Here is a 72,089-nt window from a genome sequence, read left to right as displayed (position 1 = left end):
TTTGGGTTGCATTAAAAAAGTATTGATTATTCAATCTATCTTAAATAAGAAGCAATTAATTGGATCTTTATGACCACCCATAGGAATTTATCCTTTCAATGTGTGAATCGTTTCGACTATCAATTGCATTGTTGTCTGGAGACTAGGCCTCATGGAATGAAGAAGTGATTATGAAGTAGTTAACGAGAAGGCTACGCCTTGTTAAATTTAAATGTGGAGAGTATAAAGACAGAAATAGTTGATTTAACACAATCTAATTCTAAAGTACTTAGCTGTGGTATTAATTTCCAAATCAATCCAATTCTCTGTAATGACATGTTACTATTCACTACAATTACTTGAAACAACTCAATTGCGTCATATTGATGTGTGAATCGTCCCGGGTTCGATACCCGGCTCCGGAACAATTTTTCCCTCGAAATTATTCAATAGCATTGTTGTCTGGAGACTAGGCCTCATGGAATGAGGAAGCGATTATGAAGTAGTTAACGAGAAGGTTCCGCCTTATTAAATTTAAAACACGGGGAATATAATGACAGAAATAATTAATTCAACACAATCTAATTGTAAATAGCTACTTAACTGTGGAATTCATTTCCAAATAAATCGAATTCTCTGTAATGACATTTCACTATTCATTATAATTATTTGAAACAACTCACTGCCGCCATAATGATGTGTGAATCGTTTCGACTTTCAATTGCATTGTTGTCTGGAGATGAGGCCGCATGGAATAATGAAGCGATTATGAAGTACCGGTAGTTAACGAGGAAGCTCCGTCTTGCTAAATTTAAATGCTGGGAATATGAAGACAGAAATAATTAATTTAACACAGTGTAATTCTGAAGTACTTAACTGTGGTATTAATTTTCAAATCAATTCAATTCTCTGTAATGACATGTTACTATTCACTACAATTATTTGAAACAACTCATTGGCGTCATATTGATGTGTGAATCGTTTCGACTATCAATAGCATTGTTGTCTGGAGACTAGGCCTCATGAAATGAGGAAGCGATTATGAAGTAGTTAACGAGGAGGCTTCGCCTTGTTAAATTTAAATACGGGGAGTATGAAGACAGAAATGAAGAGAAATACGAAAATTTTATTTCAGATGTCAAACACTCGTACAATTCCAACCATGCTCACAATAACAATCACAACCAGCATAAACGTTACCTGTTATAGGAATTCATTTACCTTATTGATTTTGCTAAGTTTTATTATCCGTACTGATATGATTAGAATTATAAATTTTGATGAAAAATTTCCACTTATTAAGCACTGCTTGGCTGAGAATGGGTCAACGAGAAGAGCAGACATTATAGCCATCGATCGCCGGAATCAAAGAAGCCTCATTCTTGACCCCACTGTCTGTTTTCAGAAGGATGATCAACAAGCCAATAACGTTAACGATGAAAAGAAGTTTGTTTACAACCCATGTATTCCTCACTTCAGTGAGAGATACAAAATGAATATTAATACATGGGAAGTGAAAGGACTTCTTTTGGCGCTAGGGGAACTTCATTTAAGTTAACCAAAACCATTCTCCTTTCTCTTAAATTTTCTAATGAGGACATTAACAAAATTTGTCTAATGGTATTGAGAGATTCATTATCCATTTTACACAATCACTTGTATAATACTATGTAATTTTTTTTTCACTTCATCTCATTACTCTTCAATGTATTTTCATCTCATGTTTCTCCGAAATCAAATTGTACTATATTTTTTAATTTATCATTGTTCCGTATTCTCTCCGCAATCATATTGTATTTTTAATTTAACCTCTGCTTTGTATTCTGGATCCTAGTAGTCAGCCGTAGATTTCGGCCAGATGTCCCAAATTGTGGAATTTGTTGTGTTGTTTAGCTAATAGGTTTTGTTAAATTTTATTGCTGTATTGAAAAACATTATGACAAATCTCTTATCCTGATCTCTAGATGAACTAAAATAGACAGAATTTACATAATACATATTTTTATTGCACAATCACACGAAAACTGTCTCTTGCAGTTCAAAATGGATCAGGGTTAAGAAATAAATTTTATGTGAAAATTAACTACACGGAAGAATTTTCTCATAGGACATACGGAATACGCCCTGGAGGGGTAAATGTTTTAACTGTTGCACGGAAAATAAAAGTAAGTTTCGAAAATGCAATATTAGAAAAATACCGTTTCTCAGGCCCGTGTGCTGCTAATAATATTAAAACTTATTTCCAGAGAAGGGAATTTTCTTTCCTGGGTTGGGAATGAACACAGGAATGCAGAAGTTGAAAAAAGAATGCAGAAGGGGGAATTTCTCGGCTTCTTCCCCTTCAATTCGAATATTGGGTCACCGTCTGTCCAATTCCTGTATTTTTTGTATTTGCATCCCAAAACTCGCTCAGTCCGTAGACCAGTATATACAAAAAATTGACCCAGTCTTTTTTTTTTTCTTTTCTTAAAATGGACTTAACGCGTTTTAGAATTACATTATATATAGTATATGCATACACAGCCATCCTTACGTCTTCCCTTTCTTCAGTCTAACCGTCCATGTTGCAAAGTTACTTTCGTTTTCAGAAAGCAACCTCAAATATTTTGATAGTGAAGAAGCAACTAAAGCGATAGGTTTGGAAGTAAATCCCTAAAAGACAAAGTATATGATTATGTCTCGTGAGCAGAATATTGTACGAAATGGAAATATAAAAAATGGAAATTTATCCTTCGAAGAGGTGGAAAAATTCAAATATCCTGGAGCAACAGTAAGAAATAAAAATGACACTAGGGAGGAAATTAAACGCAGTATAAATATGGGAAATGCCTGTTATTATTCGGTTGAGAAGCTTTTTTTTATCGAGTCTGCTGTCAAAATATCTTAAAGTTGGAATTTATAAAACAGTCACTTTGAGAGAGGAACAGAGATTAAGGGTGTTTGAGAATAGGGTTATTAGGAAAATATTTGGGGCTAAGAGGGATGAAGTTACAGGAGAATGGAGAGAGTTCCACAACGCAAAACTGCACGTATTGTATTCTTCACCTGACATAATTAGGAACATTAAATTCAGACGTTTGAAATGGGCAGGGCATGTAGCACGTATGGGCGAACCCAGAAATGCATATAGAGTGTTAGTTGGAAGGCCGGAAGGAAAAATACCTTTGGGGAGGCCGAGACGTAGATGGGATGTTAATATTAAAATGGATTTGAGGGAGGTGGGATATGATGATGGAGACTGGATTAATCTTGCACAGGATAGAGACCGATGGCGGGCCTATGTGAGGGCGGCAATGAACCTCCGGGTTCCTTAAAAGCCATTTGTAAGTTAAGTTAGTATAATATTATTTTCAAGTTTACTAAAAATAGAACTAACATTCTTCCTTTTGGTGTTGATTTACTTATTGTATTGTTCAACCTATTAATATGGGGAATGCCTGTTATTATTCGGTTGAGAAGCTTTTGTTGTCCAATCTGCTCTCAAAAAACCGAAAATTAGAATTTATAAAACAGTTATATTACCGGTTGCTCTGTATGGTTGTGAAATTTGGACTCTCACTTTGAGAGAGGAACAGAGGTTAAGGATGCTCGAGAATAAAGTGCTTAGGAAAATATTTGATGCTAAGAGAAATGAAGTACAGGAGAATGGAGAAAGTTACACATAATTATGAACATTAAATCTAGACGTTTGAGATCGGTAGGACATGTAGCACATATGGGTGAATCCAGAAATGCATATATAGTGTGTTCGTTGGAAGAACTTTTGGAGAGGCCGAGACGTAGATGTGAGGATAATATTAATTTTAAATTGGATTTGAGAGAGCTGGGATATGATGCTAGGGACTGGATTAATCTTGCTCGGGATAGGGACCGATGGCGAGCTTATGTGAGGGCGGCAATGAACCTCCGGGTTCTCGGAAACCCATTTGTAAGTAATAATAATAACAATAAATAATAATAACCTGTTAGGAAACGTTGGTGCTGAATGGTAATGATTAAATAAATAGCTTAGCTTGATTGTACTTGATGACGATTATAGCCCCAGAGTGTCTGGTGCACCCATTGTGCTCTGGATATGGGATGCGAACTTAGCGTTGCACTCCATTCCAGTGATTTGTGTATGTGAGCTGTTTAGAGTAATTTAATGAAGCAGGTCTGCCGTGAGGGAGCCTAGCCTGAGTGGGGGGTTGGCTAGTGAAACATTCATCCATTCATGAATGTATAAACTTTAGGGAAATACGCTGCTCTTTTCATTCCCCTTACCTCCACGGAGTTGGGAATCTGAATTATTAAAACACTAAAAACAGTTGAAGAAGAGTAACTTAGCAACCTGGCTGATATTATCTTCCCAACGATACAACCATTCATCAAGAGTAACATCACAGCATTCTACATTCAATGACCCTGTTCTCACCTTTTCATGCAGTTTTATAAAGAATAATCCGTGCCATACAAATGACACTTTCTGATATATAGTTAGGATCACGTAAGAGCAGTTCCTAAGAATTCAAATAACGAAAATTGACAATTATTCAAGTGAACCTTTAACTATTAATATAGGTGTTCCCCAAGGCACAGTTCTAGGCCCTATTCTATTTTTCATATATATTAATGATTTATTAAAAATTCACTTACAACAATACAATGGTGTTCACTATTCTTATGCAGATGACACAGTTTTACTTTTTGGTGGAAAAACCTGGCATGATGCATATAATAATTCAAATAATGGACTTAAATTAATAAAAAAAATGGTTTGACTTAAATTATCTTTCTATCAACGAAAATAAAACCATTATTATTCCATTCTCATTATCTGAAAAATGTAACAAACCTCCTACATCTATATTAAGTATTAAATTACATAATTCTGATTGTTGTCTTATACAGTGTAAATGTCCGATTATTAAAGAGTCCTCTGAAGTTAAGTATTTAAGCATAATTTGTTATATTAATTTAAAATGGAACCAACACATTAATTACCTTTGTAATAAATTACGTGAAATAGTATATTATTTTGTTTTATTGAGGAATTACTTGTCAATAAGTTTATTACGTACAATATATTTAACTTTATTTCAATCGATAATTATGTATGGAATTATAGGATGGGGTAGCTCATTTAAATCCAATTTTAATCCACTTTATTTATTACAGAAGAAAATAATTAAAATATGTCTTCATAAACCTATTAATTTTCCATCTCAAAATTTGTTTGTAGACTTTAATGTACTTAACATAAGACAAATTTATTATATTGTATTAATAAAATTCATACATAAAATCGAAATAATTTTGAATTGTATTCTCATAGTTATGAAACAAAAGGTATGAATTCTTTAAGATTGTTTGAATCAAAATGCAACACTGTTACAGTATTTTATCATAGTAGTAATTTAGGCCCAAGAATATGTAACAAATTTATATTTAAATATCCTAATCATGTCAATTCTAATAGTTCTAGTATTAAATTTAAAAGGTTATGTATGGATTTTATAAAAATTGAAAAATTGTAAATTTAAATTTATATACTATAGTTGCAAATTGTATTGTATAATTATTAATTTCAATTCAGGAATCCGCCCCTGAGCACGAGTTCTACTCTTTCAGGGGCGAGCTAGAGTTTCTCTGTATATTTTATAATTTATGTTTATTAGCAAAATAATAAATAAAATAAATAATAAATAAAAGGCTAATTTGGCCGTCTTTCCAGTGTTGCCAACTAATACCAGATATCACCAAAGAAGGTAACATCACAATGCCACGTACAATAATAATAATAATAATAATAATAATAATAATAATAATAATAACAACGATGTCTTGCGGGGGAGGCAACCGTAGAAACTGCAATTATTGCAAGCATGGCATCCTGACGACCACAACAAAAGGTACGAATTTTGCATTAGCATACTAGATGATATGGAAGAAGACAATTTTTCTGAACGATTAAACTTTTCCGATGAATCCACTTTTCATCTTTCCGGTAAAGTTGATCGCCATAACGTTAGAATTTGAGCAAGCGAAAATCCTATGTCAGTTATTAAACATGAAAGAGATTCACCGAAGATTAACGTCTTCTGTGCCATATCTGTAAACAAAGTTTTTGGACCTTTCTCCTTCATGGAGAAAACTGTGACAGGAATAACCTATCTAGACATGCTTCAAAACTGGTTATTTCCACAACTTGAAGGTGATTCAGATGACTTCATCTTCATGCAAGATGGTGCCCCGCCTCATTTCTCTAACCACGTCTGACGTTACCTGAATGACAGCATTCCAGGTCGTTGGATTGGAAGAGGAGGAGATCAACTTCATCGCCGGTGGCCTCCCAGGTGTCCAGACCTCACTCGTGATTTTTATCTGGGGTTACGTAAATGACAGTGTTTTTATCCCCCCCCCCTATGCCTGACATTGGCCTCAACACTGCAATAAACAGCGCCAATGCGGCCGCTCATGACAAGCAACAGCGCCAATGCGGCCGTGATTGGAACTTCTACCCGAACTGTTCAAAATTTAAACTTTCGTCTGTCTCAGAATGTTGGAATTGTGTTTCTATCTTTTGTAGTTTGGATGAAATGAATATTTGAAATCTGCTCCTTCTTTTTGAATAGCCATGACTTATGAAATGACCCTGGAATGTGGTTCAAAAACGAACATCCTGTAGTACTTCTTCTCATGAAGATAATTTTGGTTGCTGTTAGAAGACTCTCGTATGCTTGTCGTGTCGTATATGCTCCACTATCATGAGCGGAAACTGGTCGAGTGAGATTCTGAAGTGCCGGTACACGTTACCCGGTGTGGCGTGGTTCGATAGCTTGATTTATTTCACCTGTCACCTCTATTAATTTTGGAGACTTTAATGACCGTAACTATCTCTTCATGATATGATACATTGAAACCTAATAATTAAACGAATTTATTGCTAAATGCAGTGTTATCGATACAGATTTAGCTTCTAGTTTGTTCGTGGCCCGTAAATACGATGTGTTTGGTTTTAGTTGAAGACATTTGCATTTGAAATTTTCGAACTTCAAGGTTACATGCTTAAGTATGCACTCTTCGTTGTTAATCGAATACCTTTTCATCTCTTCTTATATCCCTACTTCATTTAATTCTTCCATTTTTACTCCTCTTAATATCTGAAACTCTTCTTTAAGATTCTTTCTACTTTTTCACCTGTATTTCCTATCCGTTCTTTATCTTTCTGACAACTTTTTCTTCAGCCCTTTTTCGCCCCCCTATTTTTCACTTGCTTCATTTATTGCCGTCGTTTGTATTTCTCGTTTTACAACTTCACATTTTATAAATATTGCTTCTTTCAGAATTTTTTTGTCTTTTTTTATCGTCATTACCTCGGTTTTGTACGTTTTTTTCTCTCCTCTTCTACATCTTATTTTTTTGCTCCTTTCCTGACACCTCACTTTTTTCTTCTTCTTCTTCTCCCTTCTTTTCGCCTTTATCTGTCATTTTGTTGTTGCTATATCTGTCTTTATATTTTACAAATCTGATTCAAATTGAACATAGAATATTCTACAAAATAGTGCATCATTGAAGAATATTACAAGTTATACAGTAAGACATGAGAAGAAAGGAAGAATGTCAAATCATTCCTTTCAGTTTGTCTAATGTTAAGAGTAAAAATCAGAATCGTACTGATAGCACTTATCGAGTATAACAGTGTTAATATTTAGGGGAAATTTTCTCTTCTGAGAAAAGTAGCCTATTAATTTGGGACTTATATGGTATTAGAATTTTTTCTTGTATTCTATCCAAGGAATAATCTTTTAAAATCTGCACAATATATTACTGCAACTCTATATAATTATTCAGTTACTCAACTATTTAGAGCCCGCACCTGTGGAGTAGCGGCTAGCGCGTCTGACCGCGAAACCAGGTGGCATATTATCTGGTTGAGGTTTATTCCGAGGTTTTCCCTCAACCCAATATGAACAAATCCTGGGTAACTATCGGTGCTGGACCCCGGACTCATTTCACCGGCATTATCACCTTCACTTCATTCAGACTCTAAATAACCTGAGATATTGATACGGCGTCGTAAAATAACACTAAAAATCTAAAAAAAAAAAACTATTTAGATGAGATATATATTATTTTAATGTACCGAAGTACATATGATACTTCCATGCAGATATTCTGCGTCATCATAAGATGAAAGAGTAATGGAACGGAGAAAAATTCTCTCCGGCGCCGGGATTTGAACCCGGGTTTTCAGCTCTACGTGCTAATGCTTTATCTACTAAGCCACACCGGATACCACCCCGGCGCTGGACAGAATCGTCTCAGATTAAGCTCCAACTCTTGGGTTCCCTCTAGTGGCCGCCCTCTGCGCTACGTCATAGATGTCTATGAACGCCGGACCGAAGTCCACACATGTGCTGAGGTGCACTCGTTATGAGTGACTGGTTGGCCGGGATCCGACGGAATAAGCGCCGGAGAGAATTTTTCTCCGTTCCATTACTCTTTCATCGTATGATGACGCAGAATATCTGCATGGAAATATCATATGTACTTCGGTACATTAAAATAATATATATGATATGCGTAAATTACTTCGTGATTTAAGACGGCGCTTATTCCGTCGGATCCCGGCCAACTAGTCACTCATAACGAGTGCACATCAGCACATGTGTGGACTTCGGTCCGGCGTTCATAGACATCTATGACGTAGTGCAGAGGGCGGCCACTAGAGGGAACCCAAGAGTTGGAGCTTAATCTGAGACGATTCTGTCCAGCGCCGGGGTGGTATCCGGTGTGGCTTAGTGGATAAAGCATCAGCACGTAGAGCTGAAATCCCGGGTTCAAATCCCGGCGCCGGAGAGAATTTTTCTCCGTTCCATTACTCTTTCATCGTATTTAGATGAGGCCATGGATTCGATATGGAATTACCTGACATTCGCCTTTCAGTTGCAAAAAAAATCCAACCAGGCAATCAGTCCAAACTGGACTCGAACCCATTCCTAAGCGAAGCTCCGGATCAACAGCCAACTCGCTACTGCCTGAGTTGCGCCAGTGATACATTACTACTACTGCTAGTACTGCTGCAGTTACTAACTGCTAACATAGGCGGAGAGAGAACCGTTTCCTTGGGGGGGGGGGCAAGCAAAACTATATAATCCCGATATAATGAGGTTACAAGGGTATCATTTACTTTCTCCCCCGTTATAACTTGACCGTGATATAGTATATCGGAATATGACCATTTAATAAAAGTATTTTGGGGTATATGTTTCTTACAGTGTTACATCCATATCCACGATGTTTCAGACCGAGTTGTATAGGGCTTCAACTGTAGGTCTACTACGAATTATAATAGGGCATAACCATAGGCAGAGTTATGGAAGGGTATGTGGGGGCATTGCCCCCCACCCCCAAATTTGTCTGAACTTTTTTTTTCTATTAACATTACAAAATATTGAATTCAAAAGATTTTTCTTGTTTTTGTTTATGAATGGGATATTGTATTTTTAAATGCTACCATAGTACCATATTCCTGGAAAATGGCTTTTTTCACAAAAAATCTTTGGACTATGGTTGTTTTATGAAAATTTCCACTCCTAACACTAATTCACTAACACCTAATTCAGTAGATGGCCGCTGCAGACTCCTAACACATCAGTACAGGCTATTACAAAAGAAACATTACAGTGCTTCCATTCCTCAAACGAGCTATCGAAATTCTTAAACATTCAGAATTTTAAAATAAATATTATACAACTTGATTATACAACCAACTTTTAACACTGTATCACTTCGGAATATGTATGATAAGAACTTTCTTGTCTTAGAGTATTGTATTGTATACTTTTAGTAGAGCCATCGATGTAGCTCAGTCGGCAGACTCGCTGGGCTGCTGATCCGGAGCTGCGTTCGGGCTTGGGTTGGATCCCCCTTTGGTCTTTGGTTTCTTCCGAGGTTTTCCACAGCCGTGGGATTGAAGCCGGGTGGTATATGGCGAGTCCTTTGCATCAACCCCTTTGATTGGATTGCCCCCCTTTGATTTGATTACCTGGTTGGGTTTTTCCGAGGTTTTCCCCAAACCAAAAGGCAAATGACGAGTAATATTTTGGCGAGTCCTCGGACCTCACCTCATCTCACTACATCTCGCCAAAATATTACCCGGCATTTTGGCGAGTCCTCGGACCTCACCTCATCTCACTACATCTCGCCAAAATATTACCCGGCATTTTGGCGAGTCCTCGGACCTCACCTCATCTCACTACATCTCGCCAAAATATTACCCGGCATTTTGGCGAGTCCTCGGACCTCACATCATCTCACTACATCTCGCCAAAATATTACCCGGCATTTTGGCGAGTCCTCGGACCTCACCTCATCTCACTACATCTCGCCAAAATATTACCCGGCATTTTGGCGAATCCTCGGACCTCACCTCATCTCACTACATCTCGCCAAAATATTACCCGGCATTTTGGCGAATTCTCGGACCTCACCTCATCTCACTACAACTCGCCAAAATATTACCCGGCATTTTGACGAGTCCTCGGATCTCACCTCATCTCACTACATCTCGCCAAAATATTACCCGGCATTTTGGCGAGTCCTCGGATCTCACCTCATCTCACTACATCTCGCCAAAATATTACCCGGCATTTTGACGAGTCCTCGGATCTCACCTCATCTCACTACATCTCGCCAAAATATTACCCGGCATTTTGGCGAGTCCTTGGATCTCACCTCATCTCACTACATCTCGCCAAAATATTACCCGGCATTTTGGCGAGTCCTTGGATCTAACCTCATCTCACTACATCTCGCCAAAATATTACCCGGCATTTTGGCGAGTCCTCGGATCTCACCTCATCTCACTACATCTCGCCAAAATATTACCCGGCATTTTGGCGAGTCCTCGGATCTCACCTCATCTCACTACATCTCGCCAAAATATTACCCGGCATTTTGGCGAGTCCTTGGATCTCACCTCATCTCACTACATCTCGCCAAAATATTACCCGGCATTTTGACGAGTCGTCGGATCTCACCTCATCTCACTACATCTCGCCAAAATATTACCCGGCATTTTGACGAGTCCTCGGATCTCACCTCATCTCACTACATCTCGCCAAAATATTACCCGGCATTTTGGCGAGTCCTCGGATCTCACCTCATCTCACTACATCTCGCCAAAATATTACCCGGCATTTTGACGAGTCCTCGGATCTCACCTCATCTCACTACATCTCGCCAAAATATTACCCGGCATTTTGGCGAGTCCTTGGATCTCACCTCATCTCACTACATCTCGCCAAAATATTACCCGGCATTTTGGCGAGTCCTTGGATCTCACCTCATCTCACTACATCTCGCCAAAATATTACCCGGCATTTTGGCGAGTCCTCGGATCTCACCTCATCTCACTACATCTCGCCAAAATATTACCCGGCATTTTGGCGAGTCCTCGGATCTCACCTCATCTCACTACATCTCGCCAAAATATTACCCGGCATTTTGGCGAGTCCTTGGATCTCACCTCATCTCACTACATCTCGCCAAAATATTACCCGGCATTTTGACGAGTCGTCGGATCTCACCTCATCTCACTACATCTCGCCAAAATATTACCCGGCATTTTGACGAGTCCTCGGATCTCACCTCATCTCACTACATCTCGCCAAAATATTACCCGGCATTTTGACGAGTCCTCGGATCTCACCTCATCTCACTACATCTCGCCAAAATATTACCCGGCATTTTGACGAGTCCTCGGATCTCACCTCATCTCACTACATCTCGCCAAAATATTACCCGGCATTTTGGCGAGTCGTCGGATCTCACCTCACCTCACTACATCTCGCCAAAATATTACCCGGCATTTTGACGAGTCCTCGGATCTCACCTCATCTCACTACATCTCGCCAAAATATTACCCGGCATTTTGACGAGTCCTCGGATCTCACCTCATCTCACTACATCTCGCCAAAATATTTATTACCCGGCATTTTGACGAGTCGTCGGATCTCACCTCATCTCACTACATCTCGCCAAAATATTTATTACCCGGCATTTTGGCGAATCCTCGGATCTCACCTCATCTCACTACATCTCGCCAAAATATTACCCGGCATTTTGACGAGTCCTCGGATCTCACCTCATCTCACTACAACTCGCCAAAATATTACCCGGCATTTTGACGAGTCGTCGGATCTCACCTCATCTCACTACATCTCGCCAAAATATAACCCGGCATTTTAACGAGTCCTCGGATCTCACCTCATCTCACTACATCTCGCCAAAATATTACCCGGCATTTTGACGAGTCGTCGGATCTCACCTCATCTCACTACATCTCGCCAAAATATTACCCGGCATTTTGACGAGTCCTCGGATCACACCTCATCTCACTACATCTCGCCAAAATATTACCCGGCATTTTGGCGAATCCTCGGATCTCACCTCATCTCACTGCATCTCGCCAAAATATTACCCGGCATTTTGACGAGTCCTCGGATCTCACCTCATCTCACTACATCTCGCCAAAATATTACCCGGCATTTTAACGAGTCCTCGGATCTCACCTCATCTCACTACATCTCGCCAAAATATTACCCGGCATTTTGGCGAGTTCTCGGACCTCACCTCATCTCACTACATCTCGCCAAAATATTGTAAAAAAATTGCACAAAGTTGTAGAAAATTACTAATTTGTAAAACTATAATAATTTGTAAAAATTGTAATTGTAATATTGTAAAATTTTGACTTGTTCCACATCTTAAGGCTTCATTGCTCATGTAAGATCTATGGAATAAAATGAACGAATGAATGAATGAATGAATGAATGAATGAATGAATGAAAGAGTCTGGAGTCTAGTTCTTAGTGTTGACTCTACACTACGAACGCACCCACACAGGAAACATGAGGCACCAAGACCAACAACGACCAGTTCCGAAGATGACCGAAAATAGGTCGAAACATGTTAACAAGGTACGTTAATAATATTTAACACAAGAAAGTTCTTATCATGCATATTCCGAAGTAAATATTATAGTCTAGACACATGATCTGAAGACATTAATTCGTCAATTTAAGCAACAGAAATTTAATCATAAACAAAAGCAAAAAAAGTCTTTTGCATTCAATATTTTATAATGTTAATAGAAAAAAAAAGAGTTGAGACAAGTGCCCCTCCCATATCTCCGTCTATGACTGCTAATGATGACTCATGTGCGGAAATGTTCATATTTAGCTAACGCCTATTTACGTTCCTGGAGTAGAGTTGCGCGATTAATGGAGTCATTGAACTACACGGGGAAATATGATAATTGAGTAAGTGGTGAACAGGTAAACCTCTACCTTTACAAAGGTGACTTTTTTTCACAGTTCGAAGTAGGGTCTCCAGATCACGTTCCACACAGTACTATTCTTCAGCAATAACAGTTAGTGTTGGAAGCTGTGTCATCATTGCATTGTCCACGTGAACTGTTGAGGGCACATAAGGCTACATTATTAGTTTGCACACAAACCGTTCCTCCTCGACGCTGATGAATAACTCATGGGATTGATACAACGTCATGGAGCTAATAAACATAGCGTAACATAGCCGGGTAAATAATCGTGCGTCTCATAGGTGGCGTGGTTGCTATGACGACGCGTTGGACGCAGTGTTGCGCTGTGTAATCTCCTGACGGAACTGAAGTGGCTGTTAGGCGGTCTCTCCCCGGATGATGTCGTGGACGATTTGTTCGTTTTCTATCTCCTGCGTCTTTTTCCTGCCGTCTGATGTCTATCGCCCCGTGGCAAGGCTGTCCTATGGTACCGTCCTCTGCCCAAGGGAGGTTAAAGACTGAATTGAAAAAGAAAACTGACAGGTTATCACTCAATTTTTTATCTTGGTAACTATTCAAATAGTAGGCCTAATGACCAAATTTTCAAAAAATCTGTGTACTGTATGGGTGTTCTGCTAATATGCCAGACGAATTTCATTCTGATTGGATGATTTATCAATTTAAGAGAGCAGTGTTTACTTACTTATTTACTTATGGCCTTTAGAGAACCTGGATGTTCATTGCCGCCCTCACATAAGCCCGCCATTGGTCCCTACCCTGAGTAACATGAATCCAGTCTCTATCATCATATCCCACCTCCTTCAAATCTATTTTAATATTATTGAATAACGAATAATTAAAATTTCTTTGAAGAAACGTTTCAATTATCCAACTAAATTAATTTATTCTGAATTTAATGTATTTAATATTGAACAAATTTATAAGTATACGCTGTTAAAATTTTATCATAAAAATCGCAATAAGTTTGTATTACAGGCACACAATTATGACACAAGACGAAATATTAATTTAACATTAGTAGAACCTAAATGTCTCACATCTGCTGGTCTAAAGCATAGCATTAATTTTGGCCCTCGGTTGTACAATGCTTTAACTAAATTACACCCAGAACTTCTAACATGTAACCCACTAACATATAAGAAGAAAATTAGAAACGTGTTAATATCTTCAATATGATTAAATCACTTTATAGCCTATGTGTATGAATTAATCAACCTATATTATATTTGTATTCTATAATTTTGAAATATATATACTTTTCACGTGCGATATTATTCTTCTCTAGTGTTAATATTATATTATATAATTCCATTGCCGCTGTAATTTAAATTTTAGTTCCTATTTTATTTTATTTATTATTATTATTTTTTTTTTATTTTATATTTTTCCATTATATTAATATTGTATTATATAATCTCTGTAACTATAATTTTAATTCTATTTCCTATTTTATTTTATTTTATATTCTCTTATAGGCCTATTAATATTATATCTGAACTGCGACCGAACACGAGCGCTGCTCATTCGGTCTTAGATTTTGTTAATACTACTGTATCTCCTGTTTTATATTGTTTGTATTATTTTATTTCTATTTCTCTTGTTTGTTTGTAATTATATTCTTTATTCTGTATATTTAAATTTAAATAAGTAAATAAATAAATAAATAAATAAATAAATAAATAAATAAATAAATAAATATCTACGTCTCGGCCTCCCTAAACGTCTTTTTCCCTCCGGCCTCCCAAATAACACTCTATATGCATTTCTGGATTCGCCCATATGTGCTACATGCCCTGCCCATCTCAAAAGTCTGGATTTAATGTTCCTAATTATGTTAGGTGAAGAATACAATGAGTGCAGTTCTGCGTTGTGTAACTTTCTCCATTCTCCTGTAGCCATTCCTAAGTACCTTATGAGATCAGTGTGTTATGATAATAAATTATTGAAGTAATTTTAGTTTTTTTCTTTCAAATGTGCAGAAATATGATCCGAACAAATGTAATTTTTCGTTGTGCAAAGTCATTCTGTAATGTTGCATTTGTTTCGATAAAATTCTTACACATTTAAAGGACAAAACTAGAATTTTTTCAAAATTTATTATCATAATACACTGCTCTGTTAACCTGATTGAGCATATTGGGAATTAAATCAATGGCTTTTTCAAATACGCTGTGAAATGTTTCATATAAAACAATTTTTATCTCGAAAGGAAAGGAAAAACCAGCAAATTGTATTAAATTTGAATCAGGGCCTAGCCGGGCGGAAGAGAATGCCAATTGGCCTTAGCTCTGCCAGATTAAAAATAAATTATTACTTACTTACTTACTTACTTGCTTTTAAGGAACCCGGAGGTTCATTGCCGCCCTCACATAAGCCCGCCATTGGTCCCTATCCTGAGCAAGATTAATCCAGTCTCTACCATCATATCCCACCTCCCTCAAATTCATTTTAATATTATCTTTCCATCTACGTCTCGGCCTCCCTAAAGGTCTTTTTCCCTCCGGCCTCCCAAATAACTCTCTATATGCATTTCTGGATTCGCCCATACGTGCTACATGCCCTGCCCATCTCAAACGTCTGGATTTAATGTTCCTAATGATGTCAGGTGAAGAATACAATGCGTGCAGCTCTGTGTTGTGTAACTTTCTCCATTCTCCTGTAACTTCATCCCTCTTAACCCCAAATAATTTCCTAAGCACCTTATTCTCAAACACCGTTAACCTACGTTCCTCTCTCAAAGTGAGAGTCCAAGTTTCACAACCATGAAGAACAACCGGTAATATAACTGTTTTATAAATTCTAACTTTCAGACTTTTTGACAGCAGACTGGATGATAAAAGCTTTTCAACCGAATAGTAACAGGTATTTCCCGTATTTATTCTGTGTTTAATTTCCTCTCGAGTATCATTTATATTTGTTGCTGTTGCTCCAAGATATTTGAACTTCTCCACCTCTTCGAAAGATGAATTTCCAATTTTTATATTTCCATTTCGTACAATATTCTCGTCACGACACATAATCATATACTTTGTCTTTTCGGGATTTACTTCCAAACCTATCTCTTTACTTGCTTCCAGTAAAATTTCCATGTTTTCCCTAATCGTTTGTGGATTTTCTCCTAACATATTCACGTCATCCGCATAGACAAGCAGCTGATGTAACCTGTTCAATTCCAAAACCCTCTCTGTTATCCTGGACTTTCCTAATGGCATAGTCTAGAGCAAAGTTAAAAAGTAAAGGTGAAAGTGCATATCCTTGCTTTAGCCCACAGTGAATTGGAAACGCATCTGACAGAAACTGACCTATACGAACTCTGCTGTAAAAAAGAAGTAAAATAAAAAAAAATAAAATAATAATTAAAAATTATTATTATTATTATTATTTTTATTATTATTATTATTATTATTATTATTATTATTATTATTATTATTTTACTTTTTAACTTCGCTCTAGAATGTGTCATTAGGAAAGTTCAGGATAACAGGCAGGGTTTGGAATTGAACGGGTTACATCAGCTTCTTGTCTATGCGGATGACGTGAATATGTTAGGAGAAAATCCACAAACGATTAGGGAAAACACGGAAATTTTACTTGAAGCAAGTAAAGCGATCGGTTTGGAAGTAAATCCCGAAAAGACAAAGTATATGATTATGTCTCGTGACCAGAATATTGTACGAAATGGAAATATAAAAATTGGAGATTTATCCTTCGAAGAGGTGGAAAAATTCAAATAACTTGGAGCAACAGTAACAAATATAAATGACACTCGGGAGGAAATTAAACGCAGAATAAATATGGGAAATGCGTGTTATTATTCGGTTGAGAAGCTCTTATCATCCAGTCTGCTGTCCAAAAATCTGAAAGTTAGAATTTATAAAACAGTTATATTACCAGTACTTCTGTATGGTTGTGAAACTTGGACTCTCATTCTGAGAGAGGAACATAGGTTCAGGGTGTTTGAGAATAAGGTGCTTAGGAAAATATTTGGGGCTAAGCGGGATGAAGTTACAGGAGAATAGAGAAAATTAACACAACACAGAACTGCACGCATTGTATTCTTCACCTGACATAATTAGGAACATTAAATCCAGACGTTTGAGATGGGCAGGGCATGTAGCACGTATGGGCGAATCCAGAAATGCATAGGGAGTGTTAGTTGGGAGACCGGAGGGAAAAAGATCTTTAGGGAGGCCGAGACGTAGATGGGAGGATAATATTAAAATGGATTTGAGGGAGGTGGGGTATGATGATAGAGACTGGATTAATCTTGCACAGGATAGGAACCGCTGGCGGGCTTATGTGAGGGCGGCAATGAACCTTCGGGTTCCTTAAAAGCCATTTGTAAGTAAGTAAGTATTATTATTATTATTATTATTATTATTATTATTATTATTATTATTATTATTATTATTATTATTATACAAAGGAGGTAGTGTTAAAAACAGATGCTGTAGATCTGTGTTTCGGTATCAGATGGACATGGAAAATTTAAAACGGTTGTTAAAGGAAGAAGAGGTAGAGCTCCATGCTTTCATGACGGCACTAGAATGAGGTGGTGTGGTTGGCACCATGCTCCGACTGCATTTTGTCCTTGGGAAAGACCCGATACTCATTTCGGTAGAAATTTGAGTGCCCTTCGGGGTCGTTTTGAAAGTTTCGGCAACGAGAAAAATCCCGCCGTCACCATGAATCGAACTCGAGACCTTCCAATGTGTGCCCAGTCGCCCTACCAACTGAACTACGCGGTCTGTAGAGGTACTAAAAAGACTAAAATTATAATATTGGTAATTCGTGGAAAAAACTACAATATTGGTAATTCGTGGAAAGCCAGCTGTATTCATTTCACACAGACTCGCCGTCGCGTCGCCTGCCAGCGGCGGGTGCCTGAAGTTGCAGGATTCAACTGTCAGTCGCATCGTATAATCGTCATGTGTGAATCGAGAGGCGTCAATTTGAATAGGATCTCTCGAATTACTAGGTCATGCACATGCATGTGACGTTACAGAGCTACCCCACGTCCTATTCAAAGCACGTCTGCAACTGTTATGCGAGCAGCATCAAGCTGATCTCCTGTTTCAGAAGTTAGGCTCTTTTGTTTGCAGTAAATGCCCGTCAGCCAGTTACTGCTCCACTCTCTGAGTCTGTCATATTAGTACTGTGTAGTTTGGTAGTGAAAAGTAAATGTAGCATTAGTGCGAGTCGAAATGCTACCCAGCATCTATACTAATAATAAATCTGTAGCCAAAATTTTTCTGGTAATTTTCGATTTTCCAAAAATAATTGAGGACCGTTTTTGCAAAACTTGCTAACTGCAAAATTGAGATGTTGGTGGTTAACATAAAGCAGGCCTCTACACGATGTTATAGTAATATAAGTTACAAGAGCGGTATGTTGACGTTTTCATGGTCGAGGAAAAGATTGAAAAAGCGAAACGTAGTTGAGCTTTTTTAATTTCCGAAAACATGAAAACAAACATACCGCTCGTGCATCGTACATTATTTTGTGCGAAGATCGCTTATTACATACCTGAAAGACGAATTTCTTATTAGTTGCAATGAAATCTCCATGTTGGTTTCTGTTTAATGACGGTAACTTCGGAAAACCAAAATATCTTTCTTCGACATAGTTGCTATAAAATGTATTCTGTGTTTACTATACTCCAGCAGGCCGTGATATACGTCTGTCTTTTTTTTCCCCCCAGTCTATAAATGCGAACTTAAAACAAACGGTTAGGTTATGTAATGATTTATTTTTCATTTTAATATTTCAACAATATTATTTATATAACATATTGCAGTAATAACATCGGCATCTGGAATCTTGTTGATTTTTTCACGGCTTCCTTAATGTTACTTGTATCAGGAATGCAATAAGTTTCGTGGAGTGGTAAACTTTACTTAATTTTTGCAAATATTTAAAAACAATAATTAACAATGCAATTTAGGTGAAATTGCAGTGGTAAGTTTCCAATTTATAATTATTACTATGTTAAACGTCTCTAAAAATAATATGTTAAAAGCCTAAAGCAGTAAAATGAATGTCGCGCTTAAGCGGTAAGAAGAGGGAAATTGTTATGTGTGTTACGTTGGGAATACTGAATGTGGTATTTCACACTTACCGCGTATTGGTTCTGTGCGGAAAACAAGCAAATACGCACGATCTCGCACAAAAGTTATCTTAGTAAACTTGCATTATTTCTCTTCATTGTAGTGTGTCAAAGGTGTGATGGTTGCACCTATAACCTACTTGTCTCCATTCAGTTTTATGCGTCTCCTGTAAAATTTAGGTTTTTCAGTTAGCAAGTTTTGCAAAAACGATCCTCAATTGCTGTTAACATGTATGATTAACCACCACACATATATAATTAACTGAAAATCGCTTTTTTGAAATTTTTGTTTGTATGTCTGTCTGTCTGGATGTTTGTTACCTTTTCACGCGATAATGGCTGAACCGATTTATATGAAAATTGGAATATAAATTAAGTTCGTTGTAACTTAGATTTTAGGCTATATGGCATTCAAAATACTTTTTTTTAAGGTGGGTTATAAGGGGGCTTGAATTAAATAAATTGAAATATATCCGTTATTATTAATTTTCGTGAAAAATGTTACATAATAAAAGTTTCTTTAAAAATAATTTCCGATAAGTTTTTTATTCCATACGAAATTTTGATAGGACTGATATTTAATGGGATAAATGAGTTTTAAAATTACAATAACAACGCCATCTAAGGCGCTGTACTGAAATAAAAACAAATGACTTCGTCTATAAGGGGCCTTGGACAACAACAATCGAAAGCTATTAAACATAGCCTACAGAGAATGTTTCTGTGTTTGTATGAAGTAATATAGGAAGCTAATTGATTGTTTAATTATTATTTCACCATTGGAAAGTGTAGTTTATATAGATGGACATATTTCTACAATGTTATTACAGTAACTTCTGAAACATATAGCAAGTAATATAAAGTATACACATCAAAACTAAATGATATGTCAATCTTCATTAAACTGTGGTTGCATGTAATAACAATTAAGAAACATGTTAAAGGAATTGTCATTGCACCAAATGGTTGCTCTCTGGACCAAAATGACCGCATTTTAATTATTTAAATACAATTTAAATTAAGTAACATATTAAACAATTTATCCTTCTATCAGACACGAATGTTCCCTGGATCAAATGTTCTATTTTAATTATGAATTACTTTATATTTATTTCTAACGGGTGCAGCGGAGCGCATGGGTATGGCTAGTTTACAAATAAATTAAATAGGATATTCCAGAAAATGCTATATGGGAAGAGTAACATGATACATGATTTGCAAAGGGTCTTCATATACAGGGACATATTTTATTTTTACTTCAATTTTTATTATGCCTGAGTTTTTTTAATGTACTTTATTCCCACCCCCTCTACTAGTAAACTTCCAACCGTCCACCACAGAGAACCAAGGCCGCGTATGCAGTCAAAGTCGCCTTACAGTCACAGTAAACAGTACTAAGTTAGTGAGTATAGTACGTTCCAGAAATATGTTCGCGTTTTCCAGTGACGAAAGACCTTTCAATATTGAATCATATTTTCGCACAGTTACTGTCGCCCGTTTGCCTTCGTCGCATCTCGGTTTCACCCACTCGCTTCCGCTCGCCCCTCTGTAAATGCTAGTGACTGGGCTGTGTTAGCTCTTTTCTGTAAATATTAATTTCTGTTAGGAATTTCACGTCTACGTAATATTATACAACTATTTAAAATCATTTAAATAAAAGGGCCTCGTTAAGTAATTAACTGTCACGTGATTTCCCCCCTTTCTACGACCTTGCGACAAAACCACTTGGACAGACAGTAGATAGTATGTCTGAGTAATTTTTGTCTTTTCGGATCGGACAGAAATGAAGATTGAATTTACAGTACGTAAGGTACTCTTTTATAGAGTAGGTACAGAATTATTTCAACATGAGTTACTAGTACGAAGGACGAAACTGATAATTGGAACTATGTGTAATAGTCTATAGTGCGATAATATGCACAAGAGAACTCTGTATCGAAATGAACGGCCACCATTTTCAAATATGTGTTTAAATATCCATATTATGATTATTTTTCAATTTAACTTCAGTCTCTATATTATACGCTAATGTGCTGTAGACAGTATAATATACACTGCATAATGAATACGTCCGAATGGCTGCTCAGTTCCTGAGTAAGAGACACTTATTGTTTATACTGTACTGAATTTTGATTAAAGAAAGACCTAATGAAAATGATCAAACTCAAAATCGCGATATTTCCTAGTTTACGTAAATGGATGAACTACTTTTGTTCCCTCCTATACCTAGTAAAGTGATTTGTTTGTATTTTACGCCAGTATCATCGAACTCCAGTCGTGGAAAGGGGTAGCAAACGGCGTTGATCCAGAGGTATAGCAAAGTTAATATTAAAAATGTTAGTAAAAATAAAATGATGTCCCTGTACAAAGAACAGTGAAACTTTTTAGCAAAATTGGTAGACATCTGAGATACCTGTATAAGATGTGTCAGATTATTTTATTGTATGAGAAACGTGAGGGACAGTTTTTTCGTTATCTGAAAGATTAATATTTAGGACTTCTTCTGTTTTTGCTATCAACTCTTCAATTATGAAATACTCTGTATTATGATTAATAGGGTAAATTGTGCAACGACAAGGAATATTGTTGGCAATACGTTCAAAATGAGGAGACATAAAACTTACTTTAATTTGTGCTACTTTGCTACTTTGAATCGTCGATTTATGAACCCTGGACTCCAAAATAGAAATCTTATGTATGTATTTATTTAGACTGCAATGGGTAAGTACCCGGTGGCAGTGGTAACTAATTACACTCAGTAATGACAATTAATAATAATTATAATTAATAATAAATACAATTAATAATAATTAATAATTATATAATAAAATTAACAAGGAACATCCTAAATTAAATGAAGCACGATCACTTAAAGTAACATTTAAAGTAAATCTAATTTGTATCTTAACCCTAAGTTCGAACTAAAACCCACGAGTATGATATGTTCATACATGCACAAGTACCTTCCATTTCTTCGTCAACTTACTCACTGCACTGGAACTACGACATATTTCACTAATACTATCCTGACTTCAGTGCCACTTCAAAAAAAAGAACATTTCACTGTTCAAATACTTTGCACTACCACTATAATAGTACATTATGCTACGAGCCTATAATGGTAGTAATTAAGACGCGAGTATGGTTGTTTATGAAACGAGCGCAAGCGAGTTTCATAATTTTCATACGAGCGTCTTAATTACCATTATAGGCAAGTTTCATACGGCTTTTTATGCTCGACCATATTTCTAACTTAAAATTATTCATAAGTATTCATGTTATGGTTATCGAAGTGAGGAGCGGAACTGACCTTCTAAATTGTGAGATGTGCGCAGACGCGAAAGTTTTAATTTTTTCCGAGGAACGAATGTCATTGACCTTGATATAATCTAGAGAATAACATGAACATTAATCTTGATATAAGCTGGAAATTGATTTAGAATTGAAAAACGAGATGATAAATTGAATTTATTTGAATATTATTTACAATTAACGCTAATTATTATAGTAACAGAACATAACCTTCTGCGACAGTATTCGATTTCCAGCCTCCGTGACTTTTCGCTAATTGTCTTTCGATTGCATATCTGAGAATAATCGATACTTGAGCTTTTATAATGCTACAATGGTGATTTCTCATTGGCTGAACAATTAAACTATAATGAATAGGTGTACTTTAATGAGATGCATTAAAGGGCTACTACCAGGTGTATAATTACTACATTTCGGCATGGTCGAGCATAAACTATAAAACTTCACTGACACAACACTTCAAATAACAAAACATCAATTACACCCTTTATATAGTGAGCATAATGTAGGCCTACTACCGTCTATTAGTAAAGTCCTTAAGTCTATTTATAAGTACATTTTTGGTCTTCGGAGCTGCAAAATGATGCTTCAGTAATGGTTGTAATCTACCTGCGCGATATTCGCTTTCTATTTTTGGTGCAGGAAACAGAGACATTGCCTGCAAAAGACTGGAGGCTTCTTGTTGTTTATTAATTAGTCTTTCATAACTCAAGGATTTTGGCTATGAACTAATTAGCTTTTATCGACATGAAATATCTATAAGCAGCGAGTCGGCAAACAATGGGCTGGTTCTACGAGCACCTGAACAATGGGCGTCAGCCATAGTGAAACGGACGCCTACCGTTGCTTTATTAACTATGATATTTGCAGTTAAATAAAATTGTACGCCTTCGGGGGATACGAATATCACGAGGGATTTGTTGGTGCTTTGGTTTTACTCCCTTTGCTAGGAATTTTTAAGGGAAGAGTTGTGGAAATAGAAGTTCAAGGTGGCTTGTTTTTTAATAGTGATATATTTATTATATTTGAAGACTGGCAGGCAAAATACGTCTATTTTCCTTCATTGTACGAAATATGATACCGTATTTACTCTCATATTAGACCTTTTAATGAAAAAAGGTATGGAGGGTCTTACATGCGCAGGGCTGATCATATTAAAAAGTTTAAATGTAGGAAACAAAGAACGGACGTGGTAAAATTTTCTTTTGTTAACCACACAATAGTAGGCTGGAAACTTGCGGCAATCTTTCAGGGTGGTCCTCTCAAAATCAAAACATTTAAGGAAAGGTTGAGAAGATTAGATTGAAAATGTAATTGTAGGTGCAGTGTAATTATCTAAGTTGTCATGTAATTAATTAAGTTGATATGTAATTAATTAAGATGATATGTAATTTAGTTGATATGTATAAATAAATTTAGGTGATACGTAATTAATTAAGATAATATGTAATTAAGTTGATTTGTAATTAAGGTGATATGTAATTACTTAAATTGGTAATAGTTGGGTGAAATAGAAATACTTTTAAGTTAGGTTTACTTTTGCTTATTGTAGGCGTTATTATAGAATAGGCCTAATTTTTATTTATAGTCCTAGGTTTATTGCACCTATTTATTTATAGTTAGAATTAAATTTAGGTTTATTTTATTTTATTCTACTTTTATTGTTGTAATTATTGTATTATTGTGATGGTATTATTGTATATTATATATCACTGCCACCGGGTGTATACCCAATTGTAGTGTTAATAAATAAATAAATACATACATACATACATACATACATACATACATACATACATACATACAGTCCACACCTGTGGAGTAACGGTCAGCGCGTCTGGCCGCCAAACCAGGTGGCCCGGGTTCGAATCCCGGTCGGGGCAAGTTACCTGGTTGAAGGTTTTCCCTCAACCCAATACGAGCAAATGCTGGGTAACTTTAGGTGCTGGACCCCGGACTCATTTCACCGGCATTATCACCTTCATATCATTCAGACGCTAAATAACCTTGATGTTGATACAGCGTCGTAAAATAATCCAATAAAATAAAAATACATACATACATACATACATACATACATACATACATACATACATACATACATACATACATACATACATACATACATACATACATACATACATATGTAAAAAGCAGGAAATAAAGGAATATTTCTTAAGTTAGGTAACGGTAGATCTCAATATTTAGATTTATTTAGATTTAGGTTTATTTAATAATAACATATACATAAAAACGTTACATTAAAATACCCCGAAAGAGCAAAGCTCGTGTTCGGGGACAGTTCCGTTACATAGATATACATACTTTGTAGACAAAATACTTAAGAATAAGCTCACATAAAGATGATAATAAAATTAGTAAATAATAGTACTAGTAATAACTGAGTTAAAAAAGAGACAATGTTGAGATTGGTAGATTAATATTAAATTATTATTAGTAGTATAATTAGTACAGGTCATGTTGATATAGTAACCAAGATGAGATAGAAAAACTTGTTTTGCAATACATGGTACATAATGTATAAATAGAGGGAAGTCTGTCATATAATTTTTTAAATTCTGGATCTGAAAATTTCATTTCTTAAAGTAGTTAATTCTGGATGAAATTTTATTATCGAATTATATAGGCGTGGACCATAATTTGTACTGTGTAGTAATGCAGCAGATGTGAAACATTTAGGTTCAACTAATTTAAGAATTTCAGAAATGTAGAAATTAATTTTAAAAATGCCAATACAATTGCCTCCGCGAACTCAGTCACATTCTATTTAAATTACACATCATAACTAGCTCACTTGTTGCTCAGTTTTACATTCACATCTGACACTCTGAATGACTGACTTCGGAAGTACGGTATGCCAAAACCGATACCATCAGTAGAAGACGAAAGGGAATTTGTCTAGCTGTGTTATGAAACATGAAATAAGAAAACTGGACAGAGAATAAGTACTGTAGATACCGTAGTTTGAGGATAAATTAATAGACAAAGAGAGAGATTGTTGCTCTTTGTCAGAGCGGAGACAATTGGAGAAGTAATGGGATAATGGAACAAAGAATGGTTTCAGAATGGGGTTTTATCTTGCAATATTTTTCTTTGAATACTACTGTGTAAACGTTTTAGGCAGTAATTAAGAATGTAGAGCCTTGTATTGTGCATATGTTAGAGGTATCTAATATGCAGATATATATAGGACTACACAGAGATGGTGTTACAAAGTTTCAGGGATGATGGCGAAGGGCACATGTATCAATTTAAGATCAGGAACCATGAAATGACTGAGTCGAAAGTTATAAGCGAAAATAGTTGTGTGGGAATGGAATTGTAATTTGGCACCACGTGCCCTCCTTCCCTTAACCTTCGGAACAGTCTCGGAAAGATGGTATGGGCCGGATGTCTCCTACGTGGGTACTTGTCCCGATACAATCTGTGAGCTTGTGTACTGTTCCCATTGGCTCATCCGTATTCGAAAATCAGGTCTGCTTATTCCGCTCTCGTGTACTCCTCCATTTCACTAGGGCTGATCGACTGGACACTGCAACTTGTACACATACACTGCTGTCTACAGACGTGCATGTCAGGACCGACCATGTCCGTTACACATTACGCTATCTGCATTGCTTTAGTGTAGTTTCCTGTCCCCACCCCTCAGACAGCGCACTGAATGGAATACTGTAAGTAGACAACGTAAACAACGTCAGATGAATACAGTATGTGTAAGTTGTACAGATAAATACACATAAATAAGGTGTACAGAAGAATACAATTATTTCATTTCCAAAAAAAATATTTTTGCTTGTAACTTTGGACTCGGTCATTTCCGGACCAGGGTTCCTTATGTCAAATTGATACATGTGCCCTTCGCCATCACCCCTGAAAGTTTGTAACACTACCTCGGAAACACCCTATATACAGAAGGATGTAATGGAAGGAATGGTAAACGGGAGAAAAGTTTGAGGGCAGATGAAAATATCAGATGAACAACATTAAAATACATGAATCATATTTGGAGACTAAGAGGAAGTCAGAAAATAGCAACGATTGTAGAATGCTGGGTTTGCAAAGAAAGATCTGCCCTTGGGCAGAGAAGTATGAATGAATGAATGAATGAACACACGACATATTATTGACGTAGAAAAGCACGTTTAATTAACATGTATTGAATCATTTCCTTTAAGCTGTTTAGTCAACTGTCCGAAGACAGGTTGGGTAATATACAGAGAATAAAAGAGGGCTGAGAAAATCTATTGTGCATTTGTTTACTGTATGAGAAGCTTTTCTTACATAATTCAACGGCCTGAGTAGGGTGGTCGGTGTAGCGCTGGCCTTCTGTGCTCGAAGTTGCGGGTTCGGTCCCTGCCCAGTCGATGGCATTTAAATGTGCTTAAATGCGACAGGCTCATGTCAGTAGATTTACTGGTATGCAAAAGAACTCCGGCGGGACAAAATTCCGGCACACCGGCGACGCTGATATAACCTCGGCAGTTGCGAGCGTCGTTAAATAAAACATAATTTAAATTTCAAATTTTACACTATTTAAAGGGTAGGTATAATAATTGATATTTTATTTGAAGTGTTTTATCAGTGAGGAAGTGTGTTGTGTAAGTGAAATGTGTAGTGTCAGTCTATTGTGTAAGTGAAGCGTGTTTGTGTTAGTGAAGTTCTATAGTTCATAGTGGCTGTGCAAAGTATTTGAACAGTGAAATGGTTTTGAAGTATTGGTGAAATCAGGATAGAATCAGTTCAGTGAGTGAGTTGACAGCGAAATAAGTGCAGTGCCAAAAGGTACTTGTGCTGGTATGAACCTGTCACACTCGTGGGTCTTAGTTCGAACTTGGAGTTAAGATACAAATTAGACTTACTTTAAATGTTATTTTAAGTGATCGTGCTTCATTTAATTTAGGATGCTCATTATTATTATTATTACTATTATTATTATTATTATATTATTATTATTATTTATCATTATTATTAATTATTAATGTTTTTTATTAGTTGTGTTTATTATTAATTGTCATTATTGAGTGTAAATAGTTACTACTGCCACCGGGTATATACCCATTTGCAGTGTAAATAAATACATACATACATACACACATACATACATACATACATACATACATACATACATACATACATACATACATATATTTAATTTGTAAACAGAAAAACAGAATAGGCTCCAAAATAGTGTTGTATAATGTATTTAAAAGATTCAACAATGTTGATACGTTGTAAATAGTAAATTTAAGGAAAATAGGTTAATTTTATAAATAGTATACTTCAGAACATAGATTGTAAAAGAATTAACAATAGTATTCATTGTTTTTTTTTTAATTTGTAAATAGAAAAACAGAACAGGCTCTAAAATAGTGATGTACAATGTATTTAAAAGATTCAACAGTACCATACAGTAGATGTTGACACGTTGTAAAATAGTAAATTTAAGGAAAATAGGTTAATTTGTTAAATAGTATTCTTCTAAACATAGTTTTTAAAAGTATTAGCAATAGTACAGATTTTTTTTAATTTGTAAACATAAAAACAGAATAGGCTCTAAAATAGTGTTGTATAATGTATTTCAAAGATCCAACAGTAGCATAGATGTTAACACGTTGTAAATAGTAAATTCAGGGAAAGTAGATTAATTTGTTAAATAGTGTATTTCTAAACATAGTTTTTAAAATGATCAGCAATAGTATTGATTTTTTTATCTATAAATAGAAAAGGAATAGGTACTAAACTAGTGTTGTACAAAGTATTTAAAATCTTCAACAGTAGCATAGATGTTAACATGTTATAAATAGTATATTTAGGGAAAGTAGAATAGGCTAGCAATAATGTGTATACATTGTATTCGGAAGAGTTAGCAATATTGTAATGTGTAGTCTATTAGCGTGTAGTATTACATTTTTGTAATGGAACATGCTTGTAAACAAGGTTAAAAAAATACATACATACATACACACATGATTCAAATGATGTAGCCCGTGTTTGGGAATTTTGGGACACCCGGTATATTATTGTGTCACATAATATTGTATTGTTTCATATCGTTTCGTACCGCCATATCGCATTGTGTCGCTCTATATGATATTGTATTAAGATAAGTGGTTATTATTGTAACCACTTACTTTCATATACTGATCTGTGATTTCTTTCAGTATGTAATAGAGCTGTAATGTTATTTACATGTTCTGTATTAGAGGAAGTACAGGGACATCATTTTATTTTGCTAACATTTTTAATATTAACCTCTCTATACCTTTAGAGAACCGGAAACACCGCTTGCTCCCCCCTCCAAGACTGGAGTTCGATGATACTGGCGTAAAACACAAATCACTCTACTAGGTATAGGAAGGAAGAAAAGTAGTTCATCCATTTACGTAAACAAGGAAATATCGCGATTTTGAGTTTGATAATTTTCATTAGGTTTTTCTTTAATCAAAGTACAGTACTGTATTAAGAATAAGTGTTTTTACTCACGAAGTGAGTTATCCATGCGAACGTATTCATTATGCGGTGTATATTATACTGTCTACAGCACATTAGCGTACAATATAGAGAAAGAAGTTAAATTGAAAAATAATCATAATATGAATATTTAAACACAATTTTGAAAATGGTGGCCGTTCATTTCGATACAGGCTTCAGTTCTTTTGTGCATATTATCGCACTCTAGACTATTGCATCTAATTCCAATTGCCAGTTTCGTCCTTCGTACTAGTAACTCATGTTGAAATAATTCTATACCTACTCTACGTACTGTTAATTCAATCTTCACTTCTGCCCGACCCGAAAATATAAAATTACTCAGACATGCTATCTACTGTCCGTCCAAGTGGTTATGCCGCAGGATTGTAGAAAGGGAGGAAATCACGTGACAGTTAATTACTTAACGAGGCCCTTTTATTTAAGTTACTTTAAACAGTTGTATAATATTACGTAAACGCCCAATTCCTAAGAGAAATTCATGTTTTCAGAAAAGAGCTAAGACAGCCCAGCTTTTACAGAGGGGCGAGCAGAAGCAGGTGGGGGAAATCGGGATACGACGTAGGCAAACGGACAGTACCTGTGCGAAAACATGATTCAATATTGAAAGCTCTTTCGTCACTGGAAAACGCGAACATATTTCTGGAACGTACTATACTCAGTACTGCTTACTATCTGCTGTCTTGGTTCTGTGTGGAGTTGGAACTTCCTTAGTAGAAGGGGTGGAAGTGAAGTACATTCAAAAACTCAGGTACAATAAAAATTGAAGTGAAAATAAAATGATGTCCCTGTACATGTTATGTTGACACGGGAGACATTTTTCAAGCGCCTTGCTGTTTGCTGACATCACAAACACAGAAATGTCTTGGCTGTGTATGGAACTGCGCACCTAGGCGCTGGGGTGTCCGGTTGGAGATGGGGGCGCACCTGCGCCTGGGGGTAGCATCAAGAAACGCGGCAACTGCTAGGGCAAAGTTGCGCGATAAATTACAAACAGCCCCTTGCATTAGTCGTAGTCGGTCCAAGTGGGCGATTTATGAAGTCCTGTGCGTGCAACAATAGAACAAATCTGTTGACTGGACGACGTGACCACAAGCTGTAAACATCATAGACGCCAGTACTACTGCCGCTAAAAATAAAAATTGATACCACCCTACCGCATCATAAAACTACAACTAGTCCACCGCTGTGGATTGACGATTAACATTCCCCAACGTGAAACAAGCGGGCTCGGATTCGAATCCTGTTTCGGTCAAGTTTCTTCCGGGATTTTCCCTCAATCCGTTAAGAGAAAATGCTGGTACCTTTCGGCTCTGGATTCATTTCACTAGCATTACCACCATCTCATTCAGACGCTACATAACCTTTGATGTTGATAAAGCGCCGTAAAATAAATCACTAAAAGAACTACAACAAAATATGCGACATGAACAATATACAGTACTATTAACTCATTATCGATCCTATCACCAACATTAACTATTATCAATGAAACACTAACACAATTAATACTATTAGTAGACTAGCACTTATGGAAACAGAACTAACACCATTGACATCTTATACAACACTTCCAACACCACGATAAAACCTAACTAACTTACTGGCTTTTAAGATTCATTGCCCCCCTCACATAAGCTCACCATTGGTCCCTATCCTGAGCAAGATTAATCCATTCTCTATCATCATATCCCACCTCCCTCAAATCCATTTTAATATTATCTTCCCATCTACGTCTCGGCCTCCCTAAAGGTTTTTTTCCCTCCGGCCTCCCATCTAACACTCTATATGCATTTCTGGATTCGTCCATACGTGCTACATGCCCTGCCCGTCTCAAGCGTCTGGATTTAATGTTCCTAATTATGTCAGGTGAAGAATACAATGCGTGCAGTTCTGTGTTGTGTAACTTTCTCCATTCTCCTGTAACTTCATCCCTCTTAGCCCCAAATATTTTCCTAAGAACCTTATTCTCAAACACCCTTAACCTGTGTTCCTCTCTCAAAGTGAGAGTCCAAGTTGCACAACCATAAAAAACAACCGGTAAAATAAATGTTTCATAAATTCTAACTTTCAGATTTTTTGACAGCAGACTGGATGATAAAAGCTTTTCAACCGAATAATAACATATTTATTCTGTGTTTAATTTCCTCCCGAATATCATTTATATTTGTTACTGTTGCTCCAAGATATTTCAACTTCTCCACCTCTTCAAAAGATAAATTTACAATTCTTATATTTCCATTTCGTAAAATATTCTGGTCACGAGACATAATCATATACTTTGTCTTTTCGGGATTTACTTCCAAACCTATCTCTTTACTTGCTTCAAGTAAAATTCCCGTGTTTTCCCTAATCGTTTGTGGTTTTTCTCCTAACATATTCACGTCATCCGCATAGACAAGCAGCTGATGTAACCCATTCAATTCCAAACCATCTCTGTTATCCTGAACTTTCCTAATGGCATACTCTAGAGCAAAGTTAAAAAGTAAAGGTGATAGTGCATCTCCTTGCTTTAGCCCACAGTGAATTGAAAAAGAATCTGACAGAATCTGACCTATACGAACTCTGCTGTACGTTTCACTGAGACACATTTTAATTAATCGAACTAGTTTCTTCGGAATACCAAATTCAATAAGAATATCACATATAACTTCTCTCTTAACCGAGTCATATGCCTTTTTGAAATCTATGAATAGCTGATGCACTGTACCCTTATACTCCCATTTTTTGTCCATTATCTGTCGAGTACAAAATATCTGGTCAGTAGTTGATCTATTACGCCTAAAACCACACTGATGATCCCCCAATAATTTCATGTACATATGGAGTTAATCTTCTCAAAAGAATATTGGACAACATTTTGTACGCCGTCAACAAAAGTGATATTCCTCGAAAGTCACCACTGTTGGTTTTGTCCTCCTTTTTAAAAATAGGTACAATTATGGACTCCTTCCATTGTTCTGGTACAATTTCCTTTTCCCAAATAGCAAGTACAAGCTTATAAATTTCGCTATATAATGCGCTTCCACCCTCTTGTATTAAAACCACGATAAAACCTACCACAACTATATCCACATAATTGAAAACAAAAATGTATATATCTACAACAGAATTTACAAAAACTATCCTCACCAGCAAACGAAACTACAACAAAAATATCCACATCACCAAAAGTACCTACAACAAAAGAAGTGTCCACACCACTAACAGAAACTAGAACAAAAATGTCCATACCACCAAAAGTATCTGCAACAACAATGTCCACACCACCGACAGAACTTCCTATCAAGATGTCCATATCACCAAACGTACCCATAACAAAAATGTCAGCACTACCAATAGAATCTACAACCAAAATGCCCATAGCACCAAAAATATCTACAGGAGAAATGTCCACACCATTAACGATTATCAGAACTTACAACAAAAATGTCTACATCACCAAAAGAACCTGCAACAAAAATGTCCATACAACCAATACATCCTAGAACCAAAATGTCCACACCACCAAAAGTATCTGCAACAACAATGTCCACACCACCGACAGAACTTCGTATCAAGATGTCCATATCACCAAACGTACCCATAACAAAAATGTCAGCACTACCAATAGAATCTACAACCAAAATGCCCATAGCACCAAAAATATCTACAGGAGAAATGTCCACACCATTAACGATTATCAGAACTTACAACAAAAATATCTACATCACCAAAAGAACCTGCAACAAAAATGTCCATACAACCAATACATCCTAGAACCAAAATGTCCACACCACCAAAATAACCTATAACAAAAATGTTCACACTGCCAAATGAACCTACAATAAAAATGCCCATACAACCAATGCATCCTGCAAGAAAAATGTCCACACCACCAAAAGAAGCTGTAACAAAAATGTTCACACTGCCAAATGAACCTACAATAAAAATGCCCATACAACCAATGCATCCTGCAAGAAAAATGTCCACACCACCAAAAGAAGCTATAACAAAAATGTTCACACTGCCAAATGAACCTACAATAAAAATGCCCATACAACCAATGCATCCTGCAAGAAAAATGTCCACACCACCAAAATAACCTATAACAAAAATGTTCACACTGCCAAATGAACCTACAATAAAAATGCCCATACAACCAATGCATCCTGCAAGAAAAATGTCCACACCACCAAAAGAAGCTGTAACAAAAATGTTCACACTGCCAAATGAACCTACAATAAAAATGCCCATACAACCAATGCATCCTGCAAGAAAAATGTCCACACCACCAAAAGAAGCTGTAACAAAAATGTTCACACTGCCAAATGAACCTACAATAAAAATGCCCATACAACCAATGCATCCTGCAAGAAAAATGTCCACACCACCAAAAGAAGCTGTAACAAAAATGTTCACACTGCCAAATGAACCTACAATAAAAATGCCCATACAACCAATGCATCCTGCAAGAAAAATGTCCACACCACCAAAAGAAGCTGTAACAAAAATGTTCACACTGCCAAATGAACCTACAATAAAAATGCCCATACAACCAATGCATCCTGCAAGAAAAATGTCCACACCACCAAAAGAAGCTGTAACAAAAATGTTCACACTGCCAAATGAACCTACAATAAAAATGCCCATACAAGCAAGGCATCCTGCAAGGAAAATGTCCACACCACCAAAGAAGCTGTAACAAAAATGTTCACACTGCCAAATGAACCTACAATAAAAATGCCCATACAACCAATGCATCCTGCAAGAAAAATGTCCACACCACCAAAAGAAGCTGTAACAAAAATGTTCACACTGCCAAATGAACCTACAATAAAAATGCCCATACAACCAATGCATCCTGCAAGAAAAATGTCCACACCACCAAAAGAAGCTGTAACAAAAATGTTCACACTGCCAAATGAACCTACAATAAAAATGCCCATACAACCAATGCATCCTGCAAGGAAAATGTCCACACCACCAAAAGAAGCTGTAACAAAAATGTTCACACTGCCAAATGAACCTACAATAAACATGCCCATACAACCAATGCATCCTGCAAGGAAAATGTCCACACCACCAAAGAAGCTGTAACAAAAATGTCTATACAACCAACAGAACCTACAACAAAAATGCCCACATCAATAATAGTAGCTACAACACAAATGTCTATACCATTAGCAGAATCTACGACTAAATGGGCACACAACAAAAAATCAGTTAGAATTAAATGTCGACAAAACGGATAGAACTTAAGTCAACGAAGTCCGGTGTATCGACAGAACCTACGTAACGGATGCCCACAACACCAACACCAACGTCAGAGCTAAAAATGTACCAGCAAGGCGATTGAAGTACTATCGAAAGATTTTTCCACTTATATTCTAATAATATGTTATAGGCCTGAATTTCTCTCTTCCCTCTGAAACTAAATACTATATCAAACAATTGTAATTCTGATCAAAAATACCTGAAACGTTTCACCTGTTCTGTACCGACCGAAGTACGGACGTAGTAACTTGGGACATTACTCCGCGGACAAGTGATGAATGGACACATTCCAGCAACACCTGCCCCATTTGAAGGGTTCTATGGACACAACTGAGTGCTCATTATCATGCTGTCTGTCGGCTGAGAATTTGCAACAGCAGTAATGTTCCCATGCTTGTTGTTGGATCGTATGCTAAGGTCTCTTCGTTGTTGTACATGTATTAAGCAGAATCTGTGAGCACCGGTAACTATTGGTAAGATTTATTGGTCGTCTTTGAAGTATCCTTTTGACTAGCTATGGAACAACAAAAAATGGAGTGAGAGAAGTGGCCAAGAGCCTTGGAGCTTACATAGATTCTTTCCAAAGCCCTAGATTCCCTTGCAAGGATGGGCGATTACACAATTTTTTGCTTTGTTCCGCTTTTCATTTTTTGATTCGTGATTCGTGTTTCGGACAAGCAGGAGGATGCCCTGGATTCACGTCTTTGTAAAGCATCTTCTGAGTAGCTATGGTAACGCAGCTAATAAACTTTTTTTCATGTTGATGTATTTTAAACAGCGTTTGTTAGTAGCTATGGCAGTGATGTCAAAGTAAGCGCATTTTTCTGACCTTGACGTCGTGCGCGGGCAGCAAGCGCTAAGTATGGAAAGGGGAAGGGTTGTGTATATGAATAAACAACCTGTTGGATTAAGAAAACAGTGGTGCACAAACTTCAAACGGAAGTTGGAATTTATATTGATGGTATCTTTAGCATTACAAAAGTAATCAATAAACTAATCAAAACAATATTACAGTACAAAGCAAAGTTACCTAGGTACTGTATCTGTTTTAAGTGTAACTAATATTACATAACAAAACTCTTATCGCATTATGCTTTTAAGGTGATATTTGTGAGCAACTTCCTATCATCAGAATATTAAATTATTTTCTCGAAATCTGCTGAAGCTATAGAGCTGACATTTTTACAACACATGGGCACGTATCTTTTGCTTTTGATGTAACAGTAGTTGCTTAGTTAATTCATTTCCTTACAAACAATTCCCATGCGAATATTTTCAACATTTATAATACACTATCTTCAGTAATACGTATATACGGTACATTAGATTTACGAAAACATTCTGTAAGACTACTAAATAAATAGGCCTACACCTGAAAATTTCATTTTTCTATACGAAAAGTTGAGAAAATATTTCTTTTGAATAAAAAATCAAACTTGTAAAAAATGAGCATTAAAATTACATTCTTATAGTGCACTTATACCTCTCAGGCAAATCTAAAAATTAACATGGATACAGTTTTAATAAGTTCTCTTCCCTTTATCTATTGAAAGAGTCTTGGCCATCCATGAATATAGCTCCACCAAGCGGCATATACTACCTCTTTCGTCTGTCTCTTTCCTTTCCGCTGTAAAGCGCTCAGGCTCTCCTGGGCTCTAAAGCGCGCGCTTGCTCCTGTGGGCATCAATTGATATGCCTGAACTATGGTGACTTCTATCGTCACTTGTTTCAGTTCTTTGCAGTTACGTAATGAAGACTATGCTCATTTGTCTGTCTTTGTAGTTATGGTAACAGTGCATTTCCTTTAATTTTATGCCTATATAGAAAAATTGCAAGACGTATTTTATATACTTTGACACTATAAAGTTAACAGAGTGACTTATGTTTAACATTGTTATGCGAAGTGATGTCTGGCTTTTGGGAGGACGTTGTAGACCCGTTGACTTGCTGAGAGAAGTCTGACAACGGCAATTAATTGTGAGAGCAGGGTCTGCCAGGTAGCCTCGACCGCATACCCCACAGCTCTGCTGCGGGAAGTTCCCAACACTTCTTACTTGCTGGAACTTTTAATGAATCGCCCTGGAATCTAATACTTTTAACGCCAGCGGTTGTGCGGCGAATATCAGGGAATCCGAGCTACTCGCCTGGATTAGAAAGTAAATGCTTTCCGAAATATTGTTTTCTGCCTTCTCGTCCTTGTTTCCAGCAATATACGAAACTTTCCTTTCATCTTGTATTCCTTATTTCTTCGTCCACTCTTTCTCAATCTTTCTAGTGATATGACAGACATTTTATTAATTCAAAAGAAAGTTATTAGAATACTGACAGCTTCAAAAATTAGAACACACTGTAGACCTCTGTTCATACAGACAGGTATTCAGGCCGTCATAAATCTGTACATATATGATGTTCTAGTGTTTATGAAAGAACATTTGCAAGATTTTAATATGAGAAGTGAGGTACACACTCATACAACGAGGAATAGGCAATTATTAGATTATCCACTTTGTAGACTTAGTGTGACAAAAAAAAAATACTATAAATTGATTGGAATCAAATTATTTAATAAGCTCCCTATAAACATTCAACTTCTTCCTGTTCAAATTTATAAAACAAAATTGTACAGTTGGGTAATTAAAAACCGACTTTACACAATAAATGAGTTCTTTGAAATTGACATACATTTTTAAACATTGCAGTTTTAAATGTTATGGTTGTTGTTTCTTATTTTTTTTAATAATGAGATTTTAAATGAAACCTAGTGGTAAATCAATTTACATTTAAATTTCAATGTATTAATGAACAGAGCAAATTGCACTACCTTATGTTGCATTTTTTAAGTTTATTATTAGCCTCTGTTTGAAGTATTCATAATTAGTTATTAAACATATGACAATTAGTACTTGATACTGTCTTTTATCTAGTAAATATAGTACTTTAACTTTATATTATGTAATAAGATAAATATCTGCATTGTTTTTATAATTAAATTTTTATTTTGTTTACCTATGAAATGTATTGCAGTAAGATTGTAACATTTGACAATGTCTATAGTGAAGTTTTTCATTCAATGACAATAAAGATTATTATTATTATTATTATTATTATTATTATTATTATTATTATTATTATTATTATTATTTAAAATTTATTAATTTCGTTCATCATCCTCAATTTGTTTCCTTCATTCCGTAAACTGCTCTTATCTTAACTCTCAATTTTTTTGGTCATACGCTGTTTTCTTCTTCTAATCCACCATTTGTGTTTTCTCCTCATTCAACATTTGTTTTCCCCTTTAATCACAACTCGTTCTTTTCTCGGTCAACATTTTTTCTTATCCGTATTATCTACAAGCTCTAATCCACTATTTATTCTTCTCCTCATTCACTATATATTCTTCTCTTACACTATTTGTTCTTCTCCACAATTTTTTGTTCTCCACTATTTGTTCTCTTCATCCACTATTTATTCTTCTCCACAATTTATTTTTTTTCCTCCACTATTTGTTCTTCTCCTCAACTATTTATTCTTCTCATCCACAATTTATTTTTCTTCTCAACTATTTATTCTTCTCCTCATCCACTATTTCTTTTTTCCTCCACTACTTATTCTTCTCCTCAAATATTTATTCTTCTCATTCACAATTTATTTTTCATCTCAACTATTTATTCTTCTCCTCATCCACTATTTATTTTTCCTCCACTATTTGTTCTTCTCATCCACAATTTATTTTTCTTCTCAACAATTTATTCTTCTTCTCATCCACTATTTATTTTTTCCTCCAATATTTGTTGTTCTCCTCAAATATTTATTCTTCTCATCCACAATTTATTTTTCTTCTCAACTAGCCTATTTATACTTCTCCTCATCCACTATTTATTTTCTCCTCCACTATTTGTTCTTCTCCTCAAATATTTATTCTTCTCATCCACAATTTATTTTTCTTCTCAACTATTTATTCTTCTCCTCATCCACTATTTATTTTTTCCTCCAATATTTGTTCTTCTCCTCAAATATTTATTCTTCTAATCCACAATTTATTTTTCTTCTCAACTATTTATTCTTCTCCTCATCCACTATTTATTTTTTCCTCCAATATTTGTTCTTCTCCTCAAATATTCATTCTTCTCATCCACAATTTATTTTTCTTCTCAACTATTTATTCTTCTCCTCATCCACTATTTATTTTTTCCTCCAATATTTGTTCTTCTCCTCAAATATTTATTTTTTTCCTCCACTATTTGTTCTTCATCTCAACTATTCTTCTCCTCATCCACTATTTATTTTTTCCTCCAATATTTGTTCTTCTCCTCAAATATTTATTCTTCTCATCCACAATTTATTTTTCATCTCAACAATTTATTCTTCTCCTCATCCACTATTTATTTTTCCTCCACTATTTGTTCTTCTCCTCAAATATTTATTCTTCTCATCCACAATTTATTTTTCATCTCAACAATTTATTCTTCTCCTCATCCACTATTTGTTCTTCTCCTCAAATATTTATTCTTCTCATCCACAATTTATTTTTCATCTCAACAATTTATTCTTCTCCTCATCCACTATTTATTTTTCCTCCACTATTTGTTCTTCTCCTCAAATATTTATTCTTCTCATCCACAATTTATTTTTCATCTCAACTATTTATTCTTCTCCTCATCCACTATTTATTTTTCCTCCACTATTTGTTCTTCTCCTCAAATATTCATTCTTCTCATCCACAATTTATTTTTCATCTCAACTATTTATTCTTCTCATCCACTATTTATTCTTCTCATCCACTATTTATTTTTTCCTCCAATATTTGCTTAGGAAAATATTTGGGGCTAAGCGGGATGAATCTACAGGAGAATGGAGAAAGTTACACAACACAGAACTGCACGCATTGTATTCTTCACCTAACATAATTAGGAACTTAAAATCCAGACGTTTGAGATGGGCAGGGCATGTAGCACGTATGGGCGAATCCAGAAATGCATATAGAGTGTTAGTTGGGAGACCGGAGGGGAAAAATACCTTTAGGGAGGCCGAGACGTAGATGGGAGGATAATATTAAAATGGATTTGAGGGAGGTGGGGTGTGATGATAGAGACTGGATTAATCTTGCACAGGATAGGGACCGATGGCGTGCTTATGTGAGGGCGGCAATGAACCTTCGGGTTCCTTAAAAGCCATTTGTAAGTAAGTAATATTTGTTCTTCTCCTCAGCTATTTATTCTTCTCCTCATCCATAATTTATTTTTCTTCTCAACTATTTATTCTTCTCCTCATCCACTATTTATTTTTCCTCCACTATTTGTTCTTCTCCTCAAATATTTATTTTTCTCCTCCACTATTTGCTCTTCTTCTCAACTATTTATTATTCTCCTCATCCACAGATTCTTCTCTTGTTCTTCGCATTCAGCTTTTGATTTTGACGACGACAATGATGACACTCACTAAAAGTTCCTCTTTAGGATACCACATCGAAAATATCTCTATAATATACTGTATGTGACGTTCAACAGCTCTGTCTGTAGTCGTAGCAATAATTGCCCTTGAATATATATCACATTTCCTTGTCTGTCTGTCTTTGTATTCTCCTGTGGGATTATTCCTCCCTCCAGTGGAAATACGTTCCGGAGGGCCTTGTTCCTAAACACCCAACACCACGCAATTATGAGTTATGTATGTCGTCACTGTCAGGCGGGACAGTTTCTCCAGGAGACTGTGTGTCACATCCATGCTTTTCCGACTCCTCTGCTGTCTTCTGATTAAATAATTGCGTCCAATCGGCTGGCATGGCTTCACTTGTGATTAATTTTCAATTCTGCGGCGTTCTGCAGAATCTGTTGTGAACCAATATTGTCACTGCATCCGTTTGTTTGGTCTGGAGCTCGAAACTTTCTGAGGGCAAGTGCAACTTGTTTGTACGGGTCAGGGGTGGCCAGCTCATTAAATTATAATCGATTACCACAACCCCATCGTCGTTCATTGACTATGAGTCAGAGTTTGATCACCGACAGACACCCCAGGATTTGAGTTCAGGTGAACGAAGTGATTTTTACGTAGAATAAGTTTTCTTATGCACTTCATTATAGGTTGCCAGGTCATCAAATCCGGTGTGACGAGAATCATACACATTAAAATCAGTTTCCAACGTGCGGTCCGCGGGCAGAGTTTCCAAAGGGGTCCCGGAGTCAAGGTGTGTTTTCAAACGGTATCTCAAGTAACCCAAAATTTTTAGACAATGCATTTCTCTGCCCTACAATACATACCGTAGTCGACACCCCTGGCATGTAATAATGATACGTCTCAAGGAATACTGAAAACAAAAGTTTGGTTGCGGATATGAGCGGGGTTCAGCAGAGATGGTGTTGTGAATTTTCGTAATCAGCATGTGTGGGTTGATGAAAATTCTCAAGCAGTTGAAGAAACAAGGCATCGGCACCGATTCTCAATCAAGTATGGGCAGGCGTTGTTGGTGATAGATTAATAGGGCCATACGTGCTACCACAGAGATTAACTGGGGATCGTTATTAGGACTTTCTTATTAACGTATTAAAACAAATTTCAAAGATTGTGTGATTCCTTACGCCGAAGGGCAGAGGAATGCATTGCCATGAATGGACGTCACATTGAGCACCTCCTATGAACAAGTGTTCAGATCTCAGAAAGTATGTGTTGTAGGATCCATGTTTATTAGAAATTATTTACTTTTTTATGCATACTATAACCTCCTAAAATATTGGATAATTTTTAACACTCTGTATAGATACTTTAGATCTAATTAAAGTTTGAAATTAACAAATGAAAAATATAAATGTCGGCACAAACTTAAAATAAAACGAATTGTGAGTGCGTGTTTTACGAGTACCAACACATTACAATAAAAGACTGTAAAAATTTTTAGGTGTGTCAAATTAATTTTCTGATAAAATACATTTTTTTCTTTCCCAATGACGTAATCGCTACCAAATCTTCTATTGTAGCACTCATTTCCAACCGCCTAGCTTTGTTTTGTTTTCGTATGTTCACTGAAACAGCAGACCTGAACTAAATAGCATTGGATGCCGTCAAGCTATACTTCATACATAAGGTAAAGGTTGGTAATACTGTGATACGAGTAATATTGTGATAGTTCCTTTTGAGAATTTATTACAATTTTGCTGGTCGAGAGGGAGATCGGTTTTTTGAGTCAACGTATTAAGGGAATATTAGTGGACAAGTTTCTGCTCAAAATCGTCCTTCTCTCGCTCAGTAAAATTGTAATAAATTCTCAAAAAGAACCATCACAATATTACTCGTATCACAATATTACCAACATTTACCCTACCTATACTATTGCGAGTTGCTTGGAGACTTTAGGTAACCAAACACAGGACTTTAGTCATAATTAGAGAGCGGAATTTAGCAAAAAAAAAAAAACTATTTTTTTCCTTGATACATACATGCTTGAGTTTTAATATTTACATTTTACATTGAAATATAAGTATAAATAAAGGGGTTTTATAGTGCCTAAAAATGCCTATTTCGACGTTAGTGCCTATTTTCAAGTTTTTAAAATTTTTGCATCTTTTTCGTAACTGTTTACTGTTTTTCTTAACATCCTGCACCGTTCACATTCCAAGACGGATAACAACTTTTTCCTAGCAGTGAACAACACAACAGAGAAGTACCTCCGGGGCACCCCTTCTCATTCTTACAATCTTTCAATCCTAAAATTCAAACTTTCAGTCGGCCTGGGTTGCGTAGTCGATATAGCGCTAGCCTTCTGTGCTCGAGGTTGCGGGTTCGATCCCGGCCTAGGTGAATGGCATTTAAGTGTGCTTAAATGCGACAGGCTCATGTCAGTAGATTTACTGGCATGTAAAAGAACTTCTGCGGTAAAAATTATTATTATTATTATTATTATTATCATTATTATTATTATTATTATTATTGTTATTATTATCATCTTCTTCCACTGTTTGCCAGCAATTTAACACAAACTCGCTGGGTTGTACCCGAATTAGAATTCTCTTACATTCCAAGACAGATAACAATCCCTTCCTTTTTTCTCACATTTGTAAGTACAGCAGTGAGCGACACAATAGCCATAGTAGGTGCTGATTATCTACTGTGAAGCAAACTATGGGAATGTGATTGGTGAATGAAAAGCATTCTAATATTAGATTGGTGAATAAAAAACACTCTATATTAATGACATTCTTTAACAAAAAAAAGCCTAAATAGAGTCGTTTAAGAGCCTATTTTAGGCGCCTAAATGCCAATTTTTAGGGCCTAAAATTCCGCTCTCTAGTCATAATATAAGCAACATTTCTCAAGAAAACTAGAAGAAAGTTACAAGCAAAGTTACCATACATTTAACTCATTTTCTATATAGAGCCTAAATAAAGGCGTTTAAGAGCCTATTTTAGGCGCCTAAAATGCCAATTTTTAGGGCCTAAAATTCCGCTCTCTAGTCATAATATACGCAACATTTCTCAAGAAAACTAGAAGAAAGTTACAAGCAAAGTTCCCATACATTTAACTCATTTTCTACAGGGGAGGAACTGATTTCATTGTCGTCCACGATATTGGCACCCCTGCTCGATGACTAAAGGCCCGTTCACCTGACTGGGCTAGGTGCAATCTATCCCGCTGCTTCAAGTTCGAGTCCAGCACATGATACACGACTCGAGGAAGTTACAGCCACAACTTTGTCCACACAACTCTGCCCTCTCCCCCCCCCCCCCCCACACACACGCTCAACCTACCCGCCTTTGCTGCCTCCGGGCTCACTAGCTGTTTGATTGCAGTTGGACGATGTGTTTCAGGTCAATATCATACACTCAACTATTCCCCGTTAAGCTTCTACTCTAGAAGGGAAAGTTACCGGATTCCCTTCTCAAGAGCTGAACTCTATGGCACAGTACACAATAGCGGGATTAGAACTGACGCCGATGTAGCCTGTGTGTGTACGGTTCAGATACTCTGATAGTAGTGCCTGATAGATGCTTCGGGACATGCTTTCTGAATGGAATTAATTTTAATATCCTCTTTTTGAATTTCAAAAATCTCCGACATCATTCCATTACTTCACATGCGTTATCTAATCGACGGATGACGTAAGCAATATGCAATACTACGAGTTGGTTGAACTCCTCAGATGCTACATTAAATGCTGAATGGAGCATGGCGTATTCTTCCGCGAATTTGAGTTCGAGTCCCGACGTTATACAACTATCCAAAGAAAGATTGGGTCTTTGGAATATTCTAACTCCCAGATAGAGACTGTATATGATCGGAGACCCATAACACTGGTACTTGCTTACTGGCTTTTAAGGAACCCGGAGGTTCATTGCTGCCCTCGCATAAGCCCGCCATTGGTCCCTATCCTGACCAAGATTAATCCAGTCTCTATCATCATATCCCACCTCCCTCAAATCCATTTCAGTATTATTCTCCCATCTACGTCACGGCCTCCCCAAAGGTCTTTTTCCCTCCGGTCTCCCAGCTAACACACTATATACATTTATGGATTCACCCATACGTGCTACATGCCCTGCCTCTCAAAAAACGTCTGGATTTAATGTTCCTAATTATGTCAGGTGAAGAATAAAATGCGTGCAGTTCTGTGTTGTGCAACTTTCTCCATTCTCCTGTAACTTCATCCCTCTTAGCCCCAAATATTTTCCTAAGAACCTTATTCTCAAACACTCTTAATCTCTGTTCCTCTCTCAAAGTGAGAGTACAAGTTTCACAACCATACAGAACAACCGGTAATATAACTGTTTTATAAATTCTAACTTTCAGATTTTTTGGACAGCAGACTGGATGACAAAAGCTTCTCAACTGAATAATAACACGCATTTCCCATATTTATTCTGCGTTTAATTTCCTCCCGAGTGTCATTCATATATGTTACTCTTGCTCCAAGATATTTGAATTTTTCCACCTCTTCGAAGGATAAATCTCCAATGTTTATCTTTCCATTTTGTACAATGTTCTGGTCACGAGACATAACCATATACTCTGTCTTTTCGGGGTTCACTTATTGTATGGATTCGTAACAAGCTGTTTTTTTTACGGTGATGGGTTGTTAGCCTTTCGCCCAACCCCCAAGCTGGAGGACCACCCCTTATCGGCAGTCCACGTTTGCTTATTCAATATATTCGCAGCTACTCTCCATATCTGAAGGCCGTATTCTCTGGTGATAGGGACCCACAATACAAGAATATAGTCGACAGAAATAAAAAGGTAAAAATACGCACATTTGTTAATATTATATATCATAAATAAATGTATATATTTCTTTTTTAAAAGGTTCAATTTCAAAATGTTTGAAATTTGGAAAATTATTTGTAATTTTATTATAAAGTCTTGGGTCGAACCTAGCACCATGTTGAAGTGCTGCACTTGTATGACATTTTAGGCTCAATCAATGGGAAAGTAGACTTTTGTCTTCGAATATGATGTTCATGTCGATATTAGTTTCATATTTTATTTGATTTCTGTGGTAGTAAGTTAGTAAACTATATTTGTAAATTTCTTCAATAATTTCTTTTTTTTTTTTTTTTTCGTTGTTGGTAACTTTATAGCATCTATTAGATGCTTTATGGTTCTGCTAACAGATGGAGTTACTTGTCAACCATGTGACGCTGAAACGTGTGTTCAGGTTACTGCCCAGCGACAGTCCTGATGTATTTTTATATTTGTGATGTTTGGTTAATTAATATTAACCCGGCACACTCACAATCACACTCACATTCATACAAATTTCCAGATTCTAGACACCCAGGGAATTCCTCCTCTTCGAGAAAAATTCACCGAGAGCCGAGCCCGGGAATCGAACCCGGGACCTCCTATCTGGAAGTTCTTCAATAGTTATAGAGGATTTCACGTTAAGAAAAAAGCATTGAGCATACGGGGCTGTTCCATCAAATGACTAGTTGCCATATAAACCCTTACCTACCACACAGCTTGTACAATGTATTAGGCAAAGCCTATAAAATGAACGCTTTTTTCTTAAAGTGGAATTCTCTATAGTAGTTTAGAAACAATTGTGAATTTCGGAAACAATTGAATAATCAGATGATTGCCTTGCGATTCATTTTATTTTGTTTAAATTTGTGTTTGTCGTTGTGATCCGCTGTGCTTTGTCGAGTTTATTTTATCATCTGTTTTTTCACTGTATTTTGTTTTCTTTTCTTCTTTTCGATTGTTTTATTTTTTATTTATTTTCTTTTCATTTTGATTTCCTCTTTCTTTTTACGTTGCCTGTTTTTTTCGTAACAGTTAGGAAAATAAAAATTTGCTATATCAAAACAAACAAAAGAAGTAGTCGAGAAAAAAAAAACAATGTCGATACGCGAAAACAGCTGAATTGTTATGTCTGAGTACAAATCGCTTTCCGAGTTGAGAGAAAGGAAACAAGATGACAGCAAACGTGTTGTTCTCGCCGGGTTAGGAGCTTATACACGTGTCTCCTGTCATACAGGCTGTCTTCACATTTGATGACCGCTGATCAATACAGACCAGAGAAATGTACCCCAAGGAGCTGGCATGCTGCCTGTAACACACAATTCTTAGGCTAAACTGATTGGCACGTGTTCCTCCGACTGTGAACGTGGTTTTACAGTTACAGAATCCTTTTCTTCGACGTAATATAGTTGAGAGATGTAGAAATTCAACACGCATTAGCCCAACATTGCCATGTCAATTTTATGATGCCACTATGTTCGTCTCTTCAGTTACTGCAGGCGTATCGGGTTCTAGTCGAGAATCTTTGTAAAATAAATCCTTTTAGTAAACCTTATATTTTCAAGTAAAATATTTTTTTAATCTGTTACATTGATATAGTATGTATATGTACACATAATTGGCCAATTGTTTCATTCTTTCTTTCCGTTTCTTCTCATTTATTCTGTTTCTTCCTTTTTTGGTTTCTTCTTTCTTTGTTCATCCTTTTCTTTTTCCTCCTTTCTTTTTCGTTCTTTCTTTCCTCTGTTGGTCCTTTCTTCATTTCCTTCATTTTTCGTCCTTTCTTCATTTCCTTCTTTTTTCGTCCTTTCTTCATTTCCTTCTTTTTTCGTCCTTTCTTCATTTCCTTCTTTTTTCGTTCTTTCATTCCTTTTTCGTTCTTTTTTCGTTCTTTCTTTCCTTCGTTCTTTCCTTTTTCGTCCTTTCTTCATTTCCTTTTTTCGTCATTTCTTCATTTCCTTTCTTTCGTCCATTTCGTTCTTTTTTCGTCCTTTCTTCATTTCCTTCTTTTTTCTTTCTTTCTTTCCTTCTTTTTTCGTTCTTTCTTCCTTTTTCGTTCTTTCTTTATTTCCTTCTTTTTTCGTTCTTTCCTTCCTACTTTTTTCTTTCTATTTTCTTTTTTCGTTCTTTCTTTCCTTCTTTTTTCGTTCTTTCTTCCTTTTCTCGTTTCTTCCTTTTTTCGTTCTTTCTTCCTTTTCTCGTTTCTTCCTTTTTTCGTCCTTTCTTTCCTACTTTTTCGTCCTTTCCTTCCTTTTCGTCCTTTCTTTCCTTCCTTTTCGTTCTTTCCTTCTTTTTCGTCCTTTCTTTCCTTCTTTTTCGTCCTTTCTTTCCTTCCTTTTCGTTCTTTCTTCTTTTTTCGCCCTTTCTTTCCTTTTTCGTCCTTTCTTTCCTTCTTTTTCCTCCTTTCTTTCCTTCTTTTTCGTCCTTTCTTTCCTTCTTTTTCGTCCTTTCTTTCCTTCTTTTTCGTCCTTTCTTTCCTTCTTTTTCGTCCTTTCTTTCCTTTTTTGTCGTCCTTTCTTTCCTTTTTCGTCCTTTCTTTCCTTTTTTGTAGTTCTTTCTTTCCTTTTTTGTCGTTCTTTCTTTCCTTCTTTTTCGTCCTTTCTTTCTTTCTTTTTCGTCCTTTCTTTCCTTCCTTTTCGTCCTTTCTTTCCTTCCTTTTCGTCCTTTCTTTCCTTCCTTTTCGTCCTTTCTTTCCTTCCTTTTCGTCCTTTCCTTCTTTTTCGACCTTTCTTTCCTTCTTTTTCGTCCTTTCTTTCCTTTTTCGTCCTTTCTTTCCTTCCTTTTCGTCCTTTCTTTCCTTCCTTTTCGTCCTTTCTTTCCTTCTTTTCCGTCCTTTCTTTCCTTCTTTTTCGTCCTTTCTTTCCTTCTTTTTCGTCCTTTCTTTCCTTCCTTTTCGTTCTTTCTTTCATTCCTTTTTGTCCTTTCTTTCCTTCTTTTTCGTCCTTTCTTTCCATCTTTTTCGTCCTTTCCTTCATTTTCGTCCTTTCTTTCCTTCTTTTTCTTCCTTTCTTTCCTTTTCGTTCTTTCTTCCTTTTTCGTTCTTTCTTTCTTTTTCGTTCTTTCTTTATTTCTTTCTTTTTCGTCCTTTCTTTCCTTCCTTTTCGTCCTTTCTTTCCTTCCTTTTCGACCTTTCTTTCCTTCTTTTTCGACCTTTCTTTCCTTCTTTTTCGTCCTTTCTTTCCTTTTTCGTCCTTTCTTTCCTTTTTCGTTTTTTCTTTCCTTCCTTTTCGTTCTTTCTTTCTTTCTTTTTCGTCCTTTCCTTCATTTTCGTCCTTTCCTTCATTTTCGTCCTTTCTTTTCCTTCTTTTTCTTCCTTTCTTTCCTTCTTTTCGTTCTTTCTTTCTTTTTTCGTTCTTTCTTTCTTTTTTCGTTCTTTTTCGTCCTTTCTTTCCTTCCTTTTCCTCCTTTCTTTCCTTCCTTTTCATCCTTTCTTTCCTTCCTTTTCGTCCTTTCTTTCCTTCTTTTTCGTCCTTTCTTTCCTTCCTTTTCGTTCTTTCTTTCATTCCTTTTTGTCCTTTCTTTCCTTCTTTTTCGTCCTTTCTTTCCATCTTTTTCGTCCTTTCCTTCATTTTCGTCCTTTCTTTCCTTCTTTTTCTTCCTTTCTTTCCTTTTCGTTCTTTCTTTCTTTTTCGCTCTTTCTTTCTTTTTCGTTCTTTCTTTATTTCTTTCTTTTTCGTCCTTTCCTTCCTTTTCGTCCTTTCTTTCCTTCCTTTTCGTCCTTTCTTTCCTTCCTTTTCAACCTTTCTTTCCTTCTTTTTCGACCTTTCTTTCCTTCTTTTTCGTCCTTTCTTTCCTTTTTCGTCCTTCCTTTTCGTCCTTTCTTTCCTTTTTCGTTCTTTCTTTCCTTCCTTTTCGTTCTTTCTTTCCTTCTTTTTCGTCCTTTCCTTCATTTTCGTCCTTTCCTTCATTTTCGTCCTTTCTTTCCTTCTTTTTCTTCCTTTCTTTCCTTCTTTTCGTTCTTTCTTTCTTTTTTCGTTCTTTCTTTATTTCCTTCTTTTTCGTCATTTCTTTCCTTCCTTTTCCTCCTTTCGTTCCTTCCTTTTCATCCTTTCTTTCCTTCCTTTTCGTCCTTTCTTTCCTTCCTTTTCGTCCTTTCTTTCCTTTTTCGTCCTTTCTTTCCTTCTTTTTCGTCCTTTCCTTCCTTCCTTTTCGTCCTTTCTTTCCTTCCTTTTCGTCCTTTCTTTCCTTCTTTTTCGTCCTTTCTTTCCTTCTTTTTCGTCCTTTCTTTCCTTCTTTTTCGTCCTTTCTTTCCTTCTTTTTCGTCCTTTCTTTCCTTCTTTTTCGTCCTTTCTTTCCTTCTTTTTCGTCCTTTCTTTCCTTCCTTTTCGTCCTTTCTTTCCTTCTTTTCGTCCTTTCTTTCCTTCTTTTCGTCCTTTCTTTCCTTCCTTTTCGTCCTTTCTTTCCTTCCTTTTTGTCCTTTCTTTCCTTCCTTTTCGTCCTTTCTTTCCTTCCTTTTCGTCCTTTCTTTCCTTCCTTTTCGTTCTTTCTTTCCTTCCTTTTCGTTCTTTCTTTCCTTCCTTTTCGTCCTTTCTTTCCTTCCTTTTCGTCCTTTCTTTCCTTCCTTTTCGTCCTTTCTTTCCTTCCTTTTCGTCCTTTCTTTCCTTCCTTTTCGTCCTTTCTTTCCTTCCTTTTCGTCCTTTCTTTCCTTCCTTTTCGTCCTTTCTTTCCTTCCTTTTCGTCCTTTCTTTCCTTCCTTTTCGTCCTTTCTTTCCTTCCTTTTCGTCCTTTCTTTCCTTCCTTTTCGTCCTTTCTTTCCTTCCTTTTCGTCCTTTCTTTCCTTCCTTTTCGTCCTTTCTTTCCTTCCTTTTCGTCCTTTCTTTCCTTCCTTTTCGTCCTTTCTTTCCTTCCTTTTCGTCCTTTCTTTCCTTCCTTTTCGTCCTTTCTTTCCTTCCTTTTCGTCCTTTCTTTCCTTCCTTTTCGTCCTTTCTTTCCTTCCTTTTCGTCCTTTCTTTCCTTCCTTTTCGTCCTTTCTTTCCTTCTTTTTCGTCCTTTCCTTCATTTTCGTCCTTTCTTTCCTTCTTTTTCGTCCTTTCTTTCCGTCTTTTTCGTTCTTTCTTTCTTTTTTCGTTCTTTCTTTATTTTCTTCTTTTTCGTCCTTTCTTTATTTCCTTTTTTTTTGTCCTTCCTTTATTTCCTTTTTTTTCGTCCTTTCTTTATTTCCTTTTTTTTCGTCCTTTCTTCATTTCCTTCTTTTTTTCGTTCTTTATTTCCTTCATTTTCGTTCTTTCTTTATTTCCTTCATTTTCGTTCTTTCTCCATTTTCTTCTTTTTTCTTAGGTGGGTTAAAAGTCGCTTTCCCCAACATTCGTTCTTAGATTTCTTACTATACACATATACAGAATATGACATAACTTGAAACAAACGAATAGCTAGCTGGTGTAATTCGCAGTGGGTTAGCAACTGTGTTCATGCGTCAACTGTTTTTCCGATATTATAGATGTAGGTCATCCCATATTATTTGTAGATGACACAAGACGTATAGTAATTACAGCCAATAACTCCAACACATTCCAATCTTCAATAGAGGAAAGTCTCTTCAAAATATGTGACTGGTTCTCAGTCAATAAATTGCTATTAAATTGTAACAAAACTAACATAGGGTAATTCAATTCAAATCCTGTCAAAATTCAACCTCGCAAATTTCTACCGCAATAATTAACAATAGGTCCCTATTAGAAACAACAACAACCAAATTTCTTGGCTTAAAAATCGATAATGTGTTAAATTGGAAAAATTAATATTAAATAAATTACCACCAAACTAAATTCATTTTGCTATTAGATCTATGCAAAAGATAGTAAATATCAATACCTTATACTATGCATACTTCCACTCAGTAATGAGTTTTGGAATAATATTCTGGGGAAATTCACAGATAGTAACAGTATATTCCTACTACAAAAAAAGAGTAATTAGAATAATAGTAGGTTCCAAATCTAGGGAATCGTGTAGGACTATTTTTAAAAAACTACAAATAATGCCCATGGCTTGTCAGTATATCTTTTCATTAATAATTTTCCTCGTATGTAATCGTGAAAACTTTGTAACTAATTCAACAGTTCATAGCATAAATACACGTCAAAAAATGACTTTCATACTCCATCGGCAAGTCTATCGTGCTATCAAAAAGGAGTGCGTTATATGGCAGTAAAAATTTTTAATAGCCTCCCTATCGATATAAAAAATGAAACTCAAGACTTAAGATTATTTAGGGCCAAATTAAAGAAGTACCTAATTTCTCACGCCTTCTATTCTGTAGGCGAATTCATGACATTCAACAACGCTTCATAAAATTGATACTAAAACTATGTGTTGTACTAGTAGACTATATTGTAAATCTCGCCTGTATATATTTCAACTAGACTGCGACTATAAATTAAGACTTTATAATAGTATTAAGTTTTTTGACTTGTTCCATATTCTAGCTGTAAAACAATGTATGAATACCATGGAATGTTAATAAATACAATACAATACAATAGTCCGGATCAGCTTACTTATACCCTAAGGGTGAAACCTAACCATTTTTCCACTACTACTACATATGCTAGTGGATTATAGTGATTTTCTAGCTCTCAGGTTGAATTTTCTTTTACCAACTTCGTTTCAAATTTCGGGTACTGACAAATACTGCAACTGACAGTTATTTTATAACTGTTATGTTGACAGCAATGATTTCGGTTTACAGCAAAGCAAACTGATGATAATGCAAGTAGGTTAGGTCTCATGAATTGTAAACCCTTTAGTCAAAGCAATAAATTTCATGTTGCCAGACAAAACAAATTTTAATATCAGATCATACTAATCCTGATTACCAACATAATATGCGAGAAGTCGAGGAGGTAAATATAGTATTTCATAAATAAATTATTGAATCTCATTTTGGTGTAGGAGTGAGGGACTTCTTGAACAAGCAATTCCATGAATGGATTGGCGTCGTGGCAGAACAGAATGGCCACCCAGATCATGCGACCTGATCTGTAATAGTAATATACGTTACAAGAGCGGTATGTTGACGTTTTCATGGTCGAGGAAGAGAGTGAAAAAGCGAAACGTAGTTGAGCTTTTTTAATTTCCGGGAACATGAAAACAAACATACCGCTCGTGTATCGTACATTATTTTGTGCGAAGATCGTTTATTACATACCTGAAAGACGAATTTCTAATTAGTTGCAATGAAATCTCCATGTTGGTTTCTGTTTAATGACGGCAACTTCGGAAAACCATAATATCTTTCTTCAACATTGTTGCTATAAAATGTTTTCTGTGTTTACTATACTCCAGGAGGCTGTGATATACGTCTGTCTTTTTTTCCCCCAGTCTATAAATGCGAACTTAAAACAAACGGTAAGGTTATGTAATGATTTATTTTTCATTTTAATATTTTAACAATATTATTTATATAACATATTGCAGTAATAACATCGGCAACAGGAATCTAGTTGATTTTTTTCACGGCTTCCTTAATGTTACTTGTATCAGGAATACAATAAGTTTGGTGGAGTAGTAGACTTTACATTGCAATTTAGATGAAATTGCAGTGGTAAGTTTCCTATTTATAATTATTACTATGTTAAACGTCTCTAAAAATAATATGTTAAAAGCCTAAAGCAGTAAAATGAATGTCGCGCTTAAGCGGTAAGAAGAGGGAAATTGTTATGTGTGTTACGTTGGGAATACTGAATGTGGTATTTCACACTTACCGCGTATTGGTTCTGTGCGGAAAACAAGCAAATACGCACGATCTCGCAAAAAATTAATGAAATAAATACCGGTAAATAAGTAAACAGATAATTTAAATGTTGGATAAGGTTACCTTAGTTTCATTCTTTATCACTAGAATGCATTTTCAACACTCTTCGAAGTCTAGTCGACTGCAACACAAACAAGATGCAAGTGTTCCCTGACAGTACCTGTGCCACGCTCCAAATAATGACGTGACGACAATATAGTCTATGAACAACTAACCTTATCTCCGTATGGCCTGGGACAGAAAATGGTCCCTAGTAATAAATGTGTACTTTTTAAATAAATAATGTGCAGACTATGCTGACATTTTACTGACTGACCTTTCCAGCGACAACAAAATGAAACTTCAACGTGCTCATAATTTGTGTGTACGTTTTGTAAGCAATGTTCGTAAATATGATCATATTACCCCATCCCTGGAAGCAATAGGTTGGCTTAAACTAGATAAGAAAAGAAATTTACATTCACTTCTCTTTCTCTTCGAAATCTTGAACTCTTCTATTCCTTCGTACCTGTCGTCTCGCTTCACTTACCTTTCTTCCCACCACAATCTGAACACACGCTCTCGCCATGAAACAATACTAACAATACCATCCCATCGCACCTCTTCATACTCATCCTCTTTCACAATAGCCCTGCCAAGACTCTGGAATTCGTTACCTGCTAGCATCAGGGACTGTCGAAATAAAATTCAATTCAAACGCAAACTTACTAGGCACTTGGTCAGTAATTGAGACTCGTTCAGACATGGTTTCTTGTAAATAGTTCTCTTAATCTACCACAAAATATCTCAATATCCGGTAATTTCATCACTATAGAATTTTGTTATTGTAGGTTTAATTTGTAATTTAGTAAATACAAAAATATTCTTTGTTCTTAACTTCTATGATAAAATGTCTAGCTTTCATTAATCAGGTATTCTTGTCGTACTTTAATTTTTATTGTAATTGTAATTGTAAATTTAATATTAATTGTAATCTTATTGTTCATGTTATAGTTGTAATCCCCTGGTAGAGGGGCAGAGAAGGCCTGACGGCCTTATCTCTACCAGGTTAAATAAATAAATCTAATCTAATCTAATCAAAATGAGACAATTCAGAGAATAATGACTTTCTTTAAAGAGGTCAATACATTAAGGGGGTTGTAAATAAATCAGCCTGTCTTGCGGGTTGCGTCTTAATCCTTGACGTGCCTTGTACTCTGTAGTTGATCGCCTTGCAGAGTGTCGTGACAGAAATGTTAATGAAACATCGATTGTCGAACTGCGCAGGAGGTTGTGTCAATGGGTTGTCACTTGGTGAAGGAGTCGTTAGGTTATGCAACACGCAGCGCCGTAATTCTCCACTCATCCGCACACGTGGTGCGTTCCCATACTTGCAGACCGAGTCGGTCAGTTCATTTTTCGGCGCTTTTGTTTATGATAAGTTCGCCCTTTGCAAATCACTGTTGAGGAACGATCCCACATCTCTTGCGATCTTTCTTTCCACCTTCCCTACATTTTCCTTTCTTCCTCCTTCCTATTTTCTATCTTTCCTCTTTTCTTCCTTTCATTCCGACATTATTCCGTTTGTTTTTATTTTGATCTTTCCTTCTATCTTTCTTCCTTACCGCCTTTCTTTCCTCCTTAATTATTCTTTCTTCTTTCGTTTTTTCCATATTTCGTTCCTCTCTTCTTTCATTCGCCTATATTTCGCTGTTTATTTCATTCTTTCCTTATTTCGTTGATTCTTTTTCTGTTTTTCCTTTCGTTGTTTCTTTCTTTCTTGCTTGCTTTCGCTATTTCTTTTATTTTTCTTTCTTTTTTATTCTTTCTTTTCTTCTTTATTTTATTCTTTCTTTCTTTCCGTTTCCTCTCATTTCTTTTGTTTTTCCTTTTCCGTTTCTTGCTTTCCTTTTTTCATTCTTTCATTTCCTTTTTCGTTTTTTCTTCATTTCCTTCTTTTTCGTTCTTTCTTAATTTTCTTCTTTTTTCGTTATTTCTTCATTTCCTTCTTTTTTGTTCTTTTTTCTTACCTTTTTTCGTTCTTCATTTCCTTCTTTTTTCGTTCTTTCTTCATTTCCTTCTTTTTCGTTCTTTTCTTTTTTCGTTCTTCATTTTCTTCTTTTTTCGTTTTTTTTCTTTTCTTCTTTTTATTATTTTGTCGTTTTTTCTTTCCTCCTTTTCTTGTTCATTTCCTTTTTCGTTTTTTCTTCCTTTACTTTTTCGTTCTTTCTGTCATTTTTTGTTTTTTTCCTTTTTCGTTCTTCCATTCCTTGCCTTCTTTTTTCCTTTTCTTCTTTTTTCCTTTCCTTCTTTTTTCGTTTTCTCTCATTTTTTCGTATTTCCTTTCCTTTTTTCGTTATTTCTTTGTTTCCTCCTCTCGTTCTTCCGCTTTTCCTTCATTCTCTGTGTTTCTTAATCTCTAGATTTTCCTTTCCTTTCTTTTAGTCGCTCTTTGTTTCGTTTATTTTCGTTCGGAGGGAGGGAAATATTTGGTGTAATATATATATATATATATATATACGTAGAACCATTTGTATGTTTTTGTAGATGAATTTTAAATACTTCGTAGAAGTGACCGTGCTTGATGACGCATAATTTTCATAGAATGTAAATACATCCTTGAGAAACAATACGTCACTTTTCCACATAATCCCCGCACCTTTCAAATGACCTCCATAAATTTTAAAGGTGTAGAATAAAAAATAAATTTTAAAAAATATTGTGCATTACGTTTGGAGTGATCTTCGTAGAAGTGACCGTACCTGATGGCGCATAATTTTGGAAAATGGGACTTATCTGGAAAACCATAAGGCATAAATAAAAAATTGCTATATCAAATTAAAGGTGAGAAAATTTTCTATTAAAATAGTTATATTTTGAAAATTGTAATTTTTCATCATTTTTTGCGTTTTGTGCGTGTAGGCCTACATATACCTTAAGTGTTACAGTACAAATCGGTAGAGTGTGTTCATAGAATTAAGGAAGAAAAAAATACTACTATAAATTAAGATATAGAAAAATCTATGAAGACGCTTTAAAATTATGATGATGATGATGATGATGATGATGGTGATGGTGATGGTGATGGTGATGATGATGTACACCATCCTTTGAAATCTATGTCCATTGACTGTTTTTAGAGCTATGAACCTCGGACCCATTAGCAAGAGTGGCCCTTTAGATCAGCAGCAGAAATAAATGAATACTGCAGGGCCACATAGAACAGGCCTACTGTATTTTCCTGCTTTAAAACTCAATGCGTCACGTGACGTTTTGCGCGCTGAATTGTTTTTTCAGCCTCCGAATCGAATCAAAATGGCGGCAGCGGTGATTACAGGCTTTGACGAACACGACCACTAGCTGGGTTATTGGCCGCCCGTGCGTCTTTTGTTATTGTAACCCAGCAACCGTGGAACTTGAGGCTGGCTTCATTTTGCGTAATCTTTTTCAAAGCCCTAACTCTCAGATCCCGGATTTCACGCTAATTGGATACGCTGATTATTGTTTCTTCAGTTTCCGCTGCAGTTTTTAAATTACTCACTTCTTTGCTTTCTCGCTTGTCATTATTATATGAAGCATAGAGCAATTATTATGAAGCGGTGAAAATAGAATTTTGAGGGTTTATGGGAACAAACCTTTCCAATATTGCATTATATGAAGGGCAGAGAAAATATAGCGAACGGAAAAAATTGTAAGGTTTCTTTCTATGGAAACAAAAGTTGACAACTTTATAGCATCTATATATATATATATATATATATATATATATATATATATATATATATAATTTGAACTGTTAATGGGAATTACGGGAAAACGGCTGAACGGATTTTAATGAGTGACCCCTCATTTTCATGTCTGGCATCCAAAGTTTTTCGGAAAAGTAGTAGTTTTCAGTGAAATGTCAATTTTCCTACATAATTTTCCTATTTTCCAAAATCCATCTGTTGTCAGTTTTGAGAACTAATATTATTGAATCACGGCCGACTTGATTAAATTTCAGAACAAAACACACACTACAATAAACAATAGGCTATTACACGAAGGCCATGACCTGCAGGATTGCCGACATATTTAGAGCTCAATTCCATTTGTTATTAAAAACTGATTCTATAGTGTATAATTTTCTGAGTATTGGATATTCAAATCTACGAAACTTGAGGTGGTTTGATGACATTATTACCATTAGAAATTAAATATTATTATAGTTAATATCATGATGCGTCTATTCTTCATTAATTGTACATAATATTGATGCTATATTGATGACATGAAAGTGAAACGTTTTGAGGTTATGTAAGTAAATGTAGAGAATTTCTTAATTTAGATCGTCATTTCTATAATTTACTGAGTGACTGCTATATATAACTACAAAACTTAAATAAGATAATAATATTATTAAAAATCAAATATTTTTATACTTATTAAACCAGTGGGGTTGGGTCTTTTTCATATATTTAATGGCGGTGTAGCTGTAGATATTGATATGTGTCATTGTCTTCAGTATTGGCTCGAGAGAGCGCAAAAATTACAGTTCCTAAGGAAAGATAAAAAGGTATTACTTACTGATAAAATTAGAGGCCTAGAAAATTTTGTAGTCTCCAGATCATTTCAGCAAGATCTCTTAGTAGGATAAAATGATTTTACGCTCTACATTTCAAGTTGTACATGCAGCAGCTATACGAAAATGCTATTTTTCGAAAGCTTAGGAAACCTGACATTTTTTTAACTTTTGCCTACAATCCACAATGACCTGAAATAGCTACTGCTATCGTCCTGACATTGATACTTGCGTTTTCGCGTTGAAACTCAAAAACTGAAGTTGGATAGGTTCAAGAAAAAGTATTTGGCCTAATAAAATCCATTCAGAGGGAGTATGTTTCATTATTATGGAAGCAAATAACTATAAAAAAGACAAGTATTCTTCATTGAAAATAAATCTGAAAAATTTTTATTTGAACGTCTAACGAACTTAGTTTGCAGAAGTATTTGCTGCACAAGCCAGTAGTTTCATTATATTAGGAAGCAAAAGGAACCTATACTGGACAGGTGGAAAGGGGTTTCAAGACATTCATCCAATCCCTAAAATTGCGTGAAATGTTTATGCTGTTCGTGATTGATATCGTTAGCATGGTTGGCATTGTGATTGTGTTTGGGATTTGAAATAAAATTGATATTTTTTATTTGTCTTAAACGCCTAGCATTTAAATTGGGTTTCTTAACGTTAACTACCTCATAAATTTGCTGCCTCATTCTATGATAAATAGTTACACCCTGTATAAACTGCCCGTAATAGAGGCATTCAGGCAAACGTTGTCAGCTACATTGAATTTTGACGCAGGTTAAATTCCACACTTAAAAGTGTCGTTAAATAAAATACCACTACCAAATTTTTGGGGGTGGGGGATCACGGACTTCCTTAAGATATTATTTTTAATGTAAAATGGAGTAGGCTACACCTAAAGTTATAGACTTATTGGCGACGACATTAGGAGTACCCCTATGCTACTAGCTTTTGTGTTTCAGTGGGTAATGATTATGGAATATGTAGATCGCCTTATGCTGTAAAATACTGTAATGCAGGGAGATAATGGAAGTGTGTTTTAAGAACCTAGAAAGAAGGCACAAAAAGTTAAGAACCCGTGTTATAAGGGCCTTAAAGTAAGCAGCAGGGCTTTCTGAAAACATTAAGTAGCGGTGGGGTTGGCTGCGTGAGTTACGCAGTTTGATTTAATCCCGCTGAGTGCGTGCGTGCGGTTTACATGGACTGCTGGGAGGATCGCAGTCTTTCAATCGACTGTTTATAATGATGTAAATGGAAGGAATAATAATAGTAATAATAATAATAATAATAATATTATTATTGTTACTACTAATTTATAGTAATGAAATGTTTGCATGAACCTTCAGCATATCTGGCTGAAAAGGGACCTCAATATTCAGAATTTGTAGGATAAAAATGTAATTTTTAAATAAATATTGTGGATTACTTTTGGAGTGATCCTCGTAGCAGTCAATCCCCTCGTCCAGCATTGCTTGTAAAATAAACTTCTTTCTACAAATCAAGATTTTTCAGGTATAACTCCCTGTAAAATTGATTTGAATAATTTTGAGGGAAAAATTGTTCCGGAGCCGGGTATCGAACCCGGGACCTTTGGTTAACGTACCAACGCTCTACCACTGAGCTACTCGGGAACTCTAACCGACACCGATCCAACTTTTCCCTCTATATCCGCAGACCTCAAAGTGGGCTGACAACCGTCAAGCAACCAACTTCGAGTGCACACTAACTCCGTGTGACTTAAATTGTGGTGTTCTCTTATTCAAATCAATTTTATAGGGAGTTATACCTGAAAATCTTGATTTGCATAATACACGTCACTGTTCGTTAACAGAAAACCACAATTTAAGTCACACGGAGTTAGTGTGCACTCGAAGTTGGTTGCTTGACGGTTGTCAGCCCACTTTGAGGTCTGCGGATATAGAGGGAAAAATTGGATCGGTGTCGGTTAGAGTTCCCGAGTAGCTCAGTGGTAGAGCGTTGGTACGTTAACCAAAGGTCCCGGGTTCGATACCCGGCTCCGGAACAATTTTTCCCTCGAAATTATTCAAACTTCTTTCTAGTCCAAAAATAGATGCATAGATATCAGGGCATGATCATTAGATTGAAAACACGTTTTTACATAATGAAGTAATTTATAATCTTTTACTGTTAGTCATAAAATTGTAAATTTGTTTGTCAGTGATGTTGTACGTCGTTTTAATAAGAGTCCAAAAGTAGAAATTAAAATTCTGAGGAGGATGGGCATAAACCCTGGGACAAACACCATCGCAGGATTTGTTGCATCAATGGAAAATAAGGGCAAAAATGCCAAAAAAAATTCAACACTTGAAGTTAAAACAAGGCGGAGGTTTTTGAGAGGCAGAAAGAAGCTGAAATTGGACTGACATGAAGTTGCTTAAGGGGTGACATATGATGGAGTCTTCTAGGCTCTGAAAGTTTGTGGCTCATTTCTTGTAAATAGTAATTTTAGAATATTCAATTCTTTTAAACATGATATCTCAGTCAAATATGGTGATACCAAGAAGATGTTGGTATCATTTTGAAGCTTGTAATGTCCCTTAGTGCCTGACATGAGTAAAATAACATTAATCTATACAAATAATAAATATGTAGCCAACATTTTTCTGGTAATTTTCGATTTTCCAAAAATAATTGGTGTTAACATGTATAATTAACCATCCTGAAACCGAAAATCGCTTTTTTTTATTTTTGTTTATATGTCTGTCTTCTGTCTGTATGTTTGTTACCTTTTCACGCGATAATGGCTGAACCGATTTCGATGAAAATTGGAATATAAATTAAGTTCGTTGTAACTTAGATTTTAGGCTATATGGCATTCAAAATACGTTATTTAAAGGGGGGTTATAAGGGGGCTTGAATTAAATAAATCGAAATATCTCGCTTATTATTGATTTTTGTGAAAAATGTTACATAACAAAAGTTTCTTTAAAAATGAGTTCTGATAAGTTTTATTCTTTGAAAAATTTTGATAGGACTGATATTTAATGAGATAAATGAGTTTTACAATTAAAATAACTGCCATCTAAGGCGGTGTATTGAAATAAAAAACAAATGACTTCGTCTATAAGGGGCCTTGGACACAACAATCGAAAGCTATGAAACATAGCCTACAGAGAATGTTTCTGTGTTTGTATGAAGTAATATCGGAAGCTTAATTAACCGATTTGTATAATTAATTATTATTTCATCATTGGAAAGTGTAGTTTCTCTGGATGGACATAATGCTATAATATTATTACCAGTAACTTGTGAGTGAATTGAGGACAGGTAAGATTAAAATAGCTTCTTATGCACAGAAAACTTGATAGGTTATTCTGTATATTCATTTCCTGTATTTCTTAAAATAATGTTTATGAACATATTCATTTTTATCTCAGAGAATGTATTGATTTAGTATGCAGTAATAGTACGTTAGCTTAGCAATCCATTATTTTATAATTCAAATTTTAACTATGCTCAATTGAATCGTGTTAAAACACATAAAATATATATGCAATAAATGCAATGCAAAAAAATTGGGTAATGAGCCAAGCAGATTATGTTGCGCTGTTGTAAAAGCTGTTCCTCCTGAGATTCAAGAGCTCCCACAACAAATTAAAAACTTTCTAATTCGAGTACATCCGTTATCAACATACTTTTTATATAATATAATATAATATTATATTATATTATATTATATTATATTATATTATATTATATTATATTATATTATATTATATTATATTATATTATATTATATTATATTATATTATATTATATTATATTATATTATGTAATAAATCTGTAGCCAAAATTTTTCTGTTAATTTTCGCTTTTCCAAAAATAATTGGTAATAACAATTAATAACATGTTAAAGGAATTGTCATTGCACCAAATGAGTGGTCTATGGATCAAAATGATCGCATTTTAATATTTTAAATACAATTTAAATTAAGTAACATATTAAACGATTTATCCTTGTATCAAACACGAATGTTCCCTGGATCAAACGTCCTATTTTAATTATGTACTTTATATTTATTTCTAACGGGTGCAGCGGAGCGCACGGGTACGGCTAGTTTTGTTAATAATTATCTATGGATTTTTTACACGATTTATGCAACATAAAATATTAGTATAAGTTACATATATGGTAATATTTAATTAATGTAAATGAAAATAAAAAATGGCTCTATGTCAGGCACTAAAGAATAGTTTTAGCTATAAAACAGTGAAAAAATGTGGCTCTATCTTAAAAACTACATGAGCTATCATGTTTTAGGTTGTATGTCAGAATTATGAACAAAATAATTTTTATAAACAATTGTACCATTCTCAATTGTATAAACATTTTACAGAGCAAAATTATGCAAAACAAAATTTTTTGTATGTAAATGTGTACATATACCTTAAGTTACTTTTTCTAACAGGTTAAAAATGATTTGTGATTTCATTGCATTTTTTTCCCTGATTACACGTAGAATTTGACACCAGCTCCTGAATTGTTTATGTCTACTTGTTTTCACAGACTATTTCGTGTTGTAAGGTTTTTATTATTCAGAAACAGTACCAACCATTGCTTCTGTTTCTGGGTATTGATGTCATATTTTGTAGAGGTACCACTTCAGTATAATATCTGCCGGTTTGCGAAATTCATTTAAGAAACTTGTACAGTGCGTTGAGAAACATTATTTACCTGATATCTTGTAGTATATATCCAGGATTGTGGACGGAGTAATATGTTTTAAACTCAGTTTACGATCCGAAAGCCCGTCTTCAAACTACACCATCGATTCGATGCATGTCACAGGTTACGTTCCTTAATAAAATAAAAATAAGGTCTTTGTGACATACGTCAACTTGTCTTGATCGTGGCTGGGTTCACCAGCTTTTAGACTCGTAATGTATGAATATTGGACAACTCTTTCATGAAGTCTCTCGGTGATATTACCATATTGGTCATGATATCCGAGGTTCAAGGGTACAATCCACAACGAAGGCGATTGATTTTAATACAATGATAACAATCCTACTAGAATGGCTTTGTGCGGTAAAAAAAAAAAGTCAAGCTGGAGAAGTTCGTGTAATAGAATAGAGCATGTAAAGGGGTTCTGATCCTAATGGAGTTCTCTTGGACAATGTTCGGTTCATTTATCGCCAATGTTGAATTTACACCCCGATAACATAAGTAGTTAAGCGTGGTGAATTATTAATACTACTACTCTATTAGTACAATACCATTACTACTGTTACTGCTACTGCTGCGACTACTGTACTACTACTACTACTGCTACAACTACAACTACTAATGCTACAACTACAACTACTAATGCTACAACTACAACAATTACTACTACTACTACTACTACAAATACTACAACTATTACTACTACTACAACTACAACAACTAATATTACAACTACTACAACAACTACTACTACAACAATTACTACTACAACTACAACAACTATTACAACAACTAATACTACAACCACAACAACTACTATTACTACTACTATAACTATTACAACTACTAATACTACAACTACAACAACTACTATTACTACTACAACTACAACAACTATTACAACTAATACTACAACCACAACAACTACTATTACTACTACAACTACAACTATTACAACTACTAATACTACAACTACAACAACTAATGTTACAACTACAGCAACTGCTACAACTACAACAACTAATGCTACAACTACAACAACTAATGCTACAACTACAACAACTAATGCTACAACTACAACAACTAATGCTACAACTACAACAACTACTATTACTACTACAACAATTACTACTACAACTACGACCACTACTACTACTACTACTACTAAAACTACTACTACTACTACTAATACTACAACAACTATTACTACTACTACAACTACAACAACTAATGCTACAACTACAACAACTAATGCTACAACTACAACTACTATTACTACTACAACAATTACTACTACAACTACGACCACTACTACTACTACTAAAACTACTACTATTACTACTACTACTATTACTACTACTACTACTACTAATACTACAACAACTATTACTACTACTACAACTACAACAACTATTACTACTACTACTACAACTACAACAACTAATATTACAACTACTACAACAATAACTACTACTACTACAACAATTACTACTACAACTACAACAACTAATACTACAACTACAACTACTATTACTACTACAACTACAACTATTACAACTACTAATGCTACAACTACAACAACTAATGCTACAACTACAACAACTAATATTACTACTACAACTACAACAATTACTACTATAAGTACAACCACTACTACTAAAACTACTACTACTACTACTAAAACTACTACTACTACTACTAATACTACAACAACTATTACTACTACAACTACAACAACTATTACTACTACTACTACTATTACAACAACTAATGCTACGACTACTACTACAACTACAACAGCGACTACTACTACAACAATTACAACTACAACTAAAACTACAACAACAACAATACTACTACAACTAATACTACACCAACTATTACTACTACTACAACTGCAACAACTATTACAACAACTAATACTACAACTTCAACAACTAGTACTACTACAACAACAATTACTACTACAACAACAACTACAACTAAAACTACTATTACTACTACTACAACTAATACTACACCAACTATTACTACTACAACTAATACTACACCAACTATTACTACTACAACTAATACTACACCAACTATTACTACTACTACAACTACAACTATTACAATAACTAATACTACAACTACAGCTACTACAACAGCTACTACTACTACTACAACTACAACAGCTAGTACTACTACAACTACTAACACAACCATTACTACAACTACAACTGAAACTACTACTACTACCATTACTACTACCACCACCATCACCACCACCAATCGCAGCAGAAAACAATCTCACCGTGCGTATCTGTGAAACTATCAAATCCTGGTATGGCTGCTGTCTTTTGAGATTCAGTTGTAGCTCTTGAGGTCTCCAAGACGCCGCGGTGTGGGAAGACACCGCCTGGCTGCTCTGCTGGTCGCGTGAAGAATATTGTCACGTATTGATGAGCGGTGACGTTCTTCAAAGGAGGGAACTGCAGCTGTGCTTGTATTATTCATGTAGGCTACTCGGCAAACGACAGAGCTTCTAATTTTGCGTTTTTGGAAAGAATGTATTGAGTACCTGACCGCTGTATGTGAAACGGCCAAGGTAAAAATTATTTGTGCTGAATATTTCGTTTGTTTCGTCTTTCGCTCTTTGCTTGTTCGCATTTTCACTTGTCCGTTAGGTCCTCCTGTCGTCCGTTAATTCGTTCCCTCGCCCGTTAACTTATATCCGTTAATCAGTTTCCTCTTCCGTTAAATCGTTCGCTCTTCCGTTAATTCATTCGCACATTTGATAACTTGTTCCGTTAATCCGTTCGACAGATAACTCGTTTGCTCGTCCGATAACATGTTCGTTTGTAACTCTTTCGTTCGTCTATTAAGTCGTTCGCTTGTCCTACAACTCATTCGTTCGTCCGACAACTCATTCGCTCGTCCGTTAACTCATTCGTTCGTCCGTTAACGCGTTCGTTCGCTTGACAACTCGTTCGCTCATTCGTTAACGCGTTCGCTTGTCCGACAACTCATTCGCTCGTCCGATAACTCGTTCGTTCGTCCGACAACTCGTTCGTCCGGTCCACACCTGTGGAGTAACGGTCAGCGCGTCTGGCTGCGAAACCAGGTGGCCCGGATTCGATTCCCGGTCGGGGCAAGTTACTTGGTTGAGGTTTTTTCCGTGGTTTTCCCTCAACCCAAGATGAGCAAATGCTGGGTAACTTTCGGTGCTGGACCCCGGACTCATTTCACCGGCATTATCACTTTCATCTCATTCAGACACTAAATAACCTACGTAAGCGTCGTAAAATAATTTACTAAAATAAAAATCGTTCGTCCGCCCGACAACTCGTTCGTTCGTCCGACAATTCGTTCGCTCGTCCGACAACTCATTCGCTCGTCCGATAACTCGTTCGTTCGTCCGACAACTCGTCCGTCCGTCCGACAACTCGTTCGTTCATCCGACAACTCGTTCGTTCATCCGACAACTCGTTCGCTCGTCCGACAACTCATTCGTTCGTCCGACAACTCGTTCGCTTATCCCATAACAAGTTCGTTCGTTCCATAGCTCGTTTCGCACATATAATAACACGTTCGCTTGCACGATACTTCGTTCGCTCGTATGATGAATCTACCGTTAGTACGATAACTCGTTCTCTTGTACGAGTTGTACAATAAATCTTCCGGTCGTCCGATATCTCATTCTCTAATCTGATAACTCGTTCATTCGTCTGTTAACTTATTCGCTATTTCGTTAACTCATTCACTGTTTCGTTAACTCGCTCGTTCACCCTTCCCTTCCGTTATTCTCTCGACCTTCACTCGTTCGTTCGTCCTTTCCCTTGTGTCCACTTCATTGGGTATATTGCACATGCTGAAATCTCAAATAGTATATTAATGAGTTGTGTGTAATTTACATGTTTATAGTTGATAAATTGACAGATGTAAATGTATTTTTTTAGAACTTTCAGCACGAAGTCGCTCATTTATTACCTAAATTGTGTCATTCCTTACTGAATCATGACCTGTCTCTAAATACGTTGGGATGTATCCAGTAATCAATGTCCGCCTTGCCTTATTTGAACTGATTTCATAGACCGATTCTCTGCATGGCAATATATGTAATAATTTAATACGAGGTACTTAGAGAAACCAGATAGGCCTATTCGCACTCGTGATGCATAAGGGGCGTGGAAATGGAGATATACAGGTTGTTTACACCCTTGCAATATAAACGGCGGTGCATTGTGGTAATGGAGACGAGGCTATGCGATGCCAGCCCGGCCCGTAGTGAACGTGGACATTCATTATACTCCACTCCGAACATAACAATTACGGGCCTGGCTTTGTATTGTCGCCCTCATCAAGTTACCAGCGCTTCAGTGGCGGCCAGTAAAGTTATCACGCGTTTCTGTCATTCCTTCACATACTCAATTGGGCTCTGCTGATAATCAATAATCTAAAATAAATTTCTCACCTTCTTTCCTAAAAATATAATACTATTCACTATTCTATCTTCATACAATAGACCTAACTGCTAAACTAAAAAGTATCGTAGTTATTGTTATGAAGTAACGGTTGGTATGTCTGATCGTGAAACTAGCGGGCTGAGTTCAAATCCTGGCTGAGACACATTACCTGGCTCAGGCTTTTTTTCGAGGTTTTCTCTGAACCCATTAAGAGCAAATGCTGGGTAACTTTCGGCGTTGGACTCTGGACTCATTTCGCCGGCATTATCACCTTCATATCATTCAGAAGTTAGATAACTATAACAAGTGATAAAGCGTCATAAAATATTCCAATTACAAAAGACAGGGATCTATCTTTCTTTTCCTATATTTTTTCAATATTTTTCGTCTATTCTTCCTTCTATTTATTCCTTATAATTTTTTATTTTTCTGTATTTCTGTTTCTTTCCTCTTTATTTTCGGTTCCTGCTGTTCTTTATTCTTGTTTCCTTATGTCTCACCTCATCCGTTTATTTTTTTCTCTCATTTTGTTTCTTTTAGTCTCTTTTTTTGTTTTGTTTCTGGTTGTCTCTTTTTTATTTTAGCTAGTATGTCTTTCGCTTTGTTTGTTTTCGCGTCTTTTTTGTTTTATTTTCGTTTCCTTTTGTCCATTTTCATCTCCTTTGTTTTGTTTCCCTTTGTGTCTTTTTTTGTTTCATTCGGATTAATTTTCATTTAGTTTCGTACCCCTTTTCTCTTTTTTTGTTTTGTGTCCTGTTGCTTTTTTGTTTTGTTTCTTTTGTTTAATTTTCATTTTGTATTACACTTTTTGCCTCTTTTTATTCCTTCTCTTTCATCTCCGTTTTGTTTTGTACTTTTTGCCTCTTTTTGTTTTATTTCTTTTTTACATTTTCGTTCTGTTTTTTCCATTTTTGTTTTCTTCTTGTTTCCTTTTTGCCTTTTTGCTCTGTTTCCATTTGTTTCATTTTTGTTTTGTTTTGTACATTTATTTATCTTTTTGTTTTTTTCCCTTAGTACCTTTTTATTTTGTGTTATTTCTTTGTGTGTCTTTTTGTTTTCTCTTGTTTCCTTGTGTTTTATATTTTGTTTTCTTTCTTTTTACCTCCTTTTGTTTTTGTTTCGTCTGTATTTTTGTTTTGTTTCTTTTTGTTTGCTTTGTCCTTTTTGTCTCCTGTTCGTTTTGTTTATTTTGTGTAGTTTCTTCTGTCACTTTTGTAGTGTTTTATTTTCGGTTACTGCTTTTCTTTATTCTTGTTTCCTTATATCTCACCTCATCCGTTTTATCTCTTATTTTGTTTCTTTTACTCTCTTTTTTGTTTTGTATCTAGTTGTCTCTCTTTTGCTTTGTCTGCTTTCGCCTCTTTTTGTTTTATATTCGTTTTCTTTTGTACTTTTGTCTCCTTTTGTTCCCTTTTGCTTCTTTTTTGTTCCCTTTCTTTGTTTTGTTTCCTTTTGTCCCATTTTCGTCTCTTTTTTGTTTTGTTTCCTTTTGTCCCATTTTCGTCTCTTTTTTGTTTTGTTTCCTTTTGTCCCATTTTCGTCTCTTTTTTGTTTTGTTTCCTTTTGTCCCATTTTCGTCTCTTTTTTGTTTTGTTTCCTTTTGTCCCATTTTCGTCTCTTTTTTGTTTTGTTTCCTTTTGTCCCATTTTCGTCTCTTTTTTGTTTTGTTTCCCTTTGTCCCATTTTCGTCTCTTTTTTGTTTTGTTCCTTTTGTCCCATTTTCGTCTCTTTTTTGTTTTGTTTCCTTTTGTCCCATTTTCGTCTCTTTTTTGTTTTGTTTCCTTTTGTCTCATTTTCGTCTCTTTTTTGTTTTGTTTCCTTTTGTCCCATTTTCGTCTCTTTTTTGTTTTGTTTCCTTTTGTCCCATTTTCGTCTCTTTTTTGTTTTGTTTCCTTTTGTCCCACTTTCGTCTCTTTTTTGTTTTGTTTCCTTTTGTCCCATTTTCGTCTCTTTTTTGTTTTGTTTCCTTTTGTCCCATTTTCGTCTCTTTTTTGTTTTGTTTCCTTTTGTCCCATTTTCGTCTCTTTTTTCTTTTGTTTCCTTTTGTCCCATTTTCGTCTCTTTTTTGTTTTGTTTCCTTTTGTCCCATTTTCGTCTCTTTTTTGTTTTGTTTCCTTTTGTCCCATTTTCGTCTCTTTTTTGTTTTGTTTCCTTTTGTCCCATTTTCGTCTCTTTTTTGTTTTGTTTCCTTTTGTCCCATTTTCGTCTCTTTTTTTGTTTTGTTTCCTTTTGTCCCATTTTCGTCTCTTTTTTGTTTTGTTTCCTTTTGTCCCATTTTCGTCTTTTTTGTTTTGTTTCCTTTTGTCCCATTTTCGTCTCTTTTGTTTTGTTTCCTTTTGTCCCATTTTCGTCTCTTTTTTGTTTTGTTTCCTTTTGTTCCATTTTCGTCTCTTTTTTGTTTTGTTTCCTTTTATCCCATTTTCGTCTCTTTTTTGTTTTGTTTCCTTTTGTCCCATTTTCGTCTCTTTTTTGTTTTGTTTCTATTTGTCCTTTTTGTTTCATTTGGATACATTTTCATTTAGTTTCGTATCCTACCTTTTTTTTTTCTTTTTTTTTTGTTTCGTGTCGTATTGCTTCTTTTTTGTTTTTTTTTTTTGTTTAATTTTTATTTTGTACTAGCCGTACCCCTGCGTTCCGCTGCACCCGTTAGAAATAAATATAAAGTAATTACATAATTGAAATAGGACGTTTGATCCAGGGAACATTCGTGTTTGATAGAAGGATAAATCATTTAATATGTTACTTAATTTAAATTGTATTTAAATAATTAAAATGCGATCATTTTGGTCCAGAGACCACTCATTTGGTGCAATGACAATTCCTTTAACATGTTTCTTCATTTTTATTACATGCAACCATACTTTAATGAAGACTGACATATCATTTAGATTTAATGTGTATACTTTATTTTACTTGCTATATGTTTCCATTGAATTATGATAATAACTTAATTTTAACCCTTGTTTTCTACGTATTCAGTAAATGGCGCTTGAGCCACTATGGTTCTGAACCTTTCAAATAACTTAAATAACTTAAATTATATTATATTATATTATATTATATTATATTATATTATATTATATTATATTATATTATATTATATTATATTATATTATATTATATAAAAAATGTGTTGATAACGGATGTACATCGATAAGTAAGTTTTTAATTTGTTATGGGGGCTCTTGAATCTCAGGAGGAACAAATTTTATTTTACAACAGCGCAACATAATCTGCTTGGCTCATTACCCAATTTTTTGGAATTGCATTTAATGCATATGTATTTTATGTATTTTAACATGATTCAATTGAGCATAGTTAAAATTTGGATTATAAAATAATGGAATGCAAAGCTAACATATTATTATTGCATACTAAATCAATACACTCTTGTCGTTCGTTAATTCTCTGAGATAAACATTATTTTAAGAAATACAGGAAACGAATACACACAATAGCCTATCAAGTTGTTTGTGCATAAGAAGCTATTTTAATCTTACCTGTCCTCAATTCACTCCGAAGTTACTGTAATAACGTTATAGCATTATGTCCATATAGAGGAACTACACTTCCAATGGTGAAATAATACTTAATTATACAAATCGGTTAATTTAGCTTCCGATATTACTTCATACAAACACAGAAACATTCTCTGTAGGCTATGATTCATAGCTTTCGATTGTTGTTGACCAAGTCCACTTATAGACGAATTCATTTGTTTATTTAATTACACCGCCTTAGATGGCAGTTACTTTAATTTTGAAACTCATTTATCTCATTAAATATCAGTTCTATCAAAATTTTTCAAAGAATAAAACTTATCGGAAATTGTTTTTAAAGAAATGTTTGTTATGTAACATTTTTCACAAAAATCAATAATAAGCGAGATATTTCGATTTATTTAATTCAGACCCTCTCATAACCCCTCTTTTAAATAATGTATTTTGAATGCCATATAGCCTAAAAATCTAAGTTACAACGAACTTAATTTATATTCCAATTTTCATCGAAATCGGTTCAGCCATTATCGCGTGAAAAGGTAACATACATACAGACAGACAGACATACAAACAAAAATTTCAAAAAAGCGATTTTCGGTTTCAGGGTGGTTAATTATATATGTTAGGACCAATTATTTTTAGAAAATCGAAAATTACCAGAAAAATTTCGGCTACAGATTTATTATTAGTATAGATTACACTTTTGCCTGTTTTTATTCTTTCTTTCATATTCGTTTTGTACCTTTATGCCTCTTTTTGTTTTCTTTCTTTCTGTTTCATTTTCGTTCTATTTTTACATTTTTGTTTTGTTCTTCTTTTCCTTTTGCTTTTTTGCTTTGTTTCCATTTGTTTCATACATTTATTTACTTTTTTGTTTTATTTCCTTTACTATCTTTTCCATTTTGTGTTATTTCTTTGTTTATCTTTTTGTTTTCCCTCCTTTCCTTGTGTCGTTTTATTTTGTTTTCTTTCTTTTTGTCTCTTTTTTGCTTCTTTCTGTTTTTGTTTCGTCTGTATTTTTGTTTTTTTTTTTTGCTTTGTACTTTTTGTTTTCTTTTGTCTCCTGCTTGTTTTGTTTATTTTGTGTAGTTCTTTTCCTCACTTTTGTTGTCTTTTGTTTCTTTTTGTCGGTTTTGTCCTGTTTCTTTTCCATTTTCTCTTGTTTCTTTGTATCTACTTTCACTACTCTCGTTTTTATCAACAGTAATCTCACTAGACGTTTTGATTTATCTAGAAAAAATCAAAACTCGAGTGGGATTTAATTGACTATTACACGATTAGAAGAAAGTATATAAAGATTAGAAGTAACGAAGTACTCCAATACAATAAAATATTAATTGACTTACGAAAATACAACTGTCTTCAAATGTATTACTGTACCATCTCAACATTACAAATATTACGCTAGAGGCATGCTAGATGGCAGTAGTGAGCAATGCCTTCTCGTCGAGAAGTTCTCGATCTATTATACACAATGGCAATGTTACTAGTCAAGAAGACTTTGTTGATTCAGTTTCATTTTTATTAAAATGCAACATTCCACTTCAATTATCCGAATCCCAGTAATCAACGTCACTTGACAGATGATATTCAATAAATCTTAATATTAAACAATCTCTGATACGTGACTATCCATAATATCATATAGCAGAAGCTATAACATAACCTAACTAATATACACAAATGTTAGAAAAGTTTTAATTAACGACGATGACATAAAAAATAAACATGAATAATTTTAAAAGGAATAATTATTGAATGTACAATTTTCATATTTGAAAGTGGTTGGTGGTTCAATTGATGTTATATTGGACGTGTGCGTAATAGAAGTGGAACTCGTTGATTTAGGCCTACATGGTGTATTCAACTTATTCAGGATTTTCGAATGGTGCTTTTCATTTATTTGTAAATCAGATTTCAGAAGATGCATATGTATGATCAGTGATTTTTATTAATTCTTGTTCTTGAATGCCAATGCGAGTCATATTTGAAACTGCTGTGCATCGACTGGAGTCGTTTGTAATTTTATATACATATTTTTTTTTTGACGTCCAGACCAGCGCAGTTTCAAATGTTGGCAAACAAAGAAACAAATGCTAGGGACGCGATAAAATTAAACAAATGCTAGGGACGCGATAAAATTGTGCGATAAGCAGCCATGATTGGTTGAAATACGTCCTTTCGTACCGTTTTATTGGTCAAAAGTAGTATGACGTAGTAAGAGTGTAATAGTCTATTTAATGATCATTTTATCGTTCTACTTTTTAGCTTTTCTTATTATCTTTGTGCTTGCCTTTTCGGTTGTTTTTAATAGTGTCTTTTAATGTTATCTGGTTTTCTTTTTTGTTTACATTTTTATAATTTTAACTATCCTTTTTTTGTTTTTATTTCTATTTTTCCTGTTTTTATCTATGTTCCGTTTCTTTCGCTGTTCTCTTCGGATT

The 72,089-nt window shown here is 35.3% G+C and overlaps 1 protein-coding gene across 1 annotated transcript; it reads left to right on the top strand.

The window, feature by feature from the left end:
* Positions 1-33,956: 33,956 nt before the first annotated feature.
* LOC138708916 (uncharacterized) lies at positions 33,957-63,391 on the top strand (the record flags this gene model as incomplete). Its single annotated transcript, XM_069839253.1, has 4 exons — positions 33,957-34,309; positions 44,558-44,711; positions 53,670-53,823; positions 62,241-63,391. Coding segments are annotated over exons 1-4 (1,812 nt in total), but the record flags the coding sequence as incomplete, so codon positions are not given.
* Positions 63,392-72,089: the final 8,698 nt, after the last annotated feature.

Source organism: Periplaneta americana, chromosome 1 (genome assembly GCF_040183065.1).
Source record: "Periplaneta americana isolate PAMFEO1 chromosome 1, P.americana_PAMFEO1_priV1, whole genome shotgun sequence".
Classification (NCBI taxonomy): Eukaryota; Metazoa; Arthropoda; class Insecta; order Blattodea; family Blattidae; genus Periplaneta; species Periplaneta americana.
The sequence above is the reverse complement of the archived record's forward strand: the minus strand, read 5'-3'. Positions and strand labels throughout refer to the sequence as shown.